The sequence below is a fragment of the Pinus tabuliformis genome, chromosome 6, assembly GCF_031772625.1.
Source record: "Pinus tabuliformis cultivar Carrire ecotype Pingquan chromosome 6, CPIR1, whole genome shotgun sequence".
In the NCBI taxonomy this organism is placed as follows: Eukaryota; Viridiplantae; Streptophyta; class Pinopsida; order Pinales; family Pinaceae; genus Pinus; species Pinus tabuliformis.
Window position 1 is genome coordinate 982,845,159 of NC_142292.1, and position 72,089 is coordinate 982,917,247.

The 72,089-nt window shown below is 39.2% G+C and overlaps 2 pseudogenes; both read left to right on the forward strand.

The window, feature by feature from the left end:
- The first annotated feature begins 28,902 nt into the window (after positions 1-28,902).
- Positions 28,903-34,670, forward strand: LOC149262290 (sphingosine-1-phosphate lyase pseudogene; annotated as a pseudogene).
- A 211-nt stretch (positions 34,671-34,881) lies between these two features.
- LOC149262291 (sphingosine-1-phosphate lyase-like) lies at positions 34,882-40,493 on the forward strand (annotated as a pseudogene).
- Positions 40,494-72,089: the final 31,596 nt, after the last annotated feature.

Here is a 72,089-nt window from a genome sequence, read left to right on the forward strand (position 1 = left end):
AAATTCTAACATGCGAATAGATGTGCTGAGGTTGAGCATGATAGAACATCGCTTGATTACCGGTCAATGATGAAAATCGTTAACAAGTGTGAGAGAAACCACCAATAATGCCAATGGCTCTCAAGGTACTGTCTAGCACAATCCACGAAGTGTGAAAAAGGAGCTGAAGTCAAACACTTGTGGAATCACCCAATCAATGACCAATGATGAAAGTCGACCGTCAGGTGCGAAGAACTTGCCATTGAGGCATGCAAGCTCTAAGGTACCAAAGGGGATCTCTAGATCAATCTCCTGGATAATGAGCTGAAGTCAACAGGAGATGACCTGTCGCAGGAGGGCCATAATGTTTCCCCCATCAATGACATGAGATAAGGAACGAGTGGTAGATGGCGAAACAGAGTACCAGAGGAAAAGACGAGGGTGTAAATTGCAGTAGGATTATACTCTTGAACATATCGGCGACACGATTCTGGATGGTGGCAGCGTTCAGGCACCAAGGGATCAGAGGCTCGATAGAGACGGCATGAATCAAATGGAATGAGGCCAGAATGATAACCCAAACCCGCGGAAGGCCAAATGACGATGTATGGATGTCCCAACCCGACAAGAAGCAAAAGTGTTGATGTTTAAGAGTGACTAGCTGCCATAGACAATCAATGATAAACCGGCTGTTGAGTCCAACCTAGTAATAGTTTAACGAGCCCTAGGAAGGAGAAGCTCGAGTCTCATCATGGTGACGAGTCCAATGTCGTCAGGGTTTAATGAGTCCGATATAGGTAAAACTCAGAGTCTTTTTCATGTTTAGAGAGTTTGAAAAAGACACAGAGAAGAAAACTCCAGGGGGGTCCTTTTTTGTAGAGTTGTGTCTCTTGAGCCCAAAAAAGTATAAAACGATACTCGAAAGAACCGCCCGACAATTACGATCGAGGAGTAGTTTTCGTAACTAGTGACTTCGACCTGAAAAAGTAGAAAAGCGATCGGAAGCATGTCATTTCGTAACCAATAACGAGCTTGAAATGACAAAGGCCCGACAATCTTTTCGTGTTTAAACGGTCAGAAAAGAGCTTAAAGGCGACTACCTCTTATTACTTTTAACGAGTCAAAAGGGAAAACTCGGCAATATTTTTGTCTTTAAACGGCCAGAAAAGAGCTGAAAGCAGACCTCCATTTTTATTCTCTTTAATGATTCAAAAAGGGAAAAATACTCAGCAATCTTTTTATCTTTTACAAGTAAGAAAAGAGCTTAAAGGAGACTCGTCCTGGAGGAACGAGTGGTATAAAGGGGAGCAATTGGTTCCGGCAATGGTAGAACTACTCAAAACATGTAATGGTCAAGAGGCTGGCTAATAAAACCACTCATCGTTGCGGTTCCTCAGGAAAGGAAAAACAACCAAGTGAAAGCATATAATCAGCCAAAGAGATGGTGGCAATGGAATGAAACAACCAAGTCTCATCTAGCATAATTTAGCGGATAAACGACAATCACGAGATGTAAATCAGGTATGGGTTCATTTTTACACAAGCTTGAACCATGGAGAACTCTACTTGGATTCGGTTTCATGATTACACAAGCTTGAAACAAAAAACTATGCTTGTTATAAGTTCGCATGCCCCCAGCATAATGACGCAAATCAAGGTACATGCCCCCAAAGCTTCATTGCATTCAACAAGGTGGATGGAATGAAGGTTCACTTTCGATATCTTGGAAAGACTCGACTTGGATTTTATGAGATCTTAAGCAAAGACTCAATTTGGAAAGGGAGTTGTTTCATTTTTTAATGAGGTTGACACATTAAAAGAACTATCCTCATAACCCTTGTTTCATTTTTAACGAGCTTGACACAAGATCAGGAACTATGCTCAACACACCTTGTTTCATTTTTTAACGAGGTTGAGACAGGAACAAACTATCCTCGTCACACCTGCTCATGGGCCATACGAGAACATGGCTCCCAAGAGGTCTTCGCGGGATGGAAGAAACACACTTTGGGAGGAATACATGTCATGATGCACCAATGACAAATCGGGTTCCAATGTCCCCAGTACATGATGTACGAGACCATCTGCATGATCATCAGCAGAGGCAGAGATGGAATGGGTAGCCATATAATTGACCTGTGGAAAGGAAGGTACTACTTGCGAGCAAGAACTGAGAGGGGACGACGGTTGTGCAGGAGGCACCGGGGGACTAAAGAACGATAATTGATCTATGGTCACCACTCTTCCATCATGTGGAAAACAAACCACATGGAAAAGTGAAGATACAAGGGCCCCCATGGCATAAACATAGTCACGGCCAAGGAGAAGACTGAAATATAAAGCACCTTGGGACAACCATGACGTCTATATAGATGGTTTTTCCCCCCAAAGTAACAGGAAACTTCAGGAGGATCCCTAAAGGTTGACTGGTTCCTTCGTCAAACACCAACAGATTTTGTGTGACTAGCACAAGCTGTGGGGAGCCCAAAGCTTGCCAAGTAGTGGAAGGCATAAGACTGACAGATGCACCCTCATCCAAGATAGTGCCAAGTACTGCCTTATCGTAGGTGTGTACTGTAATCTGGAAAGGCACATAGGATGGAAGGTGGAATGCAGTCAAATGACTCCAGTCGAAGGAAACGACTGAACTACTTGGTGGGGGAATCGTATGATTGCCCCCCTGCTCTACAAGAACCGAAGAAGGACACGCATGATCAGCAGGGATAGGAGGGTCGTTCTCGGACTTAGGAGAATCTGACGAGACGAGAAGAACATGAGCATGACACTCTTCCGAAATAGAGTGATCAACAGGTGGTGAACCTAAGTTGACACTCTCCCCGACCAATGGTGTTTGGAACAGGCTTAGCACAGCCAGGCTCGGAAGGAGGAGGACAGACAAGAGAAGAATCTAAGTCAATCTCTTTGTCGATGGAGGGAGGGTCTGAAGAGAGCCTCTGATAACGAATGGGTAGTTGGGGTGAAGAAGTCATAAGACTTTCCAAAATGGCGGAAGCTTTATCCATTAGCGAACAAAGGTGAAGGGGATGGTTGCCTTCACATAGCCTACAGGGGAATCGAATCTTCCCTTTCTTCTTGCCGTTGCCAGTTGATAGGGTGGCATCGTCATGAGCTTTAGAGGACGATGAGGGACGAGCCAGATCGTGAGACCATACTTCTAGGATCCTAGGAATGCCAGGACAATCACGAAGAAGATGGTCACCCTTGCACAATTTACAAGGAAACTTAACCTTCCGTGAAGGGGCAGAAGGTGTTCCGACCTAAGATGTACTTGGAGCAGTAGTTGCACAGGTGGCCTCACTTTTATCGGACTTCTTCTTCTTCTTCTTCTTCTTCTTCTTCTTCTTAGTCTCCTGGTTACTAGATGTGAAACTTTCACCAGGCGAAGGAGGAGAGGAGGAGGAAGAAACAGGGGAAGAAGGCGTAGGCTCAACCTTGGAATCAACATGTCGTGGTTCGGATGAAGGAGATGGTGGAACAGGAGTCATGACACTCGGGACCACCGAGGTTGAAAACAACCAAACTGGTAAACTGATGGTTAACCCAGGCAAGGACAGTGTTGCCATATACGGAGCACCGGCATTTCCAAAAGGAGGAAATGGACTGGGATTCCCATCTGGGTAAAGACCTTGGCCGGTAGACTCGGGGAATGTTTCCATCGGGAACGAGCCTAAAAAAACAATCGAATTGTAATGAAGAACTCTAACTGTTACCAGGAATATTTTGTGGGCAGTAAATGTTATGACGCAAGAACAAAACTTGACCTTTTCATCTTTAAAGAGTCGAGAAAAGGACGAAAAGATGACTCTATCTCTTTCGAGGTTTAATGAGCCTGAAAGGACAAGTGCTTAGATGGACCTTTTCTTTTAGGGAGTCCAAAAAGGAACAAAAGTGACTACTCTAGAGAACTAGGCAAAAGGTTTACTAAACAACCCGTAAAACTACATATACACCTTGGCAGTCATATGAAAACCAAGGACTTTCTGTATGGTAGTCAATCTTCCTGAATGTTGTGTTTGGTGCGTTACATCTTGTAAGGCGGCAGACACGGCTTCCTATGGATAAAGGATGATAACCTAGTGGGGTCTCCTAGCATATACTCGATGGTACATGGGAGCACAAATCCATGCAAGACCACTATTGAGTCACTGAAGGAGGAATCACCCAACCTTGAGTGGAAACAAAAGTGACTAGGTTTAACGACGTTGGAGCACATCTCTAGCCTAGACCTCTAAATGTGTGCATTATGTTCCAATGCGTTGTTAGATTTATTCAGTTCATTTTAAAGTTGATCTTGGATTATGTTTTAGTTTTCAAGCCTTACCGTATGTATATAACAAAACCTAGGATGCAGCTAGAATGAATGAAATATCTTTTTTTTCGATGAACACCTACCTATGGGAGGGTAGAGAGATCATTCCCAAACCAAGAAAACCAAGGCAACAAAACAGTCACTCAATGCAAACAGACATCAATTCCTAAAGTGCACGGATACTACTAATGAGAGATTTAATCCTTCACTTTTCAATATACAACTTGAAATGCAAATTCACTTTCACTTTCGCATGTTAAATGAAATGCAATATTTTGATTTTGATGTCTCTTATCTAAAAGAAACCAATAAGCAACAAACAAATGTGGAAAAATGGTTCGTCCAAACAATTGTAATCTATGTCCGGGTAGTGAAGAGAAATCGAATCAATGCCGAGATTGGTCCAATAACAATCACTAAACAATCAACCAAAAGTAAGCAAAGGGGAAGGCTATATCAAACCAACAGCAAGCTGCAAACGAATCTCTACAAACAAGCAACCAAGCCAAACTGATCCAAAAGACTTGAAACAATGACACTAGGTCACAAAGCAAGAAAAACTAGATTCATTCAACAAAGCTCACAAGAGAGTGCCTCAACCTATAAACAGTGAAAAGCAAGTTATCAAACAAGTGAGAACAACAAGGGACTAGCAAAACTGATGGATTCAGGAGGCAGAATTGAAAAAATCAATTCTACAACAATCAGCGTGGGTGATACACAAGCAACAAGCGCTGATAGGAAGCACACTGCAGCAACAAAGCGATGTCAGCACGAAAGTACACGACTTTTCCGTGATGGTCTATTTACAGAACCGTCACGACTGTTAGGCATAATTACGGGATGAATAGGATACTACAAAAGGGGTGACGCGATGACAACGTGACTATTAGATTAAAAGCCATGATGATGTTCAAAACAGTAACAGGCAAACCAAAAACTCCCAAATCAAAGATAATTAATCTTTAATCGAATAAGGGCATTTCCCAGATCAGGCCAGGAAACTCAGAAGACTGGTAACTAATCCCCAAAACTTCAAAAGAGACCAAAACAAAAATCAAGACAAGAATAAACAAGAAAAGAACAAGGGCATCCCCAGTGGAGTCGCCAATTTGTGATGCAGGAAAGTGTTCCCTCTGTGGACAGAGGCAACCCCTCTAGCCCTAGAGTGGGTCTAGTCACAAACAAGGATAGATCAACAATAGCTTTCCTTAAACAGTCATAGTTGGAGGCCTACCTCAACCGGTGGTCGATGGAGTTCCGTTGCACTACTCCAGCTTCTGCTTCCTTCTCCTAATGAGTGATCAACCTGAAACAATGCAAAGGAAATACAACAAAGAATGTAACTGCAACAACAAATGATCTATTTACTCACAAAGTCAAGAAGTCATGAGCTATCAAGTACATTACATACAATACATAGGAAAACATAATTGATTTCATTAATTATGAAATAAGAGTAAGCTTACAACCAAATTCTTGACATCACAAGCCTTCTTAGAGGGATCCAGCCAACATGTTCCTCAAGCATTCACTCTTTGAAGATGGATCTCCCAACACAAGTCTCTCTCACTCACAAGTTTTACACAAGATTAAGGGCACTTCACAACCTTCCTCAAGCTATCAACAATCTTGCACTTGTCACACTCACACCAGCTATCTAGCAAACTCACAAGCACTAACAGTACTATCAGCAACCACTCCAAAGACTAAGAACTCCAAAAAAACTAGCATCACATAGCAATGGTGAGAGTTTAAATAGGAGAAGGAGTCTCCATGAAAGGTGGGAAGATGAGCTTATCTCCAAGGAAGGTAGCACAAATGACGGAACATCCACACCAGAGAAAGGAGGGCAACATAAACTAGGCCAACAACCAGGTCTGGAGTCATCTGGAAGGCCGACTGTTGGAACAATTTCACCCAATCTGGATCATCGCAGGCACATAACTGGCCTTCCGCGCTGACATCACTATTGAATAACGTAGCTAGTCAAATCATCGCTCAGGATTACAAGCGACAGTCGCGCTGGCACATAAAATCCGACCATCGTGGGAATCAGGTGTACTTCCATGATGGCAGCGCTTCTGGACTGTTTTGGAGTGCCCATCAGTGTGTTTATCTAGCCAACAGATACGATGAGGCAGAAACCTTTGGAAAAGTAGGTCATTTGGCAACATCAGAGAGAATTTGTCTAACATGAGCATGAATGACTCTGGACACATGACACAGTAGGAAGACTGGAGTGAAGACAATGAAAAATTACTGTGTAACACCTACCATTGAGCGGAAAGACAAAGAAGCCGACGAGTATCACAGACACAGAATGGGATATTCTAGACAGAAAGGTGCTTGGAATAACACAGCTATGCCTAGCAGTGTTGGTAGCATTTAATATTTCAAAGGAAACGACAACACAGGGCTTAATGTTGGCATTGGCCAAACTATATGAAAAATCCTCGGGCTCAAATAAGGTATTTCTTATGAAGCATTTATTTAATATGAAGATGTCAAAAGGTGGATCTGTTGCAGATCATTTAAATGATTTTAATATAGTTACAAGTCAGTTAAGTTTTGTAGGGGTAAATTTTGATGATGAAGTTAGGGCTCTGTTATTTTTGTGCTCATTGCCAGAAAGTTGGAATGGTTTAGTTATGGCCATTAGTAACTCTGTCTCTGGATCTAGTACTTTAAAGTTTAATGATGTTGTCGATGCAATCCTTAGCGAGGAAATGCAATGGAAAAGCTCCGGTGAGACATCAGGTAATGCTTTGACTACAGAGACTAGGGGAAGAAAAATGGAAAGAGGAAAGAGCCCAGGATATTGCAGTAAGTCAAGAAAAGGTAGATCCAAGTCCAGATCAGGGATAGTGTGTTGGAAATACGAGAAGAAAGGACACCCGAAGAAAGACTGCAAGTCTCGGAAGGGAAAACAAGGAGATGCGCAACAAGAAACTAATCATGAAGCAAATGTAATAGGTGATGTGTTGTAAGATGCTTTGATTCTTTCATTAGAAAATATTATTGATGCCTGGGTGGTAGATTCAGGGGCCTCATTCTATACGACACCTGATAAGAAACATTTTCATGATTATTTTCAAGGAGATTTTGGACAAGTTCGATTGGGTGATGATAAACCCTGTAAAATCGTTGGAATGGGTATAATTTTCATAAAATAGCAAAATGGAAATCATTGGCTATTGAAGAAGGTAAGGCATGTTCCAGATCTGAAGAAAAATCTGATTTCAACAAGGCAGTTGGGAGGTGAAGGTTACGTAAATACTTTCACAGATAAAACCTGGAAGGTCACTAAAGGATCCCTGGTAATAGTGAAAGGAGAAAAGGTTGGTACATTGTATTTATGCAATGGCATTTCTAATTCTATTAATGCTTTAACCTCTACAGGAGAAGATATGGCATTGTGGCATCATAGGCTCAGGCACATGAGTGAGAAGGGGATGCAGATTCTTCACTCAAGAAATTTTTTGCCAGGTTTGAAGCATGTTGATTTAAAATTCTGTGAGAATTGTGTTTATGGAAAACAGAAGAGAGTCAGATTCCTTAGAGTTGGGAAAGAAAAGAAGATAGAAAAATTAGAGCTTGTGCATACAGATGTATGGGGACCTGCTCAGGTATCATCTCTTGGTGGCTCTCATTATTATGTTACTTTTATTGATGATGCAACCAGAAAAACCTGGATTTATTGTATTCGAAATAAATCTGATGTATTTGATACTTTCAAGAAACGGAAAGCTTTGGCTGCAAATGAGACAACGAAAAGATTGAAGTGTCTTAGATCAGATAATGGAGGTGAATATTGCAGCAAAGAGTTTGATAGGTACTGTTTAGAGAATGGAATTCACAGAGAGAAGACAGTTCCAGGAACACCACAAGAAAATGGTGTGTCAAATAGGATGAATAGGACAATCATGGAGCGTGCAAGGTGGATGAGATTGCATGCAGTATTGCCTTTACAATTTTGGGCAGATGTTTTAAATACTATTGTTTATCTAATAAACAAAGGGCCTTCAAGTTCCTTGGATGGTGGTATTCTGGAGGAGGCATGGACAAGTAAAAAGGTAAACTACTCATTTTTAAAGACTTTTGGTTGTGAAGCTTTTGTCCACATTAACAAAGAAAATAGAACAAAGCTTGAGGCAAAATAAAAGAAATGTACCTTTATTGGATATGGTGTTAATGATTTTGGTTATCACTTATATGATTATGAAAATCACAAAATCATTAGGAACAGAGATGTAATATTCAATGAAAAAGTCTTGTATAAGAATCAGTTGCAGGAAAGGAAACAAGAAAATAAAATAGAGAATACACAATGCTTGATGATATCACAAGAAAAGTGATGGTTCTTGAAAATCATAATGATCAACAGCCAGAACAACAACAAGCACTTCAAACACCTGAAAGTGGTGTTAGAAGATCTACCAAGATAAGTAGACCCCCTGAACGATACTATCCTTCATTATATTATGTATTGTTGACTGATTCTGGTGAACCAGAATGTTATGAAGAAGTAGTGCAGGTAGAAACTAGAAAGAAGTGGGAGAAAGCCATGAAAGAAGAGATGGACTCCTTAGCACATAACCAGACTTGGGACTTAGTCAGGTTTCCTGCAGGTAAAACAACATTGCAGAATAAATGGGTTTACAGGCTGAAGGAAGAAGATGGAGGAAAACAGAGGTACAAAGCTAGACTTGTAGTGAAGGGGTTTGCACAGAAGAAAGGTATTGATTTTGATGAGATATTTTCTCATGTCGTTAAAATGACTTCAATGAGAACTATTTTAAGTCTAGTAGCAGTTGAAGATTTGCATCTTGAGCAGTTAGATGTAAAGACAACCTTTCTCCATGGTGATTTGGAGGAAGAGATATATATGCAACAACCATAAGGATATGAGGTAAAAGGGAAGGAGAAACTAGTGTGCAAGTTGAAGAAGAGTTTGTATGGCTTAAAACAGGCTCCAAGGCAGTGGTATCTAAAATTTGATAGGTTTATGTATCAACAAGGTTATACTAGATGTCACTCTGATCATTGTGTTTATCTCAAAAGGCAAAATGATGGCAACTATATTATATTGTTATTGTATGTAGATGATATGCTTGTTGCAGGTTCTAACATGCAGGAAATAAATGTGCTCAAAAGGAAATTGACAAACACATTTGCAATGAAGGACTTGGGCGCTGCAAAACAAATCCTTGGTATGAGAATAACTAGAGACAGGAAGAATCACAAATTAACATTGTCTCAAAGTGAGTACATAGAAAAGGTGTTGAAAAGGTTTAATATGCAGAATGCAAAACCAGTTAGTATACCTTTGGCTAGCCATCTCAAATTAAGTAAGGAGGCGTGTCCCAAGACTCGGGAAGAAATGGCTCATATGTCTAAAGTTCCATATGCATCAGCAGTTGGAAGCTTAATGTATGCAATGGTCTGCACAAGGCTTGATATTGCACATGCAGTGGGAGTTGTAAGCAGTTATATGAACAATCCAGGAAAAGAAAATTGGATGGCGGTGAAGTGGATTCTCAGGTATTTGAGAGGTACCACAAATCACTCTACAGGGATATGTTGATGCAGATATGGCAGGTGATAGAGATAATAGGAGGAGCACAACAGGGTATGTGTTTACTATAGGTGGAACAGCTGTCATTTGGGTTTCAAAAATCCAAAGTGTTGTTGCACTTTCAACAATAGAAGCAGAGTATGTTACTGCTACAGAGGCTAGTAAAGAAATGATTTGGTTAGAAATGTTTCTGGATGAATTGGGAAAGAAGCACGAGTTGGGCAGGTTATACAGTGACAACCAGAGTGCCATACATCTTGCAAAGAACTTTGCATTTCATTCCAAGACTAAACATATACAACTCAAGTACCATTTCATACGGTCAGCATTGGAAGATGGACAGTTGAAGTTGGAAAAGATACACACTAGCCACAATCCTGCAGATATGTTAACAGAAGTTGTAACCAGGGAGAAACTGAGAATCTGCTTAGTTTCAATTGGTCTTCAAGTATGATGAAGAAGATGAGAAACAACCAGGTCCAAAGTGGAGTCATTGTCTAGCAAATGAAGCAGCGATGGAGTTGCTATAATCAGTCTCCAAGTGGGAGATTGTTGGGTGTGGAGCCTAATTATCTTCTGTATTCAAGGGTTTCAGCCGGATGTATACCCCAGGAAGACTGTACACCCCTCCACGCAGGGGGGGTAAATCCCCCCCGGCTGGGGGGGTCGAGGGCCAGCGGTCCCCTGGCGGGTGTTCGGGGGCAGCGCCCCCGAAGTTAAAAATAGATGTAAAATTGCCTTGTAAAAGTCTAATAATTTCTAGTCAATCTGGTCCGTTCATTAGGCGGATGATCTGACGGTAGAAGTTATGTTTAATTTAGGGTTTTTGCCCTAGAAGGCAACCCTTCACTATATATGAGGGAATTGTATTATGTCTATGGATATCTGGATTCTGAGTGAGGAAGAGAGAGGAGATTGAGAGTGAAGAGGGTGTTACAATAGATCTGCTGTAGGTTGTATCTCTTCAGTTTGTTGGATAATATAAAAGGAAGGACTGGTTGTTTCTCCATGGATGTAGCCCAAACTAGGTGAACCACATATATCTGTGTCTCTCTTGTTTTATGTGTTTTCTTTGTTTATATTTCTGCAATATTTTATGTGTTCCATTGCTCTGTAATATATAATTTTCTAACAGGTAAAAGACTCCGCGAAAATTGCGAAGTGTGAGTTATAGTAGGTTGAGTCAAAAGGTAGTCTGCCCGAAAATAATGTAAAGAAATAGTAATAGAGCCAACCCACGGTGGGATCATGGGCCAAGGAAAACTATAAATAGAGCGAGGCTCTATGAGGGAAAGGCAGAAAAACTTTTGGGTTTTTGGTACAAATATGTAATGGGTGAGTAGTCTAAGAGCAGTTGTAAGTCAGAGTCAAGGGAGTAGGGTAGAAGGTAGAGGCTCTGTAACTATGTGCGCAGAGGCCTAGAAAGTCCGCAGCTGTGTGTGCAGACCCCTGCAGTTGAGTGCACAGGGTGGATCTGGATGTATTGTTGAAGATTGATAATAAAGATAAGTTTCTTCAGAATTCTGTGTTGATTGCGACTTTACTCTTTTATGATAAATGAACTATTATGATTTCTGAATTTGCTACAGTTGAACACATGTGAACTGGGTTAATCTTGATGCGCAAAGTAACCAAAATTAATAAATGTTTTCTTAAAGACCATTTTAACTAGATCAAACCAGTAATAAGTGATTCAATCTGTAATAAGCGCGATAAGGATATTCTGATGATCTGGCATAGCGCGAGGCTGAGGAACAGTGCGCAAGCCCCATCTCACATCCAAGACATCCCCAAGGTGTGGAAACCTGGTTCCAGCACCCTCCCCTGCTACCTCGAGTGAGACTTTAGTTCGCGCTTCGCGTGCTGTCGCCGAAAGGGCCGATAGCTGCGGGATTTGTTTGGCTAAATAATTGTTCTGAACCTGGGTCAAGCCCAAATAAGCCAACAAATGGTTCCATTGCTAGGACCAGGATCTGCTTAAGGGGTGTCTAATGTGGGAACACTAGAATCCTACAAAGAAAGAGCTTGAAGATTGGTGGGATCTGAAGCTCCATGAGTTCGCAGTTCAAGAAAACAGGAACTCGCGGTTATCAATGGAACAGTGGTTGGATCGCTATATCTTCACGAACATACATTAGATCTTCTTCATAACATTCCCAATAGAATTATATGAGTGGATCACAAAGTTAGCTTATAGTGCAGGAAGGTGCAGATTAGACCAACCGATAGTGTGGACCCCAAAACTGGTGCGTAGACTAGAAGCCACTGAAGACAAACTCGCGCGCACGGTCGATCACTAGGTAGATCGAATCAATGGAGGATTTATCACTGAATTCGTAATAGATACCACTATAAGCTACAGCGAAGCGAAAAGACAATTTCTCCAAGGACCATGGGGTCGGTACATCAAGTCCTTAAACACTTGGATTAAGATGCTGTTGGGAAAAACAGATTATGCATATATGTTAATGTCTGGGGTAACACAAAGTGGAAGAGGTTACTGAGGAGCGGGAGGAGTAGGGAACAATCCTCTAATTTCTATCTCACAGGAAAGAGAGGAAGATCTCGCTAGGTTCTCACCCAGAAGTGCAGTCCAGTTGACTACAGAACGTCTTCCACTGATACCACCTCCATCTACGCCATCACCCCCATCACCCATGTCACATCTGCCCACACCACCTCAACCCTCACCGCCTCTTCCACCACCTCCTAGAACAGGGATGGTGGCCGCAGTCAAGTTATTGACCTTTCAAGGTATAGGGAATGAAGATCCAAGCTAGTTCTGGTTTGTGATAAGCTTCGTATGGGACACGCAAGGTATAACGGATGAAAACATCAAAAAGGCTACGTTGGTCAGTGCACTCCAGGACCGCGCGCTGACATGGTATATAAAACACTCAACCAACCATCCGAATGAAGGACTAGCAGTTATATAGGATGCACTTAATAAGGAGTTTGGCCAACAAAAGTCTAAAAACCAATCGATCATTGGGTTCAAGGAAATAGCAATGCTACCTGGTGAAACCCCATGGGATCTGGACCAAAGGTTAAAGAGTACTATTCGCGAAGCTAATATGACTTTCACCGATGGACATCATTGCATGTGGTTTGTGGCATCGTTAACACCCCATCTAATAATGGCTCTGTCGCAACATAAGATCTCAACCCAGGCCGAGGCACTAGAGATAGCTATGAGGTTATACGCGACCCCGATTCTGGACCCAGGGTTGGGAGTTTAAGAACTCCATGTGTAACTTCAGAACTTAAGCTTGGAAGTACAAAGCTTGAAGCAAGGAAGAATTCCTCGATTACGGGTATAGCCAGAGGCATGGTGTATTAAATGTAAAAGCCATGCACATGACAAAGACCATTGCCCAGTCTTCGGGGACTATTTGGCAGGAGGAGGCCCAATGCCATTACAAGTGGAAGTCCAGACATGACAAAATGTCATGCCTGCGCTCTGGTGCATGATTTTCTAGGTGGGAGGGAAACATGCATAGAAGTATACCCATACCTCACAATAGTTATATTGCAATTTTTGTCGATCAGTAGGACACGATGAGTGAACATGTCAAAGTTGTGAATTAATGATGGAACAGACCCTAGCCTATAGGGTATAGGCTGAAACACGGGGAGGATTTCAAGGACGAGGTTGGGGAAGAGGATGGGGACCCAGCTAAAGTTGTGGACAGATAACTTGTTATAATTATGGTGAACAAGGACACTATGCTCGTGAGTGAATGAACCCAACTAGGATCTCATGTCCTTCAAACAGTTCGATCACAGATTGGTAGATTGTCCAACATTGATTTCCCAATTAAACGAGAAAGGGGTGCTTCAACCTCTGCCAACCCAGAATGTCCAGATGATATGTGCAGAACCCCGCGAAGAGGACACTAGTATAAATATGGTGCGAAGGAACGACATAACGGAAGGAGGGAACACAGGAGGGGTGCGAGGTGACCCGCCTATGGGGAACCGTATTGTTGAACTAAAGAAAGGAAGGGCAGGGCCAAACAAAGATCAGCTGAGCTTCGTGAAAGCCACTACCACAGGTGAGAAGGACCAAATGGAAGCCAAAATGGACCCCTACATGACCACCTCCTTTCTTGATGCATGCATGAAATTACTATGGAATCAGAAGGTTGTCCAAGGGCTACAGGAGTTGATTACCAAGAGCGCCAAATTTAGCGAACCCCAGGTGGTCCAAAAGATAGGATGACATGCTCTATGCACTAGACAAGAAATGTGAATGATGGTGCAAATAGGAGATTATGAGTTGGATAAAGTCATCCTGGATTTAGGCTCGGATGCAGATATACTACCTAAACAAACTTGGGAGCGTATAGGCAATCCCATACTACAATGGTCCCCGATTCAACTATCGATGGCTAACTAGCAAAAAATCTTACCAATGGGCCGATTGCAAGGGGTGACAGTAGATATCAATGGTGTAATGACCCAGACTGACTTCGAAGTCATAGAGATTATCGATGATAGCAATCCTTACCCTGCTTTGCTTAGGATTGATTGGGCCATCAACATGAAAGGAATCATAAACTTGAAAAGGCGCACGATGACATTCGGAAAGAAGTCACTTCGCGTAGTAGTTCTGCTGGACCCAGCGGAAGGGGAGCACTACACAAAACCCATCCGTGATGAGGAAAATAATGATGAACTAGATTGCCTTTATTAGATAATGGCACAGGACCCTGGTCAGATGCATTACAAAGATGATAAAAGAATCTCATGGGAACGTGAGAGTATCTGCACTATCGATTCTGAGGAGGAAGCGGAGCGCTGGTGGAATCGATTGCAGGGAGTTACAACACTCAACCGTAATAGGGTGACTCAATCGGCATGATGTGAGGAAAGACACCACCTGAAAGAACATGATGTGACCACTGAAGACTAGATCACATGTGTAGCATAGGAATTTCCCAGTGCGTTGGTAGACAAGGCGCGTGCCCTGATAGAAGGATCGAGGAAGCTCAGATACACGAGAATTTTCGACTCCGAATTGGAAGATATGCGTGGTGGTTAAGTTGGCACAAAACAATAGCGTGAAGAATGCAGGTGTATGGTGGATGACCGACACTTCAAACATACCATAGTGGACCACAGGATCATCAGGCTAGAGGGAACCTCCCCCATACGACCCAATCAAACACTATAGGCATAGCTTCTCCCACTAGAGATAGCATTTGTGATAGGGTTCAGCAATTGTGGGCTGCCATTTGGCGTGCAAAATGATGACTTGATGAGTTGGAACAAACTGAAGCTCGAATCCGTGACCACAGTATGAAGTTGGACAAGGCCATCGAGAAACTTCAATTAGAAGTGGCCGCCCTAGATGACAAAAAGGAATGGCCCAAGGAAACCAACATGGCTAGCTTTCCTACCTTGATATGGCTGCACTGGAAGCCACAGGGGCACGCACACCATAATTTCATGATAGAAGCAGGAGGACATATAGGGTGCTCATGACCTGGGTCAATGAGGAACTGGGGGACCCGCGGGAAGGGTTCACCCTTCTGACTATCCATCAAGGGTTCAGTCCTAGCACCCCAAGCAGTTGGAAGAGGGCGCGCAACTATAAAACAGGCTACTATACAATGGCACGATATGACCACCGGCCCCCTGCAGAAACTGCATCTGCGACCTTAGGGATTCATTGCTACAAAGGAAAGATGGAAAGTGACCGTTAAAGATACTGCTCATGGTATGATGGCACATTTAAAGCACCTTGAAGTAAGTGGTAGGCCATTAAGGCAAAAGCATAACCATCCAAATCGAATTTATGAGCTATCACAAGAACAAGCTGCCGATTTTCAGGTTCAATCGATATATAAACAACACAAAGGTCACACCACCACGTCGTACTATCCAGCAAGAAAATCGGCCTGTATTACCTATGTCATGAGCAACAAGGAAGTTGAAAACAGTCTGTGGTTTCTAGCATTGCCACAAAAATAAAGAGATGTCATCTTGAAAGCTTAAAGGCCTACCGCCGATAGTCCACAGCCAGAGTCACCACAGGAAGTAGAACACTCTAAATCCCCATGGACGCCGAAGACCAAGAAGAAACCTCCACTCCCAGAATCAGAGCGGCGGCCGCCACGACACCTGTTGGTTGGCAAGTCCACAATGAAGGAAAAAGGTAAAACTTTTATCATCGATAGTGAGGAAGAAACAGAAGAGTCTCCCACGAGGATCAAAGAGGACATCTCTAAGGAAGACCCTATATAGTCGGTGTGACAACCCAAGTATATGCCTCCAGGTAAGGGGACAAACAAGGTACCCACAAACCTGGACGAATTCAGCAGTATAATCACTACCCCCTCTCTCCTGAAAGACGTCCCAGTAGAAAATGCAGTGGTTGGTCATGTCACCACGATGAAATTCAACGATTTCAACCTTGTAGATTGAACAAAATTTCCCCATCTAGCGAAAGGAGTGGCTACGAAAGGTGGACGAAGCTGGATTACTTTGTCTCCTAGCAATTCTGCACTTTCTCTAGCCCCCTATTACTATGTTAGTCATCAAGTAGTTGCTCTCTCTAGTGCACGAAGATACACTATGGGTCAGTAAACCCATCTGTATCACAACAGAACCTGTTCACTGGGTCTCACATCTACCCTGCACCGGACGGAACCCTCGGGAAAGTACGGCCAAAAGTAATGATGTGGGAATGATAGAACGACTAAAGAAGACATATAAGCTCGCCAAGGGAATGCAAGGGTACGTCATTGACAGTATCTTCGATAACACAGTCCGGGTGGCCACTAAGTTGCTGGTAGGAAAAGTAATGAGGAAATGTCGAAGCACTGAGGTCTCCACCATAGTTATTGCACTGGCTGAAGAATGTGCCGCTGGTGTACGATTCAATTGGTCACAGTTTCTTTGTGAAGAATTTCTAGCCAATTGTCGCAAAGTCGAGGAAGAAGGCAAACCATTCTATTATGCGTGGTCGCTACTGTCCCTCATGCTAGTCGCTACTGAGTTGCTTGACGATAGCCAGTTTCCTATTTTAACCCCAGAATGGCCGGAAGCCGTGCAATATGAATCCCTCTGGGCGACCAAGGATGCAAGCAACATTTATGGAATTAAGACCTTTTTGGTATTGATGGACACGACTGTGCATCAGTGGATCAATACGTTACCACACTTGACAAATGAATTTTATGAGAATATGAAACACATTGTGGAATTCAAAGCAGATATGCATCACGTCTACATCCGGGTGAGGAAGGACCCAGCCCAGACATGGACCCCTCTTCGGTTCATTGTCACTAATGATGTTGTTCACAACATTTTCGAGGCTTGGCCTGCGGCTTGGTGAGGACCCGCGGCAGTGGAACAAGACGAGGCTGCGATTCAGAAACAAAAAGGGGCAGACAAGTGCACCGCACAACAAAAGAAGAATGAATAGTATGTTGTAGAGTTTAAGGCAGCTCGAGAGGCAAAACTTACAGCAACGGATAAAATAGTACCAGGTGCGCGGACACCAACAAAGGACAAAGGCACTCAGAAGGAAACCGCTTAGCCGACCACAATGGGTACCCCACTAAAGCACTCAGCCACACCAGAGCGACTGAAGGCACAAAAGAAAGCAAAAGCATTTAAGCCTGACAGTGAAGTTACCACCCTAACGGAGGGCAATCTAAATGACATCAAAAACATCGTTCACGAAGCTACTCAGGAGGCAGTCGATGAGGCTATGTCGGAACAACACATTGTGTTGGGGGAGCTCCGGAGACAGTTACGCGAATTAGGATCAAGAATTGCGTGGGTAGGCCCTAGCGTTTCTAAAGAAGCCTCCGGTATGACAGCTACAGAACCATTGCTCAGACCCCAAGTTGCTCAGTCTACTCTGATCTCGGTAGGTGCGTTGGTCACCAACCAACCAAAAGAATGAGCAATACTAGAATGCCTTACTGGATTGGGACTGAATGTGGCTGCACTCCCATGCGATAGTTTGCAACAACTCCACGATAGCATCACAATCGAACTTCACGCAAGGGCTAGCCATGTCGACCAGATACTCCAAGAGAAGAAAATTAATATTGAATAGCTACGACTCCAATGCAATGAAGCAGTCACACAAAAACAACAGATGGAAAAGGTAGTAGTCGAAGCGTGTTTGAGTGCTTAGGCGTTAGATATTACAGGGGACTTTCCTGTTGAAGCACAGATTTGTATGTTGGCTACGGAGTTCCAAAGGACAAAAGAGGATGCCGCACGGCTGCAGCTTGAACTCACTACGCAAATCGCCAAGTTGAAATTGCAGGTCCCGCCACCAATTCCTCTAGAGGTCGTAGTACAATGCAAGAACATTATTGATATGGGGCACACAATGCTTGCAAGGTCACTCGAAGAATGTACCGAGTTGCTAACTCAATCAATTGATATGCTCACTATCCTTCAGGAAGATCCCACACTCCGCAGGTTGGAAGCAGAGGCCCGGGAACTTCAGCACGCCTATGATCAGCTCCGGGGAACTGCACAGACCATTGCTATCCTGCAACAGTTGGCTAAGATGAGGGAGGTGCAGGACATGAAAATCCAAGCAAAAGCCGCGAGACAGAAGGAAGCCACGGTGAAAGCTCATATCCAGCCATGGTTGGATGAGGCATTTGTAGTTTCAACCACCATAGAGCATAAGGTATCACACATGAAGGCCAAATTTGCTAGGATGGAGACAGCCCAGATAGGGGAAGAAATATCAGCACCATAGGTGGAACGGATGTAGCACATGACGGAATAATTTGCTGCTAGTACCAGCGACGCACTAAAGTTGTTGACCGACCTCCGCGCAAAGATGGACGCACTAGCTCAGTGACTCGGGACAAGTCACGATGATTGTGTTGGGGGACTGTTGGGTAGCGGAAGCCCCGCAGAATGAGTATGGGGTGTGAAGCTTGGAATTTTGGGTAATAGTAGGGTAAAAGACTCCACGGAAAGCGTGGAGTGCGAGCTATAGTAGTTTGAGTCAAAGGGTAGTCCACCCGAAAACAATGTAAAGAAATAGTAATAGAGTTGGCCCGCGGTGGGATCGCGGGCCAAGGAAAAGTATAAATAGAGTGAGGCTCTATGAGGGAAAGGCAGAAAAACTTTTGGGTTTTTGGTACGAATATGTAATGGGTAAATAGTCTGAGAGCAGTTGTAAGTCCGAGTCAAGGGAGTAGGGTAGAAGGTAGAGGCTCTGCAGCTGTGTGCGCAGAGGCTTGGAAAGTCCACAGTTGTGTGCATGGACCCCTGCAGCTGAGTGCGCAAGGTGGATTTGGATGTATTATTGAAGATTGATAATAAAGATAAGTTTCTTCTGAATTCCGTGTTGATTGTGACTTTACTCTTTTATGATAAATGAACTATTATGATTTTTTCATTTGCTAAGGTTGAACACATGTGAACTGGGTTAATCTTGATGCGCGAAGTAACCAAAAGTAATAAATGTTTGCTTAAAGACTGTTTTAACTAGATCAAACTAGTAATAAGTGATTCAATTTGTAATAAGTGTGATAAGGGTATTCCGATCTACATGGATCTGGCGTAGCGCGAGGCTGAGGAACAGTGCGCAAGCCCCATCTCACATCCAAGACATCCCCAGGGTGCGGGAACCTAGTTCCAACACCCTCCCCTGCTACCTCAGGTGAGACTTCAGTCTGTGCTTTGCGGGCTATTACCGAAAGGGCCGGTAGCTGCAGGATTTGTTTGGCTAAATAATTCTTCCGAACCTAGGTCATGATGTGTGTCAAAGGACTGGCAGGCCATTGCCGAGGGATGAGATTCCTTTGAATCCATAGACAACGTTACAACCCTTTGACAAGTGGGCGATAGATTTTGTAGGACCCATTTAGCCACAAGGAAAGACAGGAGCAAGGTACATTATCACTGCGATAGAGTATTTGATTTGTTGGGCAGAAGCACAGCCAGTGAAGGATTGCACGAGCGCCACTAGTGAAAAGTTCCTATTTGAGCATGTACTAACACAATTTGGATGTTTGAAGATCCTGATGAGTGATTGCAGTACGCAGTTCTTGACTGAGACGATCAACGCGCTAATAGAGGAATTTTAGGTATACCACCAGAAGAGCACACCTTATCACCTGCAGGTTAATGGGATGGTGGAAGCATTCAACAAAGTTCTTGAAAATGCGCTAACCAAGGTTTGTAATGCTCAGCGAAGTGATTGGGACCGACACATACCTACAGTATTATGGGCATATCAAACGACGTGCAAGAAGATCACTGGACAAATGCCCTTTAGGCTCATCTATGGGGTTGAAGTGGTAATTCCTATGGAATACATCGTGCCTAGTCTACGCATAGCATCGCTCATAGGTATGATGAATCACAAAGCCCTAGAGGAGAGGCTTGCACAGCTAGATCAACTTGAAGAAGAGAGATTTTTGGCTAGATTTCACCAGCAGGTCCAAAAGCAGCGAGAAAAGGCATGGAATGACCAACACATCAAGCTACGCACATTTAAGGTAAATGACATGGTTTTTTATATGACAGTAAGTTTGATAAATTTCCAGGGAAGTTCAGGATGTACTGGTTAGGGCCTTATGTTATTAAAGAGATTATCGACAGAGGAGTGGTACCACTGGTCAAATTAAATGGAGAACCCTTCCCAAGAAAGGTGAATGGCAGTCACTTGAATCCATACACCGATGGTTCGGCCATGTGACTAAATGAAGGTAGCATAGTCTTAGCGCTCCAGGCAGCTGAAAGGAGGCATGGCACTATAAACCACACTGCTTGCGCAATTGGAAGATGGTGTGAAGCAAGGAAGTGTCACTGGTCTGCGGCAGTGCGGAGGGAGCTATGCTACCCACAGAGAAATTACACAGGTCAGATGGAAAGTGACTATTACAGTCACTGTTCATGAAAAGACGACAGAAGTGAGGCCAAATGGAGCAGGCGGCCAACATTTAAGACAAAATTTATGGCTTAGATCCTTGAAAATCTGCTGCCAATCCGGCATTAGTGAACTAATTTTGGGGGGAATGGTCAGATTTGAATTCAAAATGCCCTATAAATTACAGATGGTTGTCCAGCAAAAAATACTTGGCATTTTTAGAATTGAGTTGTTGCACTCTCAGGTGCACATGAGCCGTGAATTATTTCAAGATCTGATAGTGAGTCTGGTGTTTGAACAATTGTCAAAGGAGACACAGGAACTAGTGAATAGTGTCATGTTGACACACGTAGAAGCTATGGACACTGTAGAAGTGGCAGTTGTTAAGCCCTGAAACTACATATCTCCTACACACTTTCCTAGACTTTTTCCCCTCACCTGGACCTCATAAGCTATCAAAATCATTGCATATCGATTTTAAAAGATCATTTAAGTGGTTTTCTAACTATGTTTTTGTGTTTGCTATTTGACTTAGATTTTGCTCATTAGTTGCGGAATGCAGCCACTTTCTGTAGCTAGTTCAACTTTCCACAGCTGTTTTTGTTAAACTCCAGGTTGTGGGTGTCATCAGGCAAAACAGGACACGTGGGCAGATCAGAAATGACCTGGACATGGATCAGGTCCTATTGGTTCAGCCAGATTCATTAAGGAAAGTCGTGGTCAACAGTGGTGAAGCGGTGGTCAAACAGAGGAATCCTACAACAACAGGACTCTGTTTTCAAACACGTGAAGCATTCGTGGCTGTTCCTAGATCCCTGGGGTCATGTTGACAACTGTAGACTGCCCCACGATGCGAATCCAACAACCACTTTTGATAGATTGAATAATCTCGGCAACCATTATGTTAAATTCATGGACGTTGTCTTTTACGTGTCCTCTGTTGATGTAGCTTCACAGGAAAACAATTATAAAGCTTTTTTTATAAGTAACGCATTTCAAAATGCATAGAGTTAGTTTTTTTTTATGTAATTTTGCTGTTAAGTCTACTATGAATGATGTGAATTGATTTTACTTTTACTAGATTGCAATTTTTTATTTATTTGAGTGTATTAGCTTAATTCATTTTTTTGTATTTAGATAGCAGTAGAGATAATGGTTTCATGATCAGTAGTCCATTATTTGCTTGATTTGAATAGTAGCACATTTTTATTCTTGTTCAAGTATTAATTTCATCACTAGTATGTTCTAAGACCCTCTGAAGTGTTAAGTTATGGGAATCATTGTAGAAGACATAATTGCCTTAAAATCTATATCCATACTTCCCTTCTAGAGTATTCGTAAAACTCAGGAATAGGATTTCCATTCATATTAGGAGATAAACGAAGATAAAAACCCCCAAAATAGAATAAAAATTGAAAACGACAAAAAGGTAAGAAAGAGGTTGTCTTGCACATATAGTGCACCACACTTCATCAGTCTATGACTCCCGGATTGATAATTAATGTAGCAATTTAGGACACACTAAATTGACTAAATATTTTGGCGCCATTGCCAGGGAAGTGTAACTAGATAGCCGATCTCTTACATAAAAAAAAGAGGGAAAAATTGATAACTTCTTGAAGTATGCTCTACTCTTGCACCTAGTGTGATCTGGAGGATCAGAAAAGAGAGTTGCTAGTTTAATAATTTCTTGATTATGCTCTCTTCTTGCACCTAGTGTGACCTAGAAGATCAGAAAGAGAATTATTAGCCCGACTTGAAAAATAAAAAAATAAAAAAATGACATGCATAGAGCAAGAGATTCTAGGGGAAGGTTTATAGCTAGGGGCAAAAGTTCGATTTTCACAACTCCAGCTACTTCAAAGCATAGACAAGATACACCTCCATCATCTCTGACTCACACTCCTAGCCTTAGGATTCCTAGAATTCAAGGGGCAGCAGCCGAATTAGGAGACTCTCCCACACTATCCATGAAATATGACCTAGGAGAAGAACCTTTCTTCACTTCTACAGGGGAACATATTGTAATCAAAGAAGTAGAATCACCTGAAGAAGAGGAGGGAGAAATTCTTCCTCGTTCGCCATTAATAGAAGAACCAGAGGACTCTGAGAACTCTGAGGAAACTATCATGACAGAGGAAGTAGTAAATGGATTTGGAGGAGGGGGTCAAGGTAGAGGAAGAGGAAACAATGGAGGAGCTAGAGGTAACAATGGGGGAAATAGGGATGGAGATAACTCATTTGGATTCCCTATAGCTGATGAGGAAACCCATACAACAATGAAAAATATTTCATTATCTGTCCTCCCAAACTTTTATGGGTTGCGAAGTGAGGATCCTGAAACATTTCTATTTGAGTTTGAAGTCTTGTGCCAAACCTATGACTATATGGAAGACTCTCAAGAACTCAAACTGTTTCCTTCAACATTGAAAGGAGCTGCTTTGAAATGGTTCATGGGATTAGTCGCTCAATCTATTAGGACTCAGAATGATATGAAACAAACATTTTTGGATAGATACCTGGATTATTGTATGCCCACCAATCATAAGGATGAGGTATTCATGATGATGCAAAAAGAATATGAAACCGTGGATGATTTACTTGAAAGATTTCAATACAACTTAAACAGAGCAAAAATGAGTAATTTATATGAGGAAACCTTGAAATCCCTTCTATTAAAAGCCATTAGAGATGAATGGATAAATATTTTAAACATGATGGGGAAGGGAGATATTTCTCAACTTCCACTCCATGACATAGCAGAATTATGTGTCCATCTCTCAAGGGGAAAATCTAAAACTGGAAAAGGGCCTAGAGATCCTTCTCTTCTTAGAGCAAATAAATCTGCAACTGGATCAGTAAGTAGGGCAGAGATTGGCAATATTCTTGATGAGTTCAAAAATGATATTCTAGGGAGCCTTAGTGAACAACTAGACACCCTTAAAATACAAAACAAACAGAAAGCAGAAGCCGAAGCCTTAGCCATATTTTGTCCAAAATGTAGAAAGAAACATGCTTTAAGGGAATGTCCCTTGGATCCAAAAGTTGTAGAAACATGTGTGATTTGCTCAGAAAGCCATGAGACCAAGGATTGTCCTTCAATTCCTGGGCTCAAAGCTGTCTTTCAGGAAGATCCAAATTCAGTAGAGTCCCTTTGTTTTGTTTCGAGAAGACCATGGCAAGGGCCACAAAATCAAGGATTTAACAATCCTATGAACTTTAAGCTCCCACCAAATTGAAATTCTTGGCAACAACCTTGGCCCTAATCTCAAAATCCATACCAATCATGGGCACAAGGGATGCAAAATCCTTATGGGAGATTTGCTCAATTTTATCAATATCCTCCATCTTTTCAAAATCAACAAAATCCACAACTTCCAAATCAAAACCCATAACTTTCATTACCATTTCCACAACAACAACCTTCTCAACAAAATCCAAATTCTCAACTCTTGCTTCCATTTCAAAAAAAGACAAATCAACTACCAGCCCAGCCATTGCCAAATCCCAAAAACAAAAATCCTCAGAATGCTTACATGGTAGAAGGACAACAATTCCCTACCTATATGATTGTTCCTCTCAATGATGTACAACTCAGGTCTGGTAGAGTTTTAGAAAAACCTTCTATAGATGTTCAAGAGAAAGATACCTCTGAGGAGGATTCTCTTAAAGCCAATAAAGGTTCTGAGGAAGCATCTCTTCAAAACCCAAACATTCAAAAAGAAAAAGAAAAATATTCAACCCCCACAACTCCTATAGTTGAGCAACTTGCATCTTCATCTACACCTCCTTTCCCTGAATGATTACAAATTGACAAAGGGGTAGAAAAACAAATCTTGTTGCCTGACTATGATTTTCTAGATGAATTAAAGAATATTTGTATCAAGATTCCCTTGCTACAAGCCATTAGAGAGATTCCTATTCTAGCAAAAACAATAAAGGAGTTGAGTCTTAAAAGACCAGGAAGGAAACCAAGAGATACAAGAAGAATCCACCTAGTAGAAAAAATTGTAGATATCATGATGGGAAAAATTACCATGCAGAAATATGTAGATCCAGGTAGTCCAATTGTCAAGACACATATAAATGAAATTCCAAATACTTTGATTGACTTAGGGGCTGCTATCAACATTATGAGTAGACAAACTATGGAACATCTTAAACTTCCTAATCTTCTTTTTAACCCACCTTACTGCAAGTTGTAGATAGATCAATAATCAAACCAGATGGTGTATTAGAAGATATTTTAGTCTCCTTAGATTCTTGGGAATATCCAGTAGATTTCATGATTTTGATTCCCAAGAGTAATTTAGGAGGGCATCCACTCATCTTAGGAAGACTTTGGCTAGCCACAGCTGATGCTTTCATCGGTTGTAGATCTGAAGATATGTACATTTCTGATGGTAGTTCAACAAAGAAATTCAATCTATATCCTATAGCAAAAGCAATTACAGAAGTAGGAGACAATGAATGGGTCGATGATGAGGACAATATACAACCTGTCTTTACCATTTCTAAAATTAGTGAAGATAGTCAAATTCTGAACACATTAGAAAATTTTGAAACACCTTCAGAACATGACCATACACAATTTTAGTTAGTTTCTGATATTGAGTACTTATTATCAAGACAAATGTCTCTTTACTCTATGGAAGAGTTCGGTAGTTCTACCATTGAGATTTTTCCAGGTAAAACATTGAATATCAACAAGAATTTGGAAAAATCACAACAGGAAGAGCTAACCAAAATCTTGCAAAAACATTCTACTACATTTGCCTGGGAGTATACTGATATGAAAGGTATTGACCCTAAGACTTGCATCCATCATATCTATATCGAGGAAAAGAGTAGGCCAATCAGACAACCTTAGAGAAGGATGAATCCAAATCTTAGGGAGATAGTGAAAGAAGAGCTCCAAAAACTACTCAATGTAAACTTCATTTATCCAATTTCACATAGCCGATGGGTTTCTCCTTTAGTTATAGTACCCAAAAAGAATGGTAAATGGAGGGTATGCATTGATTACAGGGAATTAAACAAAGAAACTTTGAAGGATCACTTTCCTTTGCCCATTATCGATCAAGTATTAGATACATTAGCAGGCAACAAGTACTTTTCATTTCTGGATGGTTTTAGTGGTTATAATCAAATTCAGGTAGCACCTGAAGATTAGGATAAGACCACATTTACCTGTCCATGGGTAACTTTTGCTTATCGAGTGCTTCCTTTTGGATTATGTAATGCACCCGCAACATTCCAAAGAGTAGTACTAGGAATTTTTTCTGATCTAATCCATGATTGTGTAGAGGTTTATATGGATGATTTTACAGTTTATGGTAATTCGTTTGAAGAGGCATTAGAAAATTTGGAAAAATTCCTTGTAAGATGTAAGGAAACAAACCTCTCACTAAGCCATGAAAAATTCTTTATGATGTTTACTGAAGGTATTTTTTTGGGACATCATATCTCAGGGGATGGGATTAAAGTTGATAGATCAAAAGTTGAAGTCATCTCCAAATTGCCTATTCCAAATTGTCAAAAAGATGTTAGAAGTTTTCTAGGATTTACTGGATATTATAGAAGATTTATAGAAAACTTCACTAAAATAGCATCTCCACTCTTCAAACTACTTACAAAAGACTATGAATTCAAATGGGATCCTGATTGTCAATCAACATTTGAAACTTTGAAAACAAGAATATCTAAAGCGCCTATCTTGAGAGGACCAAATTGGAAACTTCCTTTCCATATTTCTGTAGATGCTTCAAATACAGCTTTAGGAGCTGTGTTGGGTCAAAAAGATTTAGTTCCCTATGCCATTTACTATACCAGTAAAAATTTAACTCCCACTGAGTTGAACTATACTGTGACTGAAAAAGAGTTCTTAGTTGTTGTTCATGCAATCAATAAGTTCATACATTATATAACAGGCTATGAAACTTTTATTCACACTGATCATTCTGCAATTAGATATCTAATGAAAAAACCTATTACTAATGGCAGAGTTACAAGGTGGCTCCTAATTTTACAGGAATTCAATATTACTGTGTTGGATAGACCAGGGAAACAAAATACAGTAGTTGATTTCTTGTCTCGGATTCAGAATACTAAAGAAGATTCTCCTGTAGAGGATAAGTTTCCTGATGAATATTTATTTGTAGTAACTACTAAGACCCCTTGGTATGCAGATATAGCTAACTATTTGGTTACAGGGAACCTACCTCCACATTTATTTCCTGGTGAAAGAAGAAATATTATTCAGGAGAGTTCAAAATATTCATGGATTTCTAACGAATTGTTTAAAACAGGGCCAAATTTTGTGATCAGAAGATGAGTTAGGGAAGATGAAATGCCTGATATCCTCAAAGCATGTCATGATGAACCATGCGGAAGACACTTTGCTGACAAAAGGACAGCCTATAAAATCCTCTCTTTAGGATATTATTGGCCATCCCCCTTCAAAGATTCAAAACAATATGTCAAAAGGTGTGACAGCTACCAAAGAGTAGGGAAACCTACCCTTTCAAATGAAATGTCATTGCAGCCACAGGTACTCATTGAACCCTTTGAAAAATGGGCTTTATATTTCATTGGACCTATTAACCCACCATCTAAACAAAGAAAGTATAAATTGGTATGTATTGATTATGTCACTAAATGGGTAGAAGCCAAAGAATTAATTTCTGCTACTAAGCATTCAGTTGTTAGTTTTCCTTATGAGGATAATTTTACTCGCTTTGGTGTTCCAAGAGAAATTGTGATAGATCAAGGAAGTCAATTCACATCCAACCTGGTGGAGAAGCTGATGGAAGAATACAAAGTCAAGCACAGAAAATCTACTCCTTACCATCCGCAAGAAAATGGTCAAGTGGAGTCTACAAACAAAGTTATTGAAGGCATCCTCACCAAGACTGTTCATCTACACAGAAGAGATTGGGCAGAAAGGATTCCTGAAGCCTTATGGGCCTACAAAACTACATGGAGAAATACAACAGGACATTCTCCCTATGAACTTGTTTATGGGAAAGAAGTCCTGCTCCCCATTGAGTTCCAAGTCAAAACTGTCAAGATGGCAGTTCAATTGGGAATGGATCTATCAGAAGCCCAAAAGCATAGAATGGAACAGTTGAATGAGCTAGATGAGATCAGACAAGAAGCAATCATAAGAACTGATCTAGTTCAATATCAAAGAGCTAAGTGGCATGACAAATACATCAAGGAGAAAAAGTTTCAAGGAGGAGATTGGGCATTACTATTTGATTCCAAGTTTAAAGATTTTAAAGGAAATTTTCAGACTCATTGTCTTGGGCCATATGAGATTGACAAAATCTTTAGCAATGGAGCAGTAAGAATCAAAACCATTGATGAATATCAAACTCCTCTTATTGTGAATGGCCACAGATTAAAGATCTATCATAAGCCACTCTCAAAAGAGGAATTTGTCAAAATCTTTCAAGATAGTTCTGCAATAAGGCTGGTGAAGAAGAATCCTTCTTCTCCACTAGCCTAGCCTTTGTTCTTTTCTGTTTAAAAATAATAATAATAATAATAATAATAATAACAATAATAATAATAATAATAATAATAATAATAATAATAATAATAATAATAATAATGTGTATAAGCCTGAAAACCAATCACTGATTAGCAGTCTTATACAGAAAATACAGGGCGAAAATCAGGAACTCCTGACGCCCTATATTTTCCAAAAAAAATCCTTTCTCATTGTATTCATAGTTTCATGACATTTCACTTCACTTCATTTCACCTCATTTCACTTCACTTCATTTCATCATCTCATTCTGCCAATAAAATTCCTTTTATGACTAGTTTTCATTCACTCAGTCATCATTTATCCATCTCCATTCAGTAATATGATCACTGTGTCAGTTTCCGCAGCCAAAAGCTAATTCCATAGCCATCACTATGTTTTTCAACACTGACAGTCAGATGTTAGTTAAATGATCATGAAAATAAAATGTAGGTATGGCGAAAGGAAGATATTCTGAAGATATAAAGCACCTAGAAGCATCATCAAGAAGCAGCCAATCAAAGGTCAATGGACTGAAGTGGTAAGTTCCAAGGTATGAGCAAAGTTCATTTCAAATAGTGTTTAGACACGGAGCTGCACAAGGAAGCAGTGCTGAAGGCATGACTAAAGCCCTGACTGGAGGAAGCTTATACAGTCACAAAATATTGAAGGCAAGCTTGCGACTCTGCAAGGGACACAACAAAAGCTTTAGGCTGACAGCGCAGGAGCAATGGAACAAGAAGAAAGTGGAATATGCGAAGCAGGCAGCATCTCAGTGCACGGCTGAGGTAGCAGTCATATGGGTCGAGCTAGATGGGCTTCACACAAAGATCTCTGCACCTACTGAGTGACTCGAGGGCGAGTTGCGATGTTTGTGTTGGGGGCTGGTTGGGGGGCTATTGGGAGCGGGATCCCCCAAGGGCAATTTTGGGGCTAAAAGCCCATGTTTGAGTTAAATTTTGTAATAAAATAGTAAAGTACCCGCATTTTGTGGTCGTGAAGCGCGAAGGTGTTATGTGTCATAAAGGGTAGTCCGCCCTTAGTTTTGTAAAGTAAAGTCGGTTGTGAGAGATATACCCATCGTCCGTGGACCATGGGATTGTATAAAAGGAGTTAAGCTCTAAGTAGTTTTAAGGAGATACAATGGCAGATCATGTAAGAGAGTCGTAACTATGAAGTAAGAAGTCTACATCTTGAGTTGTAGCGTAGGTAGAGGCTCTACAACTGAGTGCACAAAGGCCTAGGGTAAAGTCTACAGCTAAGTGCGCAGACCCCTACAGCTCTATGCGTAGGGTAGATAGAGTATGTAATCACTTGGAAGTTATCAATAAAGGGCATTATTCAACAATTTCTACGTCTTCGTTCTGTTGATGCATCTGGATATTTTATGTATGAATTTCCTTTATTCTGCTTATATAATGCATGAATGAATTCAATTACATTGAATAATTGAACACAATTACGATTATCTATTTACGTAGTGTTAACTATAATTATTTTATAAGATAAGCAAGTCACTTAGAGTAATTAGGGAATCTGAATAGCACACTATCATAGGAGCGCAAAAGTATCTGAGTAGTAGGTTAGGACTGTGTGAAGGTCGATCGTGTCCTTTCGCTTAGGTAATAAAGGCTAGCATAGAGGGTTTGTCTTACAATCCCTAGAGTGAAGAAACCTGTGCCAAGGGAGGGGTCGAGGGGATCAAACGACATCATAACCATCTCAGGGTGTAGAAACTTGGTTCCAGCATCCTCCCATACTATTTCGGGTGAGACTTCAGTCTGCGCTCTGCGGGCTGATGCCGAAAGGGCCAGTAGTTTAGGGATTTGTTTGGCTAATTAATGTTGAACCTAGGTTAGGCCCCCTCAAACCAACACACTACAACTTAAACACTTCACCATTGAAAATTTTTGAATGAAAAGAAATGGGCTTACCACATTGCATAAACACTGCGCCCATGGCATAGTCACATACATCAACCTAGAACTCAATTGATTTTTTTAAGTTTATAAGAGCAAGTATAAAGGTTGAACTGATATTTTGCCTTAAAGCATTAAATTCCTCTTGTTGTTTGCCTCCCCACTGGAATACCTTTTGCACAACTGCCAAAGAATGAAAATGAGCTACAATAGAAGAAAAAATAACAAAATATTTCCTCCAACATTGGGCTACTCTCAAAACACCTCCTATCCAAATGGCTACCTTGAGCATTGACCAATCCATAATCGCATCAATCTTGGAGAGGTATAACTTCAGCTGACCTTCTCCAATATCATGGCCCAAGTACATCCATGAAGTTTTATCCAGCAAATACTTTGACATCTTCAATAACCAATTTCCTTGACATAAGACATCAAGTATTTATTTCTCATACATGACATGTTCATAATGAAATTTTTTGAAAATGAAAATGTCATCCAAGTAGACTATCATGTCTAGAAATGACTTCAATACATCTTGTTTCATATGCATGAAATTAGTAGGAGCATGGAAAAGACCAAAAGTCATAACAAGCCATTCTGACAAACCTTGCTTGGTTTTGAGTGTCGTCTTCCATATGTCTCCTCCAACAAATCTACTTTGATGAAAACCACTTATTGAATCCCATTCAATGAAATTCTTACCATTCTTCTTGGGCATCAAAACGAGGGGTGCAACACATGGTAAAGGAGAAGGTCGAATGATCCTTTAATTAAAAAATCCTTGGATTTGTTTTGCTGTTTCTACACTTTCCCTTCTTAACATCATGTGCATGTCAATGTTAGGAAGAAGACACTTTTGCTGCAATGGTATTTCATGTCGGATTCTCCTCTTGGATGGAAATCCTTTTACTTTCTGAAACACCTCATCATCATGGTTAACTATATCAACCAAATATATTTTCAATTTTGAATTACAACCATCAAACACTTCATAATCAATATAAACATTGGGTTTTATCATAAGAAGCACTAAATGCTTAGTTAAATTCACTAGTCTTTTCATTTGCCTTGCATTAACTAATGAAAGATTTAGTTTCTTGCGATGAACTCTCACAATATACTCCACATCATCCTTGAACAAGTGGTACTTTTTTTCATGACGATAGAAGATTTCCTTTCTATCATAAAGGTAAGGACTACCCAAAAGAATTCCTGCTATATCAAGTGGTACAACAACTAATTCAAATTCGTCAACAAAGTTTGGTGTGATTTCAAACCGAAGAATACATTTTCTTGTAACCTGTAAGTCTGTGTCCTTGCATATCCAACCCAGTGGATATGGCTTGGGATGTAAAATGGTTTCAACATTAAGTTGTTTGACTAAGTCATCAAATATCAAGTTGGCTTGAGACCCACTATCAAATAGTGTGTTGATTTTTGTATGTTTTGAGATTACCCTCACATGAAATAATTTAATCCTTGTTTCTTTATTTGAAGTACTAGTGTGACAACTTGAATACTAGTGCTAGCAATGGATTCTTTTCCTTTTATACCCGTGGCTGTAATTTTAGTTTCATCACCTGAATCGGATCCCAAATCCTCTTGAATGACGACATCTGTCTTTTATTTTTCTTTGTTGTTGAATTTCTTTGGTTTCATTTCGGGATGAAGCTTCCGATAATGAGCTTCATCATGCCACTCTCTACAACAATTTTTACATATTGTTTTCTCTCCTTCCTTTTTAATGGAGACATTTTCCTTTCCCTTGAAACCCTTTTCTTTCTCTTTACCCTTAAATGGATTTTTACTACCTTCTTCTAGGGTGTTTTTCCCTCTTGCCTCAAGATGAGTGGTTTGCACACACACATCATCTAGATTATTGGGATTAAACATTAAGATAGTATGCCTAAGGTAATTGTGTAAACCCCCTATGTACTTTAGCAATGTGTCTCGTGATTGCAAATCTACACCTAACATGCATCAGACACCTTCCTCTTCCTAGTTTGACCCCCTTTGATGCAATTGAAATAAGACAATGAAACAAATTCAAATGAGAAAATATTTAGGTAAGTTACTAATCCTAAGTTGCAAAAGGTAAATAACAATAAACAAATCTATTTTACTTTTTCTGGAAAGTAAGCTAAATGCAAACCTAACCAAGCCTTGACTCAACCAAAATGGCCTCAAAGCATTCATAAGCTATAAATCTACTACCATGAATTTGAAGTGAATTTGGGCAAGAAATATCTTGAAAACAAATTGCTACAATATGCTATAAGATTGCTACTTCTTATAAATTTCCAAATTCCCAAGCAAATCAAATGAAAACGATATGGGTATTTTCTTATGATTAATTAGGATCTATTAGGACTCCATTCCAAGTGGAATCACTCAAAAATACCCTTGTTAACATGTGCTCAAAAATAGCAAAAAATTACTACTCAAAATATCAGAAATTAAGAATTAGTGAACTAGTTAACCTATCAAATGCCTAACCTAATCAAGTGAAAATGATATGGGGTGTTATCACTCAAGATTTTTTTTTTTTTAATTTTTCACATCAGTTCGGTTGTTTGTCAAAGGCACATAAATCCTTTCTATCAGTTTCGCAGCGCAGCTCGGTTTAGGTGATTTCGTAGCGGAAAACACTGAGTTTGCACTAACTGCGCTACGAAATGGGGAATTCGTGCTGATCCATAGCACATCTCACCCCAGCTGTCATATTTTCTGCAAGAATTTTACGGGAATAGCATGTGTAAGGTCTTACATGTCAGTCTTGACACGTGCAGGCTCTGTTGGCATCAAAGGGGCTTTTGCAAAGGACTATTTCGCGGAGTTACAGGTATTGTAACAAAGCCACTTGTAGGTGCCAGATCATCTGGTGTGGAGGGTTTTGTTCAAAGTGTTGGCAAAGGTATAATTGGAGTTCTTGATCTCCTGTCTAAAACTACAGAAGGTGCAAATGAAATAAGGATGAAAATCACTGCAACGATAACCTCTGAGGAACAACTACTTTGTTACAGGCTTCCTCGGGAAATTAATGGAGGCCATGCTCTTCGACCCACATCGAACGGGAGAAGGGAAAGGTTGTTGACAAGATGCAGTCTAGTGTTAAATCTGGACGAGAAAATTGGCAAATTGAGCTGCCAAGGGCTGGTCTTGGTATAGGAGTCATAGAAAGGTTGAAATTTGAGAAGTCAAAAGATGTGCGATGGCAAGGAAGATGCTCTGGTACAGTGTATATTGGTGGGAGTGAATCCGAAGGACATTTTTCACTGATAAATGAAGCATATTCCATGATTTCTCACACCAACCCGCCGCATTTGAGCGTTTTCCCAAGTATAGCACGATTTGAGAGTGAGGTGGTAGCAATGACAGCAAGCATGTTTGGTAGTAGAGAAAAAGCATCTGGAGGACAAGTTTGTGGTAATATGTCTTCGGGAGGCACATAAAGTATTATACTTGCAGTAAAGTCTTCACGGGATTATATGAAATTCAAGAAGGGAATTATGAAACCAGAAATGATAATTCCAGAATCTGCCCATTCTGCATATGATAAAGCGGCCCAATACCTTAAAATCAAGCTATGGCGTGTACCGGTAAATGAAGATTTCCAAGCAGATGTAAAAGCAATCCAGCGTTATTTGAACAAGAATACGGTTATGATTGTTGGCTCAGCACCGAGTTTTCCTCATGGTATCATTGATCCCATCGAAGAACTTGGAGACTTGGTCTTGCGCTGCGGTATTTTCTTTCACGTTGATCTCTGCCTTGGAGGTTTTGTGCTTCCTTTTGCTCGCAAATTAGGGTATCCAATTTCACCTTTTGATTTCACTGTTCAAGGAGTAACTTCAATATCAGTGGATACTCACAAGTATGGCCTAGGGCCAAAGGGCACAAGTGTTGTGCTGTATCGCAATCATGAAATCAGAAAGCAACAATTTGTGGCTGTAACGGAGTGGTCAGGAGGTCTTTATGTTTCACCAACTATTGCTGGAAGCAGACCTGGTGGTCTTATTGCTGGTGCCTGGGTAGCTATGATGAGTGTTAGGGAGGAAGGATATCTGGAGGCAGTGACAAAAGTAATGGAAGTATAAAAAACTTTTCAGGAAGGAATAAAGCAAATTCCAGAACTATTCGTTGTGGGAAGACCAGACATGACAGTCATTGCATTTGGATCAGATAAGCTCGATATTTTTAAAGTGAATGATGTTCTGTCAACACGAGGATGGCATCTAAATGCTTTACAAAGACCTAACAACATACACATATGTCTGACTCTTCAGCATACCCTTATAGCAGAAGATTGCTTGAAAGATCTGAAAGAAGCAGTTACAACTATGCAAGAAAATCCAAGTGCATTTGAAGATGGCATGGCTCCAATATATGGAGCTGCTGGAAAGATGCCAGACAGAGGGATGGTGCAGGATTTGCTAATTGAATATATGGAAAGTAAAGCATCTTAAGTTCTTTCCCCTCGACACCAAAACAAAAATCATCACATGACTTTGGAACCCTTCTTACAAGTTCCAAATATGAACTTTTGATTGGAATTTACCCGTAGGAGGGGAAAAAACCAAAGAGGAGGATGTATCTGATTTTGTGAATGTCACATTTGTTACAAGGTAGCCCAACTCTCCTCACTATGATGGAACAGACACTCAGATGAACATTCGCATGACAAAGCTTGATTTCTTCTGCAACAGATGTACTGTTGTTTCTTTGATTGACTTTGGCATGGAACTGAGTGAATTAATGGAAGTCATATCTGAGAAAGCATCTCCACAGCATGATATGGCAGGTATTACAGTGAGGATAGTCACTGGTGACAATATTAACACAGCTAAAGCAATTGCAGCGGAATGTGGCATTTTAACAGATGATGGTGTTGAAGCAGAAGATCATAAACCTTCTGAGGCAGTTATCTTTTGTTTACGGATAAAAACTCAAGACAATGAACTTCGTTTTAGCCTCTTATGTCAGGCAGCTATTGAAGCTCCAAAGATTATTAAGCTCTCAAGCAGTGAACACTTTAGTGGACCTCATGGGAAGGGTTTTATTTTCATTGTCAATGATTGGCATACATCTCTTCTTCCTTGTTACTTGAAGACAGTCAAATTTTAGGTTGAAGCTGTGTTTTTTAAATTACACAGCAGTTTCGTAGCGCGCTACGAAACTGCTGTAGCTGCATGTTTCAGTTGAGCCAATCAATTATGATTGACAAATCAGAAAATTTTTGAAGAAAATTCCTAAGGAACATAAGGGAGACCACATAAGACTATCCTAGCTATTCAGAGAATGACAAGTATGCCTTTTGGAAAAGGTGAAATATTTTGTTTTTTGCTAAAGCTTCGTTAAAGGTACTTTATGACCGAATTGTTAGGGTTCTGGTTAAGGTTACCGGAGATTTTGGTTTGTACACCTGTTCAGTCCACAAGGTTTCCAGCTCATTGGGGAATATGGTGATATTCGTTGTTTTTGAAGAATTAAAGAGCTGGGAACATGTTCTTTAAGTAGTGAAGAATGATGGGAGACAAGGACCATGAAAACAGGGCACTTATCTTGATTGATTAATGAGCCATCTACGCAGCCAGTATCCAAAGCCAGCTTGTTCAGTGTATTCTCCTCCAAGATATCTCGACCAAAACAGAAAGAAGACATGTGTCAAGTGTCAGGAAGGAATCATGCTACGAGGAGGACAGATTTTGAGTTTTGAATAAATTAGGACCCTTTGTAATTACAGTTCAGCAATTATGTAATTAATGAATTAGTTACACAGTAGATAGGGATAGTTAATAGCAGCCTTCGATGCTCCCCTCATGCTGGAGGAGGAAGCTCGAGGTGGTTAAGCATGTATTCCTATATATGGATCAGACTGGGATGTAATTGGGGTTGGATGTTTTTGGAAAAGACTGTTTTGGTTTATGTATAGCAGATTTCAGTAATGCAAATGACTGTTGTTTCTTCTCAGGATTCACAATAGATCTTATTGTTCAAATGTATGATGGTTTATTCTCTTTAATGTTCTTTTACAGTTTGGTTAATGCATAATCACTCAGAACTCATGAATCATGCTCTGACTTCCTGTATGCCTAGGCAAACTGTGTTTCATGTAAGTTATGTTTGAACATTAGATGTAAAGTGCCCTGATTTCTATGAAAGGATAGTGTTATTGTTTACTGAGATATTAGTGACTCCATAAGCCCAATGGGAAGCAATTTTGTCCAGCCAGTACATTTTTCATGTGTCTTGTAAGAGTTAGCCATCTTGTTCAATATCAATAACCTATGAGAGAGCCCTCTCAGACTAAGGAGGCTAAGCCTTAGTCAAAAGATTGGTCTGAAACAGTTACACAGAGTCTACCTGATCAGCAGCCCTTTAGTGCTTGATTTTGTGATAACATTTTGGTGCGTTTGCCGGGAGCCTGAAGATTATTCTTTCCCGAAATTATGAAGCTGAACTTCTGAAGGTACCAGGAACTCAGAAGGTTTTTGAGGCTGCAAAGCTACCTTGGCGACTCCATTGTTGAATAATTCAAAATTCATAGATTCATGGTGATTCCACTGGAGTTATGAAGGACCCAGATGCTACCATTCTTATCTCAAGGTATGCATGCATAGATTTTTCAGGAATTCATGGTTTCCCAAATCATTTTCCCAAGGATGCATATTTTCTAAGGAATGGTCCCAAATTTAATGGAGAAGATTTGAGTTTAACTCTGAAGCATATCTCAGATTTCTGTCATTTTGCTGAGCTTCTTAGAGTTAAACATGAGGATGTTTGCATTAGGTTATTTTATGATTCACTTCAAGGGAAATGCAAACAATGGATTGAAAGTTTTCCTATCAAATCCGTTAAGTCATTTCAAGACTTATGGCTTATGTTTTTGGAGGAATGGATAGATAGGTCAGAGGTGGTGGCAAACTCTCCTTCAGTTGATGGTCTCAAACAATGGAATGATGATCATATTAATGAAGAAATAGGTGAAAATTTTTCTTTGTCCTTGTCCTCGTATCTAAAGTCATTTGACTGTAAAGCAGAGGATAAGATGAGATTTTTGGTTGAAGTTGCTGAGGACATTGAAAAAGAAATTGAAGGTTTGGAAGGCCAAATTCAGGCATACAGTTTTCATAATCATGATCATTATTTTCAGAAGTTTTCTATGGCAGAACGCAAGGAGAGAATGCTGGTTCCTTTCTCTTTCACGATTGAGGAACTGAACACTGTTGTTGAAGATCAGTTTGCACAGCCGGAAAGTTACAGGAAAAATCAAGTTGATCATGTATTCTGGGATCCTATAGCTGACTACATGGAAGAGTTTTACTCTCCAGTGTTTCAGTTTTCCTATAAAGATCAGAGGCAATTTCAGTGGTAGTGGTCATCACAATTTCATTGTGGCTCTGAACTCCGATGCAGTCAATAAACTCAAATATCAGATAAAACAGAGGATTGGCTACATTGGAAATTTCATATTGATTGAGCAGAAAGAAGTTGAAATTGTTAGGGTAGGTAGGTAGGTAAATGCAAATAAGCTCAAGGTCAACTGAGCATTTTTCAGTAGAAGTAGTTTTCTTTCTCCTACAGTCATGCTTGTCAAGCAAATTTCTGTTTGTCATAAATGAATAAGGCACTGGATCTGCATGTTCTTAGTGTACTGCAGGAGCACACTATCCCAAGTGGAGCCACTGTTATCACTCAAGAATTTTTTTTTTTAAATTTTTCACATCAGTTCGGTTGTTTGTCAAAGGCACATAAATCCTTTCTATCAGTTTCGCAGCGCAGCTCAGTTTAGGTGATTTCGTAGCGGAAAACACTGAGTTTGCACTAACTGCGCTACGAAATGGGGAATTCGTGCTGATCCATAGCACATCTCACCCCAGCTGTCATATTTTCTGCAAGAATTTTACGGGAATAGCATGTGTAAGGTCTTACATGTCAGTCTTGACACGTGCAGGCTCTGTTGGCATCAAAGGGGCTTTTGCAAAGGACTATTTCGCGGAGTTACAGGTATTGTAACAAAGCCACTTGTAGGTGCCAGATCATCTGGTGTGGAGGGTTTTGTTCAAGGTGTTGGCAAAGGTATAATTGGAGTTCTTGATCTCCTGTCGAAAACTACAGAAGGTGCAAATGCAATAAGGATGAAAATCACTGCAACGATAACCTCTGAGGAACAACTACTTCGTTACAGGCTTCCTCGGGAAATTAATGGAGGCCATGCTCTCTGACCCACATCGAACGGGAGAAGGGAAAGGTTGTTGACAAGATGCAGTCTAGTGTTAAATCTGGACGAGAAAATTGGCAAACTGAGCTGCCAAGGGCTGGTCTTGGTATAGGAGTCATAGAAAGGTTGAAATTTGAGAAGTCAAAAGATGTGCGATGGCAAGGAAGATGCTCTGGTACAGTGTATATTGGTGGGAGTGAATCCGAAGGACATTTTTCACTGATAAATGAAGCATATTCCATGTTTTCTCACACCAACCCGCTGCATTTGAGCGTTTTCCCAAGTATAGCACGATTTGAGAGTGAGGTGGTAGCAATGACAGCAAGCATGTTTGGTAGTAGAGAAAAAGCATCTGGAGGACAAGTTTGTGGTAATATGTCTTCGGGAGGCACAGAAAGTATTATACTTGCAGTAAAGTCTTCACGGGATTATATGAAAGTCAAGAAGGGAATTATGAAACCAGAAATGATAATTCCAGAATCTGCCCATTCTGCATATGATAAAGCGGCCCAATACCTTAAAATCAAGCTATGGCGTGTACCGGTAAATGAAGATTTCCAAGCAGATGTAAAAGCAATCCAGCGTTATTTGAACAAGAATACGGTTATGATTGTTGGCTCAGCACCGGGTTTTCCTCATGGTATCATTGATCCCATCGAAGAACTTGGAGACTTGGTCTTGCGTTGCGGTATTTGCTTTCACGTTGATCTCTGCCTTGGAGGTTTTGTGCTTCCTTTTGCTCGCAAATTAGGGTATCCAATTTCACCTTTTGATTTCACTGTTCAAGGAGTAACTTCAATATCAGTGGATACTCACAAGTATGGCCTAGGGCCAAAGGGCACAAGTGTTGTGCTGTATCGCAATCATGAAATCAGAAAGCAACAATTTGTGGCTGTAACGGAGTGGTCAGGAGGTCTTTATGTTTCACCAACTATTGCTGGAAGCAGACCTGGTGGTCTTATTGCTGGTGCCTGGGTAGCTATGATGAGTGTTAGGGAGGAAGGATATCTGGAGGCAGTGAGAAAAGTAATGGAAGTATAAAAAACTTTTCAGGAAGGAATAAAGCAAATTCCAGAACTATTCATTGTGGGAAGACCAAACATGACAGTCATTGCATTTGGATCAGATAAGCTCGATATTTTTAAAGTGAATGATGTTCTGTCAACACGAGGATGGCATCTAAATGCTTTACAAAGACCTAACAGCATACACATATGTCTGACTCTTCAGCATACCCTTATAGCAGAAGATTGGTTGAAAGATCTGAAAGAAGCAGTTACAACTGTGCAAGAAAATCCAAGTGCATTTGAAGATGGCATGGCTCCAATATATGGCGCTGCTGGAAAGATGCCAGACAGAGGGATGGTGCAGGATTTGCTAATTGAATATATGGACAGTAAAGCATCTTAAGTTCTTTCCCCTCGACACCAAAACAAAATTCATCACATGACTTTGGAACCCTTCTTACAAGTTCCAAATATGAACTTTTGATTGGAATTTACCCGTAGGAGGGGAAAAAACCAAAGAGGAAGATGTATCTGATTTTGTGAATGTCACATTTGTTACAAGGTAGCCCAACTCTCCTCACTATGATGGAACAGACACTCAGATGAACATTCGCATGACAAAGCTTGATTTCTTCTGCAACAGATGTACTGTTGTTTCTTTGATTGACTTTGGCATGGAACTGAGTGAATTAATGGAAGTCATATCTGAGAAAGCATCTCCACAGCATGATATGGCAGGTATTACAGTGAGGATAGTCACTGGTGACAATATTAACACAGCTAAAGCAATTGCAGCGGAATGTGGCATTTTAACAGATGATGGTGTTGAAGCAGAAGATCATAAACCTTCTGAGGCAGTTATCTTTTGTTCAGGGATAAAAACTCAAGACAATGAACTTCGTTTTAGCCTCTTATGTCAGGCAGCTATTGAAGCTCCAAAGATTATTAAGCTCTCAAGCAGTGAACACTTTAGTGGACCTCATGGGAAGGGTTTTATTTTCATTGTCAATGATTGGCATCCATCTCTTCTTCCTTGTTACTTGAAGACAGTCAAATTTTAGGTTGAAGATGTGTTTTTTAAATTACACAGCAGTTTCGTAGCGCGCTACGAAACTGCTGTAGCTGCATGTTTCAGTTGAGCCAATCAATTATGATTGACAAATCAGAAAATTTTTGAAGAAAATGCCTAAGGAACATAAGGGAGACCACATAAGACTATCCTAGCTATTCAGAGAATGACAAGTATGCCTTTTGGAAAAGGTGAAATATTTTGTTTTTTGCTAAAGCTTCGTTAAAGGTACTTTATGACCGAATTGTTAGGGTTCTGGTTAAGGTTACCGGAGATTTTGGTTTGTACACCTGTTCAGTCCACAAGGTTTCCAGCTCATTGGGGAATATGGTGATATTCGTTGTTTTTGAAGAATTAAAGAGCTGGGAACATGTTCTTTAAGTAGTGAAGAATGATGGGAGACAAGGACCGTGAAAACATGGCACTTATCTTGATTGATTAATGAGCCATCTACGCAGCCAGTATCCAAAGCCAGCTTGTTCAGTGTATTCTCCTCCAAGATATCTCAACCAAAACAGAAAGAAGACATGTGTACAGAGTCAGGAAGGAATCATGCTACGAGGAGGACAGATTTTGAGTTTTGAATAAATTAGGACCCTTTGTAATTACAGTTCAGCAATTATGTAATTAATGAATTAGTTACACAGTAGATAGGGATAGTTAATAGTAGCCTTCGATGCTCCCCTCATGCTGGAGGAGGAAGCTCGAGGTGGTTAAGTATGTATTCCTATATATGGATCAGACTGGGATGTAATTGGGGTTGGATGTTTTTGGAGAAGACTGTTTTGGTTTATGTATAGCAGATTTCAGTAATGCAAATGACTGTTGTTTCTTCTCAGGATTCACAATAGATCTTGTTGTTCAAATGTATGATGGTTTATTCTCTTTAATGTTCTTTTACAGTTTGGTTAATGCATAATCACTCAGAACTCATGAATCATGCTCTGACTTCCTGTATGCCTAGGAAAACTGTGTTTCATGTAAGTTATGTTTGAACATTAGATGTAAAGTGCCCTGATTTCTATGAAAGGATAGTGTTATTGTTTACTGAGATATTAGTGACTCCATAAGCCCAATGGGAAGCAATTTTGTCCAGCCAATACATTTTTCATGTGTCTTGTAAGAGTTAGCCATCTTGTTCAATATCAATAACCTATGAGAGAGCCCTCTCAGACTAAGGAGGCTAAGCCTTAGTCAAAAGATTGGTCTGAAACAGTTACACAGAGTCTACCTGATCAGCAGCCCTTCAGTGCTTGATTTTGTGATAACATGGGGTAAATTTTTTTATTAACTTGAATTGTTTTATGATTCAATCCAAGTGGAATCAAATCAAAATAAGCTCATTAACACGTTCTAAAAATTAGTAGAACATTACTATTTTTCTACAAAAGACTTTCAACAATTCTAGATTTATGAACTAGTGATCCAATCCAAGTAGCTCAATGATGAATACAGCTTTTCAAATTTGTTCCAAGTATTCATCATGATTGTGAATCTTTAAATAACCTTCAAAACAACTCACTTCAATTACTTAAGCAATAAATCCTACAACAAAGGAAGCATGAATACTAAATGCAAAAATAAGAGATGCAAGTGAAAAAGACATCCAAAGAAAATAAAGAAATTATACAATAGGGCTCTGAGGCTCCTGAGATGGCTAAGAACAACGATAATCATAGTACTATGAGGTTTTCATTACTTAAATGTAATGTAAACCTTTTAACTTGGTGAAAATACAATAAAAATTATGTGAAAAAAAAAGAAAATTTGCTTTGTCTAAAAATTTACATTAAAAAAAAAAAAAAAACTTCGTGGTATTCACCCATGTTATGAGAACCCATGGTATTCATAGAGTATAACCTATTTAAAGGGGGGAATTAAACCATCCTAGATCCACCTTAACTCCAAATCTACCAAGGGACCAGAGGGATCAAATATGTTGAGATGCAAACCACTTTTCAGAGTAAAAAGAGATTTGATCCCTCTCCACCCTTGGTAGATCGGGAGTTAAAATGGATCTAGGTTGATTTTAGTCATTTAAATATTTCTTTTATATTAGTAGCTAAGTTTATTTAAATTGACAAAGTAACAAGATGAAAAAAACCATATTTTTGTATTAATTAAAAAGCACCAGAGTACATTGAATACTTGATATCACCTAATACAATCTCATTGCCACTCTCAATACCACTTTCAAACTATTTTACATCCATGCATTGTAAATTATCTATTAAAACAGTATGGTAAGGCTTCACACTAACTTTATCTATTAAACTAACAAACTTCACCACCAACTTTATCTTACTTAATATCTAAAGCACATACACATCTTTATTGTAAGGAAAAGAAATCTCTACCAAAAAATGAGGAAAAGAAATAAAGAGATGATATTACCCACTAGATATTTCTTATAAATATATAAATAAGAAATGACAATGTTAACAATAATCCAAGTAGATTACATATTTTGGCAATATGCACACTAAATGCTTTTAAAGCATTTTATACATAGTAACTAGAATGTTAGTTCTAGTATCCATATACATACCAATGTTCCCTTTAAATTTCATTTTTCATTTGCATTATATTTAAATGGAGATAAATAAGAGTTTCTTAAGGCTATAAATAAGCCTCAATGTTATGGCCAAAAGTCTTTTCGCCACTATATGTAAAGTGAAGAAACCCATCTTCATCCTTGTGCTCCTTATATACAGTAGACATTAAAGCAGCTGCATAGAAATAAATACACGATAAGAAATTGATAAGCTATAACATAGATAAGGATTAGATGACAAAATTCACATTTTCTGCTTTTTTAAATGTTCTTTCTACGTAAAAAGAGAGATAGCAATGAAGTTTAACTTAGAACCAAGTATTGACATAGAGTAATAGTGGAAAAGTTGTAACTATGATAAAATTGATTCGATTGAACTTACCAGTTGGTGGAAGCACATTGTTCACAAAAATAAATATTGCTTTCTCTTCAGTGAGCTTTATTTTCTTACGTATGATATATACAAATTGTCCCACAGTAAAATCTGAGGGAACCATATATCTGAAAATCCAAAATTATAATAACATTAATTTTTAAAAACGTGATCATACTCTTCAGGCATCCACAAAATATGGACAAATTATCTCCTTATGAAAACAATAGTTGTTTGAGTACAACATTGTTACTTAGAGTCATTCCATTGGCAAAGAAGCAAATTTTTTAAAGATGTATTCTAATAATTATCAAGTGAAAGAATCAAAGAACAATAAAGTATTTGATAAAAGAGTCTTACTTTTTTGGGTCAATATCTGGTATGTCACTTCTGTCTGCTTTTTCAACAATAATCTGCAATATTTTTTCATGGAGAATCAATAAGAGAGCACATTTTATAAAAATAAATGTTGAGAAAAGATTCACTCTTCATGAGAAGTTTTAATCAACAAAAAACAAAACTATTGAAATGAGATTTCGTTTTTGAAATAATATTATATAGCAAAATATTTAAAACATCTAACCATCCAAAAAATAACTTATTCTAGAATTGATTTGAGCTTACAGGTATCTTATTGGGGTACTTGTCATGCATTGCTTTAGCCTCCTCTTTTCTCCTCTCTAACAAAGATCCCACAAAAGTTATTCATTCTTTCTAAAACAAATATGAATAGGACCAGTGCAATTAAAAACAAAATACAAATACAAATTACAAAATTTAACGCATTTTATATCAAAACCAACTTATATTGACTAGAAAGTAACTAATTTTATTCAATATATTTAGCATGAGTAACTTTATTTATGTAACACTCCAAGGAAACTAGACATTAATCAATCTTCACAAAAGAGTTGAAATAGTAAAACTAATAAATACAAAATTAAACGTTTAATTTTAATTGCTATTGGTAAAGAAAGAATTCAAATAAATATTCTCATTTTCAACTAAAATATACACACAAATACACTAATATTAAATATTTACAATTGATGATTTCTTAAAAATAGGACTATAAGAAGAGAGAGATATACCTAAAAGTTGTATCTTGCTATTCTTCTCCATTATTAAATGTTCTTATTTGCCAATTAATTTCTTTTATTGACAAATTTCCCTGTCCAAATAATAAAAATAAATTATGGAAAAGAAAAAAATAATAATAATAAACCAGATTTAGAATATAGTCTAATAAACATCTTTCATTTAGAGAAAAACCCAAAAACATTTGCACATCACAATTAACCCTTGAAAGTTAATAAAAAGAACTGTTACCGCTCCAAATTCACAGCACAATTAACCCTTGAAAGCTAATAAAAAAAAGTGTTGCCGTTGAAACTAAAAAAGATCTGAAACCATGAAATATAATTCGTGCGAGGAATACCAACGTGAAATTAGTGTTACCAACGTGCAAAATGTTACTGCAGCTCGTCAACAAAAATGGTACCGCAGAAACTTAAAAAGTGTTAAACCATGAAATGTTAATGCAGAAATTTCGATGTGGAAGATATTACATACCTTCGCTCCTGTCGTTAAAGCCGCGGAGAGTCGCGGAGGCCGTAGTAGTTTAGTTGAGGAGAGCCGCGGAGAGTCGCTGAGGCTGTAGTAGTTTAGTTGAGGAGAGCCGCAGAGGCTGTAGTTTAGTTGAGGAGAGTTGTAATGTCCATAGGATTAAGAGACGGTTATGCTATACTTATATGAACAAAAGAAGTGATGGCTTCCAAGAAAATGAGGTGGTACCATCAATGGTTAATAACAATAACAATAATTTGGGTTGGGTTTGATTACGTCCACACGTAAAAGAAACATTCCACTACCACAAATTTTCAAAAGAAACATTCCACCCCCATGAATTTTCAAGAGCTTTTAAAATAATGATTTTTGGGGTAACGTCTAGCAAATAGTTAAAATAATGATTTCAATTCAAGAGCTTTTAAAATAATGATTTTTGGGGTAACGTCTAACAAATACTTAAAATAATGATTTTTTGGGCAGCTTGGTGTGGTATTTTTGTTTTTAAGTTTATCTTTAATATGTATTTAGTGGTGTTGGGTAATTTTACTCAATTTTTGGGATTGATTTAGTTGATTTTATGGTTTAGTGGTGTTGGGTAATTTTACTCAATTTTTGGGATTGATTTAGTTGATTTTATGGTTCAAGTATATGAAAAACAAACAACTCGAAGAGTAATGAGGAGTCTCGTTGTTTAGTCAAAGAAACTTTATCAATGAGCTTATGATATATCACTCTCTAAACTTATGCCCTATACATTGAAGTTAATAGAGGAAGCTATTTTTGGTATGTATAAAGAAAAGAGAGGAATATATCTAGGTGTAGTGGTTGGGTGGCCATATCTTGTGCAAAAATAATAGCGCCCATAGATTTTTTAGTTTTTCCTGTAGACCCAACTTCTTTTCTAATTTGAGTTGTGACTAACTAGGCTTCTTTAGATTCAATGGTTGACACGATGGGTAAATGCACACTTAAGGACTCATAAATACATAATTATGCCCACATATGACCACTTTTTTTAATCTACTGGACAATTCTATCTTTAAAAGGATGAAACTTGGTAGTGATTGTGCACTAGTTGGGCATTGACGTCAAAATTAAATCTCCATTACTATGCATTAACTTATCCATACAGTTCCTAATCATTATTCACATTACCTCTTATTTAGAAGACTACCTTATCCATAATCTTATGCCCTTACCTACTAGCCTTATCCTTTGACTTTCAATCTTATTTTTGGAGGTTTCCTTCTATTTTTGACTTAGGAGTTGTATGTGGGAGCCTTCATCTCAATCCTAGCTTATTTTTTACGGAAATTGTATTTATTCCACCCTATTTTATACTCTCACTCTATTTGAGACTCTCTCACTCTAGTTCTAGTCTACTAATTAATTAAGGAAAGTGCTTTTCTACTTGGCCTAGTTTTTGGTGAAGACTCCACATTTTGTGGAGCAGAGTGCAAAGTAAAGAATCGAGTGGAGTGCAAAGTGGACATCACAGTAGATATAACACGTGGTATATGGGCTTAGAGGCGAGTCGAAGACCCTCCTTTTTGTTAAAAGAATGTAATGTTGCAAATGATGAATGGTTTTTTACCATAGTAGCTTGTATTAGGGGAGTCCATAGTATATGGACCATGGTATTGCGATGATATATCCCTCGATGTAATAGTATATATATGAATGAATAATAAAGAAGAAGATAGTCTACAAGAAACACATAATGTCTTGAATGGTTGTATCTTTTGGAGTTGTGGTTTTAGACAAGAAGGAAAGGCTTTGCAGCTGAGTGCGCAGAGGCCTGAGTCCGTAGCTGAGTGTGTGGACTACTTGCAGCTGAATGTGCAAGCCAAGAACTATTGCAATACAAATTCTCTATTATAAGCAATAGTTATTGTGGTTGTAGTACCACATTGGGATGAACCACGCTAAAAATTGTGTCTTCATGTGTTTATAGCGTAGCAATTTATTACAGTTGTATATTGTTTCAGTACAGTGAACTTATATGGATGTATATGATATGTTTTAAGTGATGAATGTAATGTGGCGAGGCAATGTATGAATGAGAAGTAACTTATGAATGTTAAGTATAAGAAAAGACATGAATACCACATCTTCACATCCCTCAAGACTGCAGAAGCTTGGTTTTACATCCTCCCATAGCCACTTTGGGTGAGACTGCGATATGCTTGCAGGTCATTGCCGAAAGGGCCGATGATTAAGGGTTTTTTTCGTGTGTCGTAAAGATTGAACCTGGGTTAGCCCAATCTAAAACAAAAAATGGTTATGTTGCTGAGACCAGGATCTATTTGAGGGATATGTGGATGTGGCATCCGTAGAAGAAATAAATTCAAGGTTGGGTAGAATAGAAAGAACAATAATTTGCAAATCAAGAGAATAGAAGTCCTCATCTGTCATCTAAAATTTGGTTACAGAAGTATATTTTCAAAGATCAATAAGAAATTTTCTTTGGTTCATGTGGATCTGTACGAGTGGATATCAAGGTTAATTGAGAGAAAGGACTATTTTAAAGGAGATTAACCTAAGGAATGGACTCCCGAATAGATACATCGACTTAAGAGCACTGACAATAGGATTTCAAGAGATTTTGATTTCTGGATTAATAGCATCTTGGGAGGATTCATTTCTGAGTTCGCGGTAGACTCGACTGTGTCCTACAATGAAGTAGAATGATAATTTTTCAAAGAACCACGAGGTAAGTATTTGAGATCTCTGAAACTTTGGATTAAAATGATTTTGTGTGAAAAGGGAATTTTACGAATGCAATCAAATTATTAGATTACTTATGTTTGGGAGAAGATCTAAAGAACAAAGTGGAACAACGCAAAGTGGGAAAATATATAGAGTAGAAACTAGAAAAAGATCTCATGGTAAAGACCCGAAGACCTTCATAGAAATTGACTATATCCCTATGTTGAGTGAATCTAAAAGTGAAGAAAGCCTCCTTTAGAACCCCAAAGTAACTCCACAATATTCACCCTTCTGGCCTGGAATTTTGAGGAAGCCAAAATCGAGTAATAATCAGGGTGCTTTTGGTTTTCCCTATCACCCTACCCCCTCATATCCCTCCCCTTATGAATCCCCCTCCCCCTCCAAGAAGAAATATGGTTGCTGATATTAAGCTACATGTTTTTAAAGGAACTCGGTCGAAGGATCCGAAGCAATTCTGGATTTTATGTAAGGCAGTATTGACAACAAAGCAAATCCATGATGAAAATATAAAGAAGGTGTAGCTCATCACGACATTCCAAGATATAGAGTTGACATGGTACATGAAGTATACAAGCAATCATATAGAATCATTTGCAGAAATTAAAACAATGCTAGTAAAAGAATTTAAGAAGTCGAAGTCTGAGTCGCAGTGCATCACCAAGTTAAAGGAGATTAAATAGAGGCCTACTAAGTCTATTTGGAATTTGACCAAAGATTCAAGGTATTATCAAATTAGGTAAGCTTCGACAGAGCTCTGCAACAACATAAGGAATGGTTCATAGTTGCGTTGCTGCCACATATCATATTTTCTTTGATGCAACAAAAGATAGAAACTCAAGTCAAAGATCTAGAGCTGGAAATGAAATTAGAAGCTTTGCCTATAGGAGATTCCAATGTAGGTATTCAACAAATTCATAGTCAGTTGGAAAATTTGACTCTGCAGTTACAAGATATAAAGAAAATCAAAGAAGTAAGAGAGGAAGTGTGGTGTATGAAGTGCAAAAAAGAAGGCCACTCTAAAAAAAAATTTCCTCTCTTCATAAATTACATGGCTAGTGGAGCACTGAATCCCTTAAATGCAAGATCCAGCCTATGGTGTGAGATATGTAAGGCCAGAGGCCAACATTTCTCAGAATGTTGTTACCTATTACAAAAATATGTGTAGACTCAAAGAAACTTATATTGAAAATTTTGTAAATCAGTAGGACATGATGAGAACAACTGTCGAGTGTATGAACTAATCACGGAGCGCAGTGCTGATACTTATAGAATGTAAGCAGAAGAACATAGACATGAAGGCAGTGGACAACACGGTTGTTAAGGAGGCTACCAAGGAATAGATCGAGGTGATGAAGCTGGTCGAGGACGTGAACAAATTATTTTCTATAACTGCAGCTAGGCAGGTCATTTTACGAGAGATTGTCAAAACCCTACTATGACATGTAAGTACTGTAAATATTTTGACCATGTAATGTAAGAATTTAATACTTATGGAAAAAATGCAAGAAAAAATGAATCAACAGCCAACACAGAATATTCAAATGATGACCGCTAAAAGAAGAATTGATGAACCACGAATTAATATTGTTACTAGGAGTGGAGCTATGACCGAAAGTTATAAAGAAGATGAGAAGAAAGAATCTGAAAGTACATGGGTTAGAAAAAGTATTGAGAAAGCTCCTGTTTTTTATAATCAGAAGGAAAAATAAGTGTTTATGGAAGCAAAGTGAAGCTTTATGGATGTTGGAGCTTCGATCTGTGGTGCACAGCCAAAGCAGAAAACTAGTTGTGATGTATCATTAGCTTTGCTTCAGAATAAAGTTTCGACACATAATAGAGCCTTGACACGGGATCAAACTTTGAGACAAACTAGGAGTCAACAAATGAAGGAGGTACTTTAAATTCTTTTCTGAAAACTCGTATGAAATTATTAAGAGATCAAAAGGCTATAGAAGGGCTTCAACAATTGATAGATTCTTGTGCATCAAAAGAAACACCGCGAAGTGAGATGCACGTAGTGAATAATTTACATCAATAAAAGAGAAATAAGGCTTAGTGCGCAGGTAGGAGAATATGGGATGGATCAAGTTATTCTAGATCTGGGATCTGATGCTAATGTTTTGAAAAAGAAGACATGGGAATTAATGGGTAAGCCAAAGCGACAGTGTTCATCTATTTAGTTATGTATGGAAAATAAACAAAATATCTTCCCCTTAGGAATACTACCAAGTGTAATAGTGAATATTGAGGGAGTTCACACTATTGTTGACTTTGAGATAATATACATCATTGATGATAGCAACTCTTATCCTGCATTGCTTGGACTTGAGTGGCATTTGATAACATGGCTATAATTAATATGAAGAAGAGACAGATGATATTCAAAGGGAATAATACGAGGGTAATCGTTCCCTTGGATCCATCAGAAGAAGCGAGGTATATAGAGACAGAAAGAGAAGAGTACTACGCAACTGATATAGATAATATCTATCAATTGACAACAAAGAACAATATTTTTTTAACCCTACTGTAGTGGGCAAGTTAACTTGGGAGCATGATAGTTCTTATGTGTTAGACTAAGAAGAAGAATTGGAGAACTGGCTACATGAAGTATCTACAAGCCATTGTGAAAGAATTTCAAAATCAGTTTCCTGCATGACATGTTAGGTATGTAACCTGCCTTCTTATGATGGATTAGGTGATGTGAATTTTTCTCTTGATGAATATGAGGAACATGTTCCAGAAAGTCAATAATTGTTAGCCTTGGATATAGCGCTGAAAGATACTCCTGTTAGATGGTGGGGTGCACACAAGAATAATATAGAAGGGTGGAAAGAATGATGTGGATAAGGTTTGGACAGATATATATAGAAATAGAGATAAAATATGATGGAGAAAATAACCCTAGGAAGCATATCTAGCTATGCACTACAACATGGAAGGAGATTCCACAACGAGAATGGGTACATGGATTCATTCATACATTAAAGGCAATCACTAAGAACTGGTACTTATAAATAGAGCTTCAACATGGTATAGTAAACTAGAAAGACATGGTCGATGGTTTTATATTGACATTTAGCTGTGAAGATGATTGTCCATACATAGATTTGGCCCTTCAGATAATTAAGAATAAAATATTTGAGAATGTAAATCCACTGACATGGCAACAACCTGATTGGGTTGCACAGATATAAAATGCTCTATAATGTTATAACCTTACTATTGGACCTATCAAACCACTTGGAAAGAAGTTTGGTGCGAGGTACATAATTAATGCAACATATTATTTGACAAGGTGGGCCGAAGCACAACTAGTAGAATATTGCAGTGAAGAGATTGTTGCGAAGTTTATTTTTTAGTATATATTGCATAGATTTGGATGTCCAATGATTTTGATGAGTTACCAAGGTTCCCACTTCCTAAATAAAGCCAATGAAGCATTGACTAAGGAATTACTCCTTGTCACCCTTAGGCCAATGGAGCAGTAGAAGCATTTAATAAGATTTTTGAGAATGCACTGACTAAGGTATGTAATGTGAACAGAGATGAATGGGACCTTAGAATTCTAGTAGTATTATGGGCTTACAGGACTACATGAAAGAAGTTGACAGGTCAGACACCCTTCAAGTTGGTTTATGGGATAGAAACTGTGATGCGCATGGAATACATTGTCCCTAGCCTAAGGATTCCAACTGTTACAAATATGGCAAAGGCTGATATAATGGAGGAAAGAATGTCGTAGTTGATTTCTTTGGAAGAAGACATATTTATAGCAAGATTCCATTAAAAAGTACAAAAATCAAGAGAAAATGCTTGGCATGATAGGCATATTAAGCAAAAGAAGTTCATGTAGGAGACCTTGTTCTCCTCTATGACAGTAAGCTTGTAAAATTCTCAGGAAAATTCAAAATACATTGGTTAGGCCCATATCTTATCAAGTATATTATTGATGGAGGCGTAGTTCAGTTAGCGAAATTAAATGGAGAACTGATTGACGAAAAAGTAAATGGTAGTAGGTTGAAGTTGTACAGGGAAAACCTTGCCCCTACAACTTTTCACTGATGAATAAAGGAGAAAATTCTTAGTACCACCTGCAGTTGAAAGTGGAACTTGACTATAAAATACGTTGCAGAGAGCTTCAACATAGATAGTTACTTTGCTACAGTCTGGGGTATGTCAAATTTTGTAGAAGCCATTGTAGAAGACAAGATGTGCACTACAGTGTGGAATGCATTGAAGTTCGTCGAAAAATAGAAATATGACTGTTAAAAGGTAAAAATATGTGGAAATTTGCATTTATGAGGATAGAATGGAAAAATCTAAGGATAGATATGCAACTAATGAGAAAATCTGAATGAAATATGGGAAAAATCCAATATGATGATGGGGTTCCAATTTCATAATTATTATAACTAGTCGCCTCCCACCAAGATGAAGAACTTTGTTGAATTGAGAGCTCAAGTATTGATAGTGTGAAGAAATTGCAGAGATTTTCATTGTGTATGTTGTTTGAGTGTTACATCTTTGCAACATTTGCAGACTGTAGGAAATTGTTAGACGAAATATTGTAAATTTGGACTTCACTGCAGGAAGAACTGCAACAGAAGCAAAAACAATTAGAGGAGATTCATGCATCTACGAAGACCTTACCAATCTTGCAGAAGCTCGTGAAGATCAATGAGTCAAAGGACCTCTAGAAGAAGATTGAGGAGTTAAAGAACAAAGAACAAATTTTGACAAAGAGGACTCAGCCTTGGTGATGCAGGAGCATCCAGACTTAGCCAACATTGTGATTGTATGTTCACATGTTGTGGATAACAAGAGATGATTTCATTGACCTAAGTGGTCAAAATTAGTTTTAGTAGAGAGGGTTGGATCTCTCGAATTAATCTTTATCTCAATTATTGTAATAATTAGATCACTGTATTATTTTTAGACTAAGAGATAAGTTGTTATTGTAGATGTGTCTCAGAGCTTGGAAGTAGGGATTTGATTGTTAGACTGGTAAAAATAGGGATCTAGTTGTCAATGTAGTTAGGATAGGATTTGATTCATAAAAGAAAAAGAATGTAATGACAGGGGATTAGATGATTGAGAAGATAGTGAGTAAACGAGAGTTTGAGTGACAGAGATAGGGTTGAGATTGAACAAAGGTTAGACAAACTATTGTAATCGAGCCAAGAGGGACAAGACTCTGTAATTTACATTTTGTTGAATAAATAATTAAGTGCGGTGTTGTGTGTTAATCCTGGTGCAGAAGTTCATTCGTATCTGTGTATCAGCGTTCTGGACTTAATCGGGTATTTTTCTCTGTTTAAACACTTTATTCATAAATCACAGTCAATTAGTGTTAAGGGTTAATATTGAGCTTAAGTACTAAAAACATTTCCTTAAGCGCTTTTCCTTAAAGTATGAATTAAATCACGTGGGTTGTATTTGATAAGTGGGAAGCAGTATCTCGGGCGCCCAAAAGGTTGTAAATGGTATTGGGAAATTTCACGCGATTACCTTTAGAGGTCGACAAGTAGCATGATAAAACCACTTTTCTCGCGTACTCTCGACCTGATATCGTTCGTGCAAGAATCCACGCGAGATTGCGTGCCAGCCTTTTGATTACGGGTCACATCGATGACGGAGATCGTTTGGGTAAGTTGGTGAGCAGACGATGTGATATCCATTGGATCTGGAGAAGTGAGAACAACAACACAGATTGAAGCACTTGATAAAAGGAGAAGTCAACAAGGGACTGACAATGATTAGATGGATAAGCGGGACCCTCAAGGGGGAAAATACACATATAGAACCTATTTATGCACAGCTGATTGGCTCTAAAGCTAAACAGTAGTTACATTATAGACTACCACCTCATTTTCATCAACCTCTTGTGTCATTTGACATCAGAGCCCATAGATTAAGTTTGGCTACAGTAAACATGCCACCGAGGAGAGGAGTTGGCATAGGTCGGGGGAGACCTGTAGCAAATGCAGTTCTGCTGGATGAGATCCAGAGTTTGCGTACAAGGATGTAGACAACGGAGACTACTTAAAGGAAAGCACCTGATGAAGGAAATGCCAATGTGGCAAAGTAAACTTCTGAGGAAGAAGAAGAGGATGAAAGTGAAGTTTCCAAAGTTCTTAAGGTGTTGGAAAAAGCAAGTGGCAAACCAAATATGGAAATACCTTTGTATGACAACAATCTCAATGTAGAAGAGTTGATGGACTGGATCAGTTCATGAGACAAGTATTTTGACTATGAGGAGGAGGTTAATGATAAGAAGAAGGTGAAATTGGCAGTCACCAGATTGAAGGGTCATGCAGCTATCTGGTGGGATAAATTACAAACATATAGGGCAAGAAAAGGGAAGTCAAAGATCAAAGAATGGGATAAAATGGTAAGTATATTGAAAGCTAAATTTATGCCAAAAGATTATCATTTAAATATTTTTAGACAATTAAAAAACTTGAGACAAAAAGGGATGACTGTCAAAGAATATATATAAGAGTTTTGTAAGCTGAACATTAGAGCAGGACATGCAGAGGATGATGAAGAGAAGGTAGCCAGGTATATAAATGGGTTGAGATATGACATACAGGATGAAATCAGCTTGCTGAGTCTGAAGACAAGTGAAGATGCCTATCAAGCAGCTTTGAAGGTAGAAGAGAAGATGTTGAGGAAGAGAAATCAGAGGAACAGAGGGAAGAGTTCAGCGAGAGGTAGAGGAACTACTAGACCAAGATTTCAACACCATCAGAGTGAAGCAGGAAGTTGAAGTAGTAGACCACCATAGAGAGGAGAATTTAGTAGAGGAATATTTTCACCTAGAGGAAGAGGCCGAGGAAGAGAAATTCAGTGTTATACATGTGGAGAATGGGGACATGGATCATGGGACTGTCCTCATAATAAAGCAACAAATCAGAGGAATTTGAATGTGGATGAGGCAAGGGAAGGGAAACCTCAAATTACAAACAAGGAAGAATCACCTGAAGAAGGAGAATCATTGTTGTTGAAAAGGGTATTGCTTAAGGTAGAGGAAGAGACAAGAGAACTGTTCAGTGATAAAAGGTGTCCTTTTAACCCCTATTTATCCTACATTAATTATCAATCCAGGTATGATTTTTTATCTCAAGAGTGTACTTAGTCTGAGGTGGTCACTTGATTAAAGAGTAATGTCTTCTAGTTTGCAGTACAGTGCTAAATACAAGAGTAAACAGATGTTGGTAATAGAATCTACTTGTAATTAAAAGAAATTCTCTGAAACTTAAATCATTCATTCAGTAAACTACAACAATTTATCAGTCAAGGATGTAGTAGTGATAACCTTTTTCTCTGTCAACTGATATAAATGAAATCAACCATAAACAGGATCTCCAATCTAATAACTTAGACAGCGATAGTCAACGTTCTTTACAGTGATTGATCTTTCAATCCACTCCAATGCAAATAACTGGAAATTGTAATTCAATTGGAAATGCTTACTAAAACACACTTGCTGCACTATCAATTAAAAGGTGAAAGAAAATCTTTCTAGAAAAGAAACAACAACTAAGTCTATTGGAAACCTGGATAGTAAAGCTTAATTTAACAGAAATTAATTGAACATCAAATCTTTACTCTAAATGAATTGAATAGAAATATAAAATATAACGGAATAGTAAAGCTAATTAAGAGGAAACACACAACGAATGTAAACTAAATTGAATCATTAATCTTACCCTAGCATAATGGACATTAACCACAGGTATAAAGGAACGAAAATTGCAGTTATAATTGAACGGTAGTTAAATGAATAACAACCGCAATTGTAAGTGAACCGTAGTTAAATGAACAACAATCACAACTGTAAGTGAACAACAAAATCCGAATTAGATAGTGCAGTACTGTTTCAGAATGAACAACATGCCATTTTAAGTTGTGAATAATAATCTTGCTATCCAATTACAATATAACAGAGCAATTCAGTGAAATGTTCAGAAATAGAATATTACCGTATAAAGCAAGTTAAGGAAATGCAAAGGAAATCAAACCACACATGACTGTAATTGTAAAATAGTGATACAAGAAGCAAGTGGATCCACTGGGGCCGGGCCCTTATCCACCAACGAAGCACCGTTGAGTTTACTCCAGGATCAAATAATGGAACAACAATTGAGTTATATATTAATCATATACGGCAAGGTTTACAACTATCGCTCTTCAAAGAGAGTCAATGATAAAAGTTGAGATTACAACAATAAGTTCTACAAATTGATAATAATATCTCCCCTGGGCTGCAAGTGCTATCCCTTTTTATAATGGCCAGGAAGAAGTATCAAGAGTACAAATAAGTCTTGAAGTAGTAATCCCTCAAGATCAAAGGATCCTGAGGGATTCGCTATATCTTTGATCTCCAGTTTATCGTTTTGTCTTCTTGCGTTGATGTCGCGTTTCTCTTCCTTTTCCTAGACCATGTGCTCTAATCTTGATCTCCTTGTCTGGATACGACATCCTATCGAAGGGACAACAGTTTCTTCTGCTTTTTCTTTTCCTCCTGAATAGTGATTTTCGATTTCCTTCACTTTCTGTATAGAAAAAGACAATAATTAGTTATTTTGTATCAATCACAAATCTCCTTAATTCTATCATAATTCTTTAACATATTACCATCTTAGAATGTAAAGGAGTTATGATTCAAAGGAAAATATAAAGAAATAAATGGTAAATAAATACCTTTTCCATCGCTCAACACACCCCCTTGCTTACCCTTTTTCATGCCCTCATGAAAACCATGTATTTACATGCAAGGCAGTTAGGGAATAGGTTGGAAAGGGATTTTCATGAAGTGGTCTAAAACCATGATGTGTAGCTAAAACTTCAAAAATGCACCCTGTCTGCCCTTCAGGCAATTCATATAGGGCCTTATACCCTGCTGCAGGATACCAGATAATTGGACTTCGAAACCTACAATGTAGCCAATACGAGGCTTCTCTCAAGATGAGGCTACTATAGGTAACCAGGTGACCAGCCACTAACATAAAATTTTCGTAATTGAATGGTTCTCTGTCCTGAATATTCCGATTGGAAGTCTTCCATCGGATTGTAGCTGCTGCTATGGCAAGGTCTTTGATGGATAGGAAGTATTCTACCCCTTGCTGGACAACTGCTCTGTGAATGGGTCCCAGTGTCTGGGTCACACCCTTTTTTCTCATTAAGCTTCTATGCTTATCCCATAGTTGTAATGGGTTTTTCGGTTCACCCCTTACCCAAAGGTCTAACCCATTTTCTTGTCTTTGAAAGGTGTTATAGGCCTTGAGCCAATTTAATTGCTTAACAACAAATGAAGTGAATGCTTGAAATTTGACATCACCCACAAAGGGACTTGGATTAATCTCCATTTCCTCCTCCAATATAAATTTATGCAAATAAAACTCATAGAGTAATCACTGAACTTTTAATCCATAGTGTTTACAACAGTTAATGAAATCATCAACAATTTTTAATTCTATAGGCTTCCCTGCCTTAACAACGTTAATTTTTAATTGAAAATATCTTTCTAATAAAAACAAACCATAATTTTTGGTAGGGGACCTACATGCTAGAACATCTGTATATAGAGAACACAGAGTATCCATTTGACTCATGACTGTGTCTATTGGTTACCTTTTTAACCTTTTCCTTTGCCCTCTGACATCTATCGAAGGCCTCGCTCTCCGATGCATTGATGTTCTTTACTTGCTGCTGTAACTTTTGATATTTCTCCTGAAGAACAGTTTCTTCTATGAGATTTTCTATAGTCTGTTGAGCCTGTGCCAGATCCTCTTGGAGTTTTACTACACTAGGGTCATTGTCTGTCAAAACACTTTTAGGTTGAAGATCTATCTAGATCTTCTTATTGCAACATCTGGTTTCCTCAGTCTGTGTCTGGACGTCCTTATTAAATACTAGTGTGTCTTTTGTTTGGGCCTTTGCGTTTGTAATAGCCACATGTTGTTCCTTGTTGTCCCTAATGTATATGGGCTCAGTTTGAGTCCCCTTGGCCTTTATTTTATGGGGTTTCATCTGGGTGGCTGCATCCTTTGTTCTTGGGGTTCTTTTTGAGATTTTCCCAATTTTTAGGACCCTTATCTATTGTCTAAGTTGTTTTACTATATTTACTAGCCTTTGTTGTTCCTTTCACCGCCTCTTGATTTCATTTTTCTTCTATATTTTTTATTGAGAGGAATAGCTGATTCTTTGAGTGGACTTGCCTGTTCAGCTAGGTTTTGTTCTTCAGGGACTGTGCCTCCACCCCGGCTTGTTTCCATATTTTCTGCTTGGAATACTTCTCCAGTGTTCTCATCCTCCTGATTAGATTTCTCAGGGGAGGTAGCCCTGGTTTGATCTGCTATTTCCTGGGTGGCTTCTGCTTCTACTTCTTCCTCATTATTCATTTCTTCAGATGCACTCTTATTGTGAGCAGAGTGTTCTTGTGATTGCCCTGCCTCAATATTGAGGTTGAGCAAGCTCTGAGGTTGAATGTACTTGCTCATATTGGCCAAAATTTGGGCCAATTCATCTTCCTGCAGTGGATTTCATAGTGGACTTGCACTGGTAGTCTCGATACTTCAGCAATTCTGTCACGTGTTACTGTTATTTGACTCCCCCTCACGATGGAACGATCTTCCTGCAAATTCTGCAGAAATTCGATGGCCACCATTTCATGAGACTGCTGTAGTCGGTTAAGGTAGGCAATCCATCCTGCTCTCACTAGAATTTTGCGTGCAGCATCAGAGATTATTAACACCTGCGCTTCGCTATGTATTGATCTTCCTCCCATTTTGTTCAAGCTTAGCACACTATTAATTTTTACAGAGCAAAAACACAGAAATGGCAATGGAACAACAAGCTGTGCATATTGGGAAATATCAATAACATTAAACTTGCTATTTCTGAGTTCTGATGGAGTCGCAATACTTCCAGATAGGGAGTTTACACGTATGCCGGTGTATTCTAGAGGTCACTCGCGCCCCCCTAAAATATGATAGGTCATCCTCGATCGACAAATGAAAGAGCAGCATGCGGGACTGTAGTCGTACAGTAAAAATAAAGGAACGACGTATATATCCATGACATGATTATGAAAACGGTGAATTATTGAAGTCAAGGCTTATGATGAAGATCGCGAATAGATATGGAAATGCTATGAAATGATGCAAAAATAAGGGAGAGGGCAGCTGATGTACGTAAAAATGCTTATGCAGCCACTTTCCACTTTAACCATTATGATTAATTTTTAAGTGATATTTCATGTGTAAGAGGTTTGAAAGGGTTATATAACATAGTATCATTTGAAATCAAGATAAAGATATAAGAAAAGGGTTTATAATGACTATTGATGTATGAAAAGTATGACTTCAATACCATCAGCAGAGCTCTGTTGCCGACAGGTGTTCATAACCTTGACAAAGTTGCTTTTTTCACCCTTGGAACCATAATCCTTTATGTATGCCTAGGAAAGTGTTGTGTGATGTCAAAATGGAGGCCATTGTGCTAGCTTGGTAACCAGATGAATCACAATGCCATTCACCAGGAAGGAGTGAAAGGTGGGCAAGCCGGCTCGTGACGAGACCTCCTATTCCAAGGACTTTTTTTTTTTTTTTTTCTAATATGCCTCTTGGATCATATCCTTGGTGTGGTGGTCATAGTGGGAATGTCACTTCACTGCTTCCTTATGATCATGGTAGGCTAGCTATTGATGAGACCCCCTATCCTTCATCTGGAAAATCATGTTAGTAATCATATAGATATATATTTTTCTCTTTTTTTTTCCTTTTCTTTTATATATAGCACTTTCCTATTTATATACAGAGGATGGCTCAACACTCCTTAAGAGTAGGGATGGTGGAAGAAGTCTGAACATCTCAATAGAGGAAAATATGCCCTTATTCGTAGTCAATAATAATGATCAAAGACAATTACGAGGATTAAGGAAGAACCAGCATGATAAAAATAAAGACAACAAAGTGATATAAATAGTTGTCCTTCCCTCTTTTTTCTTATCGATACAAAGAAATTTCTCTAAAGATAATGATTTTTCTTTGGTCTGCTGATTTCAGTATCCTCTAGCGTTTGTGTTCTTGCATAAATGTACACCTGTTCCTTAAAGGGATCATGAACAATGAAAATCCTCTGAATGATGTTCTTTAAGAAACACGCACACACACAAAAAATGCACTCAAAAAGTGTTGTTCTATAGATGGAACAACTGTTGTTCCTTAAGAGGGACAACAAAAAGAACATCTGCACGCAAAAACCATGGTTCCTTTAAGAGGAAAAACAAACAAAAGAAAAAGATACACTCGAAATTGTTGTTCCTTAAGAGGAACAACAAATAAATCAGATGCGAAATAAAATACTGATCCTTCGGCGGAACAGCCTAAGATCATCTGAAATTGAAACTGTTGTTTCTTCGGAAGTAATCTAGCAGAAGTGTTGTCCCTTTAAGAGGAATATCAAAAACAACTTGGTGGAAGTGTTGTTCCTTTTAGAGGAGCAACAAAAACAATTGGGTGGAAGTGTTGTTCCTTTAAGAGGAACAACAAAAATAATCTGGCGGAAGTGTTGTTCCTTTAAGAGGAACAACAAAAACAATCGGGCAGAAGTGTTGTTCCTTTAAGAGGAACAACAAAAATAATCTGGAAGAAGTGCTTTTCCTTTAAGAGGAACAAAAAAAACAATCGAGTGGAAGTGCTATTCCTTTAAGAGGAACAAAAAAAACAATCGGGCGGAAGTGTTGTTCCTTTGAAAGGAACAACAAAAAGAAAACACGCAGAAATGTTGTTCCTTTGAAAGGAACAACAGTTGTTCCTTTGAAAGGAACAACAGTTGTTCCTTTGAAAGGAACAACAAAAAAAACACGCAGAAGTGTTGTTTCTTTGAAAGGAACAACAACTGTTCCTTTAAAAGGAACAACAAAAAAACAAACACGTAGAAGTGCTATTCCTTTGAAAGGAACAACAGTTGTTCCTTTAAAAGGAACAACAGTTGTTCCTTTAAAAGGAACAACAAAAACAAACACACAAAAGTGTTGTTCCTTTGAAAGGAACAACAATTGTTCATTTAAAAGGAACAACAAAAACAAAAGTGCGGAAATGTTGTTCCTTCGGAGGAACAAAAAAATTGTAAAGTACGCAGAAGTGCTGTTCTTTAAAGAGGAATGACTATTGTTCCTTAGAAGGAACAATAGTTGTTCCTTAAGAGGAACATCACGAAAAATACAGGCACAAAAGATTGCTATTCCTTAAGAGGAACAATAGTAACAATCTGTACAAAAAAAAAAATTATACTGGCAAAATTCAAAGAAAAAGAGTTATATACAAAATTAAAAAACAAAAGAGTTATTCAGTGAATTTCTGCTGAGGAGGGGTTATCTTCCTCAGCAAGAATCTGCATAGCAGAATCTTCCCGTAATTGGTGGTAAAAGGATTCCCGAGTGAGTGGTTTATGGTAAAGTCACACTCGATGACCGTTTGCTTTGAACAAATGTCCAGATCCATCAATGGTAGTAATGTAATGGTTTCATTGTCATGCACTTTCTGTATCTCATAAGGTTGAAGCCATCGTGTTTGGAGTTTTCTTGGGAAATCCTGAAACCTGGAATCGTATAGAAGTGCGCAATCACCTTTGTGGAAGATTTTCTTTTTGATCAGGGCATCGTGCCATTTTTCTCTCTGTTGTTGAATTAATGCAGTATGTTGAAGGGCCGAGAGCTTAATTTCATCTTTCTCATTGATTTGCTGTATTTTGTTAGTCTGGGCCTCATTTAAATTCAGACTGATCTCCTGTGCTGTTCTTAATGTTTGTATTTCGAATTCTATTGGAAAGATGGGTTCTTTTCCAAATACTAGCTGATATGGTGAATAGTCGGTGGTGTTTCTCCACGTTGTTCGGTATGCCCACAAGGTTTCGGGCAATCTTGAAGCCCAGTCACATCTTTGCGATGTAGCTGTTTTTGTAAGTATTGCCTCTATCACCTTATTCGTTCTCTCTACTTGGCCATTTGCCTGTGGGTGCTATGGAGTGGTAATTTTGTGTTGAATGTGATAATTTTTTAATGTTGTAGCGATTTTATTACTTACAAAATGCGGTCCTCCATTCGTGATTATGTCCCTCGAGAGGCCATATCGCACAAATATTTGCAACAGGAAATGAATCACATAGTCCTCTGTAGCTTTTGGAAGTGCCTCTGCTTCAACCCATTTGGTAACATACTCTGTTGCTACTAGAATATATGTTTTCTAATTTTATGATGGGTTGATCGGACCAACAAAATCAAGCGCCCAACTCTCAAATGGTTCGATTACTAACTGTGGGTTTAAAGGAATTTCTTCAGACTATCCAGGGCATCCTTCTCTTTAGAAACTGTCACAGGCTTGAACAAATTTCTTAGCATCTTTAAAGATTGTGGGCCAGTAATAACTTATTTGAAAAACCTTGTGACCAGTCCTGCGATCTATGAAATTTCCACCACACGATCTATCATGACAAGCTTTCAGAATGTCAACTATTTCATCTTCGCGGACGCATCTTCTGATGTGCATATCTACCCCTGTATGAAATATGTAGCCCCCAATCCAAGAAAATTGGGTACTATGTTGCACAATCTGTTTTCATTCATTGGGGGTTAGATGCTTTTGTAATTTGCCTACTGCTAAATAATTTGCAACATCAACATACCAGGGTGTCTTGACAGTAACAACAAACAAATGTTCATCTGGGAATTGATCTTCGACTGCTACTACGTCCGTTGGGCTCGGCATTCGTGAGAGAAAATCAGCTACAAGATTCTCTTTGCCAAGTCGATCTTTTATTGTAATGTCAGATTCCTGCAATAAAATCAACCATCTTGTTGTTCTACCATTTGTAATAGGTTTATTTGCTAAATATTTTATGGTAGAGTGATCTGTATATAAAACAACAGGATATCCAATGATATAATGCCTAAATTTATTTACAACATGTATTACAGCTAAAAACCCTTTTTCGATTACAGTGTAGTTTAGTTCAGCGAGAGATAAATTTTTTCTAATATAATATATTGCATATGGTTTTTTTCTTCTTCTTTCCCAAGGACTGCTCCAATAGTTGTGTCTGAAGCATCCGATGAAATTTGAAATGGTAGATCCCAATTTGGGCCTCTGAGTACTGGGGCTGTTGACACAAGCTTTTTCAGATCCCCAAAAGCATGGTCGCATTTATCTGTCCTAATAAAATCAGCATTCCCTGTCAGTGTTTATAGAGGTGTAGCTATTTGAGAAAAATGCTCTATGAATCTCCTATAATAACCAAAAAATCCTAGAAAACTGCGTACCTCTGTCTGTGTGGTAGGAGTAGGTATTAACAAAATTATTTGAATTTTGGCCGGATCTACCTGTATTCCAGCTGCTGAGATATAATGACCCAATATGAGCCCTTCGGTCATCTTCATATGGCACTTTTCATGGCTCAAACAGAGCTTGGTGGCAATACAACGTTGCAGCACCTTTTCCAATGTGTCTAGTGCTGGCTCAAAATCATCTCCATATGGTGTGAAATCATCCATATATGCTTCAAGCCCTTCATTTATTAAATTTGAGAAGATGTTGAGGATGGCCCTCTGAAATGTGGTAGGGGCATTAGATAGGCCAAAGGGTAGGACTCTGTAAGAAAATATTCCCCAAGGACAGGTAAAAGTAGTTTTATCCTGGTCTTCAGGGGCAATCTGAATCTGATTGTATCCACTGAAGCCATCCAAGAAAAAAAAGAATTTATTTCCTGCTAATGTGTCTAATAACTGATCAGTGAATGGAAGGGGAAAGTGGTCCTTTTGGGTTGCTTAGTTTAATTCTCTGTAGTCTACACAAATCCTCCACTTTCCATTCTTCTTTGGAACCACTACTAGTGGAGAGACCCACTTGCTATCATATATGGGGTAAATAAAGTTTATATCCAAAAGCTTTTGTAATTCAGCTTTCACAATATCCTTAAGATGAGGGTTGAGTCTCTATTGGGGTTGGAAAATGGGTCTAGCATCCTTTTCTGTATAAATGTGGTGTGTACACAGCTGGGGATCAATTCCTTTCATGTCTGGATAGTCCCATGCAAAAGTTTCCTTGTATTTTCTCAGTAGTTGGACCAACTTTTCTTCTTGTTCAGGAGTCAGGTTTTTGTTAATGTTCAAGGTTTTTCTTGGCTCAATATTTATAGTTTTGTTGTTTGAAACAGATGTAGTAGGTATTGATTGATCATGGGTGTCTTAAAGGGGATCTTCTTCTAATTCATTGTCAAATGCTACCTCTATCACGTGACATCGGAAATGGGATCTGGTTTCTGGTTGGTTAATGAAACTATTAATGATGTCATCCTCTATTTGGTCTTTAAAATCGAAGGCATCTTCTATAGTTAATGGTGATCTAATGCTTTCAATCAAGTATGATACATGTTGTTTCTTTGTTTTTATTATTGTTAAACTTGACTGGGCTAGAGGGTATAAGGCTAAATTCTTAATATTACTCCCTCTTGCTATGGTCATGCTACCTTGTCGGCAGCTAATGTAAGCATCAACAGTTTCTAGCCAAGGTCTACCTAAGATTAAAGGGTGTCCATCGAGTCGGTTTTTGGGGTTGATTGTCAAAAAGTCGGCAGGGTATTCCCAGGAATCTACAGATACCATTACATCATGTAGTGTACCTTCTAGCCTAACTACCGATCGGTTAGCCAGTTCCAATAAGGTGGTGGTTGGTTCCACTGATGTAATGCCAAGTTTTTGACAAGTGGTGGTTGTTAAAATATTAATTGCAACCCCTAAATAAACTATGGCATTTGAAAAGGTTTGTCCATTTATTTCCACCATAACTATAGGATTCCCTGGGTCATATTTTATGGGTGCCTCTCTCCTTGATAGTAAGTCAGATAGGGTGCTGACTACTTGGATGGTTGGGTTAGTTGTTATTCTCCTATTTGGCTTCTTTATACACAATTCCTTGATGTTTTTGTGTAGATTGGGATATCTTGGATTGCCTGGAGGAGTGGGATCTTTATACACAAATTTCTTAATTACCCTAGAAGATCAAAGTCAGGATGTTCTATAAGGCGCGGTATGATTAATCATTTTGGGAATGGGGGAGAAGAAGTGGTTGCTTGGTCATGAGTTTGTTGTCTGACCACATCCTTTTCTTGTAGTGGTTGTTCTACATGTAACAGATTTTCAACTTGAGCATTTTTATCTCTCTCAGTTTCTATTATGCACCCAGACCTTAATTGAAGGTCGTTTGACTCCCTTACGTCAGTTTCTAGTTCTAGAGTTTCGATTATTTGAACAGATTGAACCGGTCTATTATTAGGGTTCGAGTTGAGTTGCGCTGGGAGTTGCGGTTTTAAGTTGGACTGGGGACTTTGTTGTAGTGTATATGGCACTAGTAGTTTGGGCTGAGGGAGAGGGATGGTTCCAGTTGGCTGATTCATCAGTCTTTTCCAGTTTGACTGCCAGGCTTGACTCTGCGAAGTGGAAGGGGACCATTGTGTTGGATATGCATTGTTTTGCCAACATGGTGGAGAGTAGGGAAAGTTTGGTCAATTAGTTTGGCTTGTTTGATTTGACCATGGTGATAAGGAAATGGTTGTTGTGACCAGCTTGGAAAGGGTGGCTGATTTTGCCACATTGTATTATATTGTTGATCATGATATTGCGGAGATTGGAAAGAAGAATATGGATTAGAGGGCATACCTGGTTGTCATGGCTGCCATTGACGGTGCTGATTGAGTAGGTACACTGGTTCTGATTCTTCTTCCACTTCTTTTTACACTGCTTTCAGACCTGGGAGTGAGGGGCAGTTCTTTGTGGAGTGGTCTTTTGTGCAAATAGCGCAGACGTGAACTGCATCCAGTGGGAACTCTTTATGGCTATGTTTCTTTCTGCATCTTGTTATAGACATTTTTGTGCCTTACAGCATTGAACATGAAATGTCCATAATCTAAGGGATCCAAAGTCCCTAAACATGTTGTTCCTACCCCTAGAGGAACAAGGCTAACAAACCACAGCAATTCACAGAAGTTCTCCACCAGAAACTGCTCAAAAACAAGTCAATTCAGGATCATTTCAGTGGCTCCACTAGCTATTTGCGCTGAATGTCAAAGCCAACACTGGCTACCTGCGCCGAATGTCAAAGGCAACACTAGCTACCTGCGTTGAGCGAGAGTTGACATGTGGCAAGTTCATTCCAAGAGGTGTCAAGACCCAGGAAGCTTCTAGGATCTTCCTCAATGACACTTGCCTCAGTGAATTCGACTGGTGATGAGTAAGAGGTTCCAAATCTCCAAGTGGAAGCGAGAACCTCCAAGTGGAATCAAGAACTGACAGAGGGAGAGGACACTAGTTAGATCTCAAGCTGACTCATCCTCTCTCCAAACATCTATATATGGATCTCTCCTCCATGAGATCTAGAGGCTGGAATTTTGTTATTGCAAAGAATTGTTGTTGGTTTGAGATTGGAATCATTGGGTGCTTAATGTTTTGAAGGGGGTGAAGATAGGAATTCCATTTCAAGCCTCTGTGGAAGTTTTTTGTAGTTTCATGTTCCGGATTATCCACAGTTTCTAGTTCAGTCTGTCGACGTTTCAAACCCCAACGGGGGTCCATCATCAGGACAATTCAGAAAGATAGAAATGAAATGAATGAAAGATGATGAGAGAAGCAGCTAGGCACCTGGATATAAATACACAAAGGAACCCTAATATGAGAGCCGACACATGATTTTACATTCTTGTTATTATTTCTTGTTATTTATTTATAATTGTATTTAATTAATAATTAATAAATACAATTATAAATAAATAACAAGAAATAATAACAAGAATGTAAAATCATGTGTCGGCTCTCATATTAGGGTTCCTTTGTGTATTTATATCCAGGTGCCTAGCTGCTTCTCTCATCATCTTTCATTCATTTCATTTCTATCTTTCTGAATTGTCCTGATGATGGACCCCCGTTGGGGTTTGAAACGTCGACAGACTGAACTAGAAACTGTGGATAATCCGGAACATGAAACTACAGGAATTCCATTTGCTGGGAAGGAGATGCTGGATTGGAGCCCTCTGGGTTGTATCTCTTCCTGAACCTTGTTATTCATCAATAAAGCTATCTTGGTTTCTCCTATATACTGATGTATCTTTGATGTATGTTTGCATTAGTATGTTTAGCTTATTTCTAATCCTGAACTAGTTATGAATATGAATCCATGTCTTCTGTAGTGTTCTCTTCTTGTGATCTTGCAGAAACCTCTTGAAGCTGGGGGAGCGAGAAGGCAAGTAGCTGGGAACTCTCCAAGAGAAGAGAAACCGGATCGAGGGACAAACGGAAGACACCGGTTAGTCCATCCATCTCTCTTCATTCTTAATTCATAAAGGAAGAATACTAGAATAGCTGTCTCTGTTTGTTGCTAAGGCACTGTCACGCCTTAGGTGGATAGGATCGTCCTGCATAGGCATTTTTCCCCACAACAAATTGGCGACTCCATTGGGGAAATCTGTTTAGTCATTTTATTTGTGTTTCTATCATTGTTTGTTTCATAGACTTGACAGCAATAATCGAACTGCATATTCTATTCCCAGATGCAAAGTAGACAGTTGCTGCTTTGATCCAATCACTGGACTTGTCTATGATCTGAACAATGGACTCACAAATGATTTGATGATCCTTTGTGATAGATCATAGTACTCCCTCAAAGCATCCCTTTGATTGTACCTTGCTTGTTGCTTTTATTTGGCCTAAAACAGTAGATTAAATAGCAATCTGTGACCCAGAACCCAGTGAGAAACTCTCGTTTCTCCTTCAGCGCGACCCCTGTGAAGAGGTTCTGCATTTCAATGCAGGTCCCGTGAACGCTACCTGCGCTGAATGTCAAAACCCCTGTGTTGAGGTTGCGGTAAACCAGTTTGGCCTTGTGCAGCTGGGGTTCTCTGCTCTGTTTTGCCTTGTTTTGATCTCTGTTTTTTGCAGCCTGTAACCAGCATAGGTACCAGTCTGATAACTCCTTTTCTCTGCTTAAATTCCACCTCCTTTTGTACAAAAATACTGTGAGTGTTTTTATGTGTTTTTGGCGTCATTCACAGTTTTCCTTTGCATGAGTAAAATAGTCATCCTGTAGCCCTTGATTCAGATCTGTTGATTGTGATCTTAGGAGAGAGTTCATTGGCTGTTTGCAGTTGATTATACATTTACTTTTGCTCTTGGTTTGAGTTTGTCTCTTTTAAGCGTCGAAACAAGTATTCATTTCAGAAATCGTTAAGTGTTGTAATCTCTTCTACCCTCTCTGATTTCGGAAAAGTAAACTTGTTTGTATTTGTCATTTAAAAGTGAATTCAAAGTTGTACAAAAAGCTTTCTTTGTAGGCATCAATACTAAGAAAGCGGAAAACAAACACCTGCATTGTGCATTTGCATCGTGATAGTTTGCATGTTTGATTTAGGAAAAGTGCATTAGAGTGTGCTGATTGCTCTTTGAGAAAAGATGGTGTCTTTCTTTTCCCTTAGTAGCTAGGATTTTCAAAGTTGAAAAGATATAAAGCTTGCTTATCATCTTTAGACTGCATTTAGGAATTGTATCATACATCTCGTGGTGAACCTCAAAAGGCAAACTTCTAAAAAGATCAACTTAAAATAAATTGAATAAACTTAACAACGCTTTGCAACATAACGCACAACATAGAGGTCTAGGCTAGAGATGTGTTCCGGCGTCGTAAAGCCTAGTGACTGTCGATCTCGTGCATGGTGGGTGATTCCTCCTGAGGGACGATAGCGCTAGTACAGATTGTGCTCCCACGTACCATCGCGTATATATTGGGAGACCCCTATAGGCATAAAACCTTTATCCTTAGGAAGCCGTGTCGGCCACCCTACTGATCGCAATGCACTGAACACAGCATTCAGGAAGATCGACCGCCCGTACCCTAAAACGTATTCTGCGTTTTGCGAAAAGTTTGGCACACCCTCTGCCTAGAACTCCAGAGCAGTTCCTTTTGGCCTTCTTCAGACTCTATAACGGAAAAAGTCCATTCGAGCATTTGTCACTTCGGGCTCGTTAAAACATCGAAGAAGACTAGAGTCATCTTTAGCTTTTTCTCAACTCTTTAAAATTGAAAAAGCAAGTTGTGTCTAAAGCGTCGTTAAAATTTATTTTAAACAGAACAATCACCCCTATTCCCGCGTTGATCTTTAGGTTGAAAAAATGGAGCACACCAACCAAGGAATTCCCCTTGGTGGAAATCCTAGTCCCTTCTCCTCTTGGGGAGATGTTGGTGCGCCCCATATGGCCACATTGTCACTTCCAGGACTGACAATTGGCCTGCCGGTCTGGCTCTTTTCAACCAATGTCGTTCAGAACACCACTATTCCTGAACAATCGAGTCAACAATTAGACCAGACCAGAGTTTCCCACCAGCCTTCTACTTCGTCTAATTCTTCCTCTCCTCCTTCCTCTTCGCTTGACGGAACTGGTAAAACAAAAAACCAGGTTCCTAAGGAGAAGAAGGAAAAGAAGAAGAAAGAGAAGAAGAAGAAGGAGCCAAAAGCAACTGGGGGCAAACAAGCGTCGTCTGACAAAAATCCACACACAGCACTGACTAGGTCTAAATCGCCATGTGTCATATGCAAGGGAGACCACTTCCATAGAGATTGTCCCTGCATCCCTCGGATACTAAGGGACTGGTCTCCCCGTTTGTACAATTCGGTAGCGTCAACCTCTGATAGCCATGTTGACTGCTCAACGTCAACTAGTGAAAGTGAAGCCACAGGACAGAGAGTGAAAGCTAGATTTCCCTGCAAACTGTGTGAAGGCGATCACGCCATCCACCGTTGTCCCTTCTTAGACGAGGCTAAAAGAGTTTTGGAAGATCGCCCGATTTTACGAGCGCAACTTCCTCCTGGATATCAAAAACTCCTGCCAAGTCCTTCACTAGTTGAGAACTCGGCTGGCCCGCCCAGGTGGTCAGCCGAAGCACCTATCATTGAAGATGAACCGTCTGGATCCATGCCTGACGAAAGTCAAAAGGTTGAGGTGGCAGTTGACCCGGTTTTGCCTTTAGAGGCTCTATCTTCGAATGACACCATCACAGAGGAGAATAAAGACGACACCGTCCAAATTCTCTTCATCAGCACAGACTCCGACGGACAAGGGGGAAATTTGCCCATTCCTTTGTCACACGAAGGAACTTCGTTAGAGTCATACCCGACCGTCTATTCGGTCCCACCACCAAGCAACCTAGTTGTCTCGTTCGACTGGAACCAACTAGGCAGACCCCGGTTGCCAGCAAGCATACCATTCAGAATTATCGTTCAAATATAAAGAATGGTAATGGCTGGCACTATCATTGATGAGGGGGCATCTGTGAGTATCCTTTCCTCTATTGCTTGGAAAGCGCTTGGTTCGCCAACGCTTTTTCTTGAAATGAGAAATCTATCAGGTTTTGATAAAGGAACCAGTCGACCTTTAGGGAACCTCCCCAATGTGCCCATCACATTGAAAGGGAAGACCGTTCAAATGAACGTGATGGTCGTTCAAGGACCCTTGGATTATAACCTACTCCTTGGACGAGACTATATATATTGCATGGGAGCCATCGTCTCCTCACTCTTTAGAGTAATGTGTTTTCCGCATGAAGGAAGAATGGTCAAGCTCGTGGACCAGCTTTCATTTCCCAGATCACGCATCGCAAATAGTCATGTACCATCCCTAAATGGTCTATTCACACAAGAAGTGTCTCAACCCACGGTCCATCCTCCTAATGAGCGCGAGTAATCTAGGAGGATATGACTGAAACCCAGGGGGCATGCGTCCTGGTCTGCTTCGGCAGGGAAACTTTGGGTATAGAGTAGGTTTCCGCGGGAGAATATGACTAGTCTGTACCCCGTCCGTCTAGGAAGAGGGTTATTCTAGAATAAGATTCTTTTGTAAAAGTTATGTGAGTTGGCGGGCTACGTCGCTCACCTTTGTCTATTTCGGTAGACATTTCCGAGGAAGTGTTTTGTTTGAAAGATTAACGAGACAATCTTTGGGTAACCTGAAAGAGGTAGGCCTCTCTTGGTGAAACGAATGTTTTGACGGAAATGAAGTAGGGGTAACCTTGAAATCGTACTTTATACCTGGGGGCATGCAAACCTTTTGGAGTGCAAGCAAAGAGCGGTTATTTATCTATTTTTTGGGTTAGCCGTTTCCTAACTTGCATAAAGAAAGGATGCGGAGCAAAGCTTGGTGAGATGAAGCTCCATAAAAAATAGAATCTTGATGAGACACTCTTATCATATGACTGGGTATTCGAGCAGTTTTAGCACACAGTTCATGCTCGTTAAAAAATAAACGCAAGATCCGAGCAGTTTTAACGCGGACTTCATGCTCGTTAAAAAATAAACATAAGCAATGAGCAAGTGTTTCCACCAGCGTTTAAGCTCATTTTAAAATAAAAAATGAACCACTACCCGGTAAATAACCACTGTGAATGTAATATCATCAGCCATTAAAGCCTTGGTCGTGTTTGCACCGTCACCTCCACTTTTCCATTGGCTGATCGTTCACCTCCATATGTTTGTTTACCCATTTTGAGGAACAGCTGCGAAGCGTGATTTCACCTAGCCATCCTTGTGACACTGCCGTGATTGGAAAATTCCAACCTGTACCTGGAATTAGCTGCTAACCCTGTTTATCACTCGTTCCTCAAAAGACGAGTCTTCTTTAAGCTCTTTTCAACTGACTCATAAAATATGAAAAGATTGCCGAGTCCTTGGCCTTCCAGCTCGTTAAAGGGATAGGAAGTGCTATCCCTCCTCTAGATTTTAATCTTTTTGGACTTGAGGGATTATTGCACAAAAAGATCGAGCGCTTGTTTTGTTCGGCTCGTTAAAACTATCGAAAACTCATCCCTTCTGTATTGTTTTATACTTTTTCGGACTTAAGGGATTAGATGACGAAAAAGGACTTTTGGAGTTAACTTTATGTACCTTTTCAGAGTCTCTAAAAATGAAAAGGACCGAGTTATCTTTGTTGTTAGACTCGTTAAAATCATTAAATAGCGACAAACTTGTCTTTAGACGAGAACGAGTTTCACTATCGCTAGGCTCGTTAAAACATAGCGATGGGCTTGCCCGAAGGGCAGGTTATAGAACAAGCATATGTTATCCTCCTCAAGCTTGACAAAAATAAAGAGGTACTAGTCAGCAATGACTGGGGAAAAATTGGGAGAAACTCAAGAAAACTTTGATGGTAGCAAGTCGCTCTTGAACATGACACTTTTCCTCCGTACCACAATCGGGTTGGGTTGTTTCATTCACCGGTCACATCCATGGTCTCGCCATACCATCCATATTTGGGGTAATGC